A 72,089-nucleotide genomic window follows, 5' to 3' on the forward strand; every position below is an offset into this window, starting at 1 on the left:
AGACCGAGGTCACAGCAGCACTTGCAGTGTAGGTCCTCTCCTGTGGAAGATCAGGTATCGAGTGATTAAGTAGATAGAAAATGGCGGTCACGCCCGCGGCGGTGTGTACCGCGACCGCCGGCGCACATCGTCATTGGCTCGTGTAACCCATAGGATTCTATGTTAACCAATGCGGCTTTGCGCCGCGGTCTTCGACCGCCTACCGCCACACTGTGCCACGACAGCGCATTGACCTCACATCCCATTGTCACACTTCACAGGTCAGGCAGCCGCCATTTCAAGGGCCCACATGGCTTAATTTCTACTGCGTCACACATACCTAGGCCTTTCCTCAACACTCATACAAACCATTCAATGCATAGTGAATCGTGTTGTGTGCAGGCTGTGGGAACGTACCTGTGGGTTGATTGACTCTGTGCTCGCTGTTGTCCTTCCTAGGCACAGTCCGCTGGGCAATGCGAGGAGATGGAGGAATCTTCCCGTGTACAGACCGCTGGTGGACCTGTCGACAGTGGAGGAAAGACATGTCATACTGACATACAGGCTTGACCGAGCCACTATACAGGAACTGTGTGCCCAGCTGGAGGCAGACCTGATGTCACCCATCCGCCAACCCACAGGGATCCCCCCTCTAGTGCAGGTGCTGTCAGTACTCCATTTCTTAGCAAGTGGGTCATTTTAAACAACAGTGGCCATATCATCAGGGATGTCTCAACCTATGTTTTCCAAGGTGTTGTCCAGAGTGTTGTCTGCCCTGCTGAAACACATGAGGAGCTACATCATTTTCCCTGAGGTGGGGGATTTGCCTACAGTGAAGGGTGATTTCTATGCCCTTGGACATATCCCCAACATCATAGGTGCCATTGATGGGACACATGTGGCTTTGGTACCCCCCAGCAGGAGTGAACAGGTGTACAGGAACTGGAAAAGTTATCATTCGATGAATGTACAGATGGTGTGTTTGGCTGACCAGTACATCTCCCATGTTAATGCCAAGTTCCCTGGGTCAGTGCATGACGCCTACATCCTGCGGAATAGCAGCATCCCGTTTGTGATGGGTCAACTCCAGAGGCACCGGGTGTGGCTATTAGGGGACTCTGGTTATCCCAACCTGTCCTGGCTACTGACCCCAGTGAGGAATCCCAGGACCAGGGCAGAGGAACGCTACAATGAGACCCATGGGTGGACTAGGAGGGTGATCGAGCGAACCTTTGGCCTCCTGAAGGCCAGGTTCAGGTGCCTCCATATGACAGGTGGATCCCTAATGTACTCACCAAAGAAGGTGTGCCAGATCATCGTGGCCTGCTGTATGCTTCACAACCTGGCTTTGCGCCGCCAGGTGCCTTTTCTGCAGGAGGATGGTCCAGATGGTGGTGTTGTAGCAGCTGTGGAGCCTGTGGAGAGTGAAGAGGAGGAAGCCGGAGAGGACGACATAGACAACAGGAACACAGTAATAGAGCAATATTTTCAGTGACACACAGGTAAGAGTACACACCGGCATATTACATTTACTTAAAAACTCCTACCTCTCTACTGTCTGACTTTTTCCCCCAGTGTATGGTAACTGTGTTGTGACTTTCCCTTCCGTTTTCAGAGCTGTGGGCCCCACTGCGTGACATCTGCTTTGTTACCCCATGGACTACAGCTGTGTGACAGCGGTTTGTTGGCATCACAATGTGAATAACAATTTTGGCACTGTCATGTCTAATACATTTGTTCAAATCACAGACAGACTCCAGATTGTTTATGTGCAATAAGTGTGTTTATTCAAGTGCTCTAATTTGGATGGGTGGTTGCAAATCGGTGAGGGGTGATGGTGGAGGATTGTCCATGGCAGAGTCCAGACTATCAGTTTCACAGGTGCATTGTCCAAATGCCTGTGGGAAGTGGAGCAGGGGCAGTTTAAGGTTGGACAGGGTGACAATGTGGGACAGTGGGATGACAATCAGGGCGGTATCCTTTGCTGGCGGGGGTCTTGACATGTTACTCTGTCTTCTTCCTGGATCTCAGGGCCCGCTTGCGGGGTGGTTCTCCTTCTGCAGGGGGTGGGGTTCTGGTGTCCTGTTGGTCTTCTGTCGGGGCCTCCTGTCCACTAGCGCTGGCAGAGGTGGTAGCCTGTTCTTGGTCCATGCTAGTGTCAGGGGCCCTTTGAGGTGCCACAGTGGTCCGCAATGTGGAGATTAACTCATTCAGGGCCACTACAATGGTACCCATGGCGGTACTGATGTTTCTCAGTTCCTCCCTGAACCCCATATACTGTTGTTCCTGCAGAAGCTGGATTTCCTGAAACCTGGCCAGGACCGTCGCCATCGTCTCCCAGGAGCGGTGGTATGCTCCCATGATGGAGGAGAGGGCCTCGTGGAGAGTGGGTTCCCTTGGCCTGTCCCCCCCTGTCGCACAGCTGCCCTCCCAGTTCCCCTGTTTCCTTGGGCCTCCGTCCCCTGGACCGTGTGCCCACTACCACTGCCCCCAGGTCCCTGTTGTTGTTGGGGTGGTGGGTTAGCCTGGGTTCCCTGTAGTGGTGGACACACCGCTGATTGACGTGTCCTGGGGACAGAGGTATGGGTCCGCTGGGTGGGTGCTGTGCTGGTGTTCCCAGAGGGGGGAAGGTCTGCTGTGGCCTGTGCCTGTCTGAGGGGAAGCGATTGTCCCGAGGTCCCCGATGGACCGGGCTGGTCATCTAGATCCAGGGAGACAGAGCTGCTGTCATCACTGTGGGCCTCTTCTGGGGGTGGAGGGGACATTTGTGGACCCTCCTGCGCGGTGACCTGGCGTTCGGGTGAGGGTGGGGGTATGAGTTGGCATGCAGGTGGGGTGGGGGAGATGAAGTAGTGAAGATGAGACTTACCAGAGTCCATTCCTCCACCGACTCCTGCGAGGCCCTCAGGATGCAGGATGTTCAAGACTTGCTCCTCCCATGTTGTAAAATCTGGGGGAGGAGGTGGGGGTCCGCCGCCAGTCCGCTGCACCGCGATGTTGTGCCTTGATACCATGGAACGCACCTTCCCCCGAAGGTCATTCCACCGCTTCCTGATGTCGTCCCTATTTCTCGGGTGCTGTCCCACAGCGTTGACCCTGTCCACTATTCTGCTCTATAGCTCCATCTTCCTGGCAATGGTGGTGTGCTGCACCTGTGTCCCGAACAGCTGGGGCTCTACTCGTACGATTTCCTCCACCATGACCCTGAGTTCAGCATCTGAGAACCTGGGGTGTCTTTGAGGTGCCATGGGGTGGTGTGGATTATGTGTGGGGTGGAGTGTGTAGTGATAGGTGGGGTGCTATGTAGTGGTGTGTTGTGTGAGGTGCGTGGAAGTTCTGTGGGTATTGGTATTGTGTGCCTGTGGATGCTTGGTAGTTGACTGTGGTGTCTCTCTCTCGCCTTCTCTCTGAATTTCTGGTCATAGGGATTTGTGGGTGATGTGTGTTTTATATTGTATTGGGTTTGTGGGAGTGGTGTGTGTATGTGTATCAGGTGTGTGTATTTCGAATAGTCCAATGTGGTTGTGTTTTGTACGAGTATGTGTATTTCGACCGCGGCGGTGTGTACCGCCAATAGAATACCGCGGTTGAAAGACCGCCACGTGGATTCGTGGGTCGTAACGGCATGGGCGTATTTCTGTTGGCGTGACGGTGGAGGTTTGGTCATCGCCAGTTTATCGCTGACCTTTGGTGTGGCGGACTTTTGTGGATGTCGGAATTTTGGCGGTTTGCCTGTTGTGGGTCAGAATGACCGTGGTGGTTTACCGCGGCGGTGTTATGGCGGTCTTCTGACTGGCGGTAAGCGGCTTTTACCGCCGAGGTTGGAATGACCGCCTATGTTAGGTCTTGAAGTTTGTTTTGTTTATTGTTATAGTTTTTTCTGTTCTTATTTTTCTCTTGTAGAGCTTTTCAATGTAGTTTTGTTCTTTTGTTTTTTTATGAGGTTTTGAGTATTAAATATGTGACCATTGTTTCTCTTTTTTGTTGTAAACTGTTGTGGAAAACATCTGTGTTTATTTTACATGATGAAGGGGAAAAGATGTGTTGTTTTAATTAAAAGAAAAGAATGGAATGTTAAGTGTAAGTTCTGTTGAGAATGTGAGCAGAGAGAAATTCCAGGGAGAGACAGTTGCTGTTCTCTCCTTGGAGTGGATCGACGCCATGTCGTGTTCGTGAAATAAGCTTAGTGTGATTTACACTACGACGGATTTGCGTCCTACTTACTACAATTTCCAGTTCACCCATGTACCCAAGTGTTCATAGATGTATAAATCTGTATAAACCCACCTCTATCCTGACTTAACTTGTGCACTAAAAATACACAGCACTTCAACAATGCATCTTGCAGTATGAAACAGTATCTCAGTAACAACATGAGCTCTGGCAAAGCACCTGTGTTCTGACTTATAGTACACACTGTTATCTCAAGTACTCACACCATGTTGAAACAGCGATCTAACCTTAACCATGCAGAGATCTGTACAACCTACAGATATAAATCTGAGCTGAATACTAGATGCATGCCAAATGATCTGGTTCAGGCCGGAAAATCCAGATTTTTTAAAGCCAAAAAATTGCTTCATTTTGGCTGGCTGTGGCCTGGAATTGCCCCAGCTTCAATATAAGTTAATGAGGACATTACATTCTCCTGATTATTATTTTTTTTTTAAATCTTCCACTTTCAGGGATGGCTGCTGGCAGGAAGGGCTGGGGGGCAGTGCGGGGGGGTGGGAAGGGGAGGAGAGAGGGGCAAATAATAATTCAATAAAAATAACACACCATGAAGGAAGCACCGGGATTGGCCTGAGCGGGTTGAAATGCCCGTCAGGGAGGGAGTGGGAGCCTGCACTTAGTCTTCACCTGGCTGTGAAACACAGCCGGGTGGAGAGCTCTAGGTGCACATGTCAGTTTGGCCTGCCTCGGACGGACAGCCAAACCAACATACACTCTTGGAGTGCACATAACACTTCTTCACCCGCAGCTCCCCGTGACACAGAGAATGCTGGCCCCACTCCACCCTACCTAAGTGAAAAAATAAAATGATAATAATTTTTTTTTTCTTATCATGTTATTTTTCTGCTTCCCCGCTTCCTCCTTTCAGCACGGGGCAACGCTCCTCCGCCATAGTGGAAGAGCCATCCCTGTCCACTTTCTTCTTTTAAAATGTTGACATGTATGATATTATTGAATACGTTAATATAGATTTTTCAGCCAGGTCCCAGAGACTTCATTAGTTGTTAAAAGGCCTTTTCCAAAGCTATCTACCTGATAGGTAAGGACCTACAACTATGGGAAGTGCTAATAACAATTGGGAGTGCCTGAGCAACAGCGCTCTTAGAACATTTAAGTCAGTCTGGATCAAATTTTCTAATTTAACAGTGAGCAATACAAAGACAGCATTGTTTTCAACGGAGCATTCGGGTACTCGCAAACATTTCCTCAGGGGCCAAATAGTTTGGTTTGCGGTGTGACCAAGAGTGGCATTGATAACGCACAGTGGTGTTAGGGCGCTTGGAGGGGTGGTGGGTTTGGAGGTAAGATGGATGTAGGAGAAGTGAAAAATATACATCTAGTGGCTGAATTGCACAATGAGAAACAAGAAAGCCTGGGATTAGTTCTACTCCCCCCTTAATCAAAATGTGGTTTCCTATGCAATTATTTTATTTCACTTTCCCTTCTTTTTCTTTATTATCAATTATTAGAAGACCTTGATATACACAACTTCGAGATGTGTCCTGTAAAAAACTTCTCCTTTGTTTGCCTTAATAAACTATAAAGTTTTTAATGCATAATAGGAATCCAGGCCACCCAAAGAGTGCACATAACAACTGACATGCCTCTCAGTGCACTATTAGCATTGTTGTCTAGGTGGGGGGGGGGGAATGAATATTTCTAAATTCACCTTTGAAAACTATCAGTTTAAAAAAAATATTTCTCAGCACACTTATAATCTGATGTGTTCAGGTGAAACGGTTCTGCACAGTAATGAAATACACTGTTTGAATCCTGAAGAGACTTTGGGGGTCATTCTGACCCTGGCGGTAAAATCCGCCAGGGCCAACGACCGCGGGAGCACCGCCAACAGGCTGGCGGTGCTCCCATGGGCATTCTGACCGCGGCGGTACAGCCGCGGTCAGAAACGGAAAACCGGCGGTGTACCGCCGGTTTCCCGCTGCCCTGGGGAATCCTCCATGGCGGCGCAGCTTGCTGCGCCGCCATGGGGATTCCGACCCCCATACTGCCATCCTGTTCCTGGCGGTTTTGGCCGCCAGGAACAGAATGGCGGTATGGGGTGTCGTGGGGCCACTGGGGGCCCCTGCAGTGCCCATGCCATTGCCATGGGCAATCTGCCATGCAGATACTGAAAATCGCGACAGGTGCAACTGCACCCGTCGCACCCCTACCACTCCGCCGGCTCCATTCGGAGCCGGCATCCTCATGGAAGGGTGTTTCCAGCTGGGCTGGCGGGCGGCCTTCTGGCGGTCGCCCGCCAGCCCAGCGGGAGACCCAGAATACCCGCGGCGGTCTTTTGACCGCGCAGCGGTATTCTGGCGGTTCCAGCCAGGCCGGCGGCTTCCGCCGCCGGCCGGGGTCAGAATGACCCCCTTTATCCTAATTTAGACCTTTGCTGCAAGTTGTCTTTAAAAATTAAGGTGTTCCTAAAGGTAAGAGGTACAGGAAACCTTAGTTACTTTCTTTCTTTCATTTCTATTAACCTCGAAACAAATGCTTGCTTGTTTTTTATCATCTATTTGATGCTAGTGCTGCCTTGAGGAGAAGGCTGCATGTAAAGGTCAGGAGGGCCGCATGTGGCTCCCGGGCCATACTTTGATTATCACTGATCTAATGGTATGATACCTTTTAATACTCGCCTCAGTGTAATTTAGTTTAAATATTGTCAGCAAGTGTTTTTTTTTCTCTATGTTCAAGAGCAGCACTATTAAATCATTGTAGAAGATAGGACTAAAATAGTTTGTTCATTTGTTATATTGCATGGAGGTTTATGCATGCTGAATGGAAAGAGCTTAAGATAAGCTGTGGTAACGGACTTAAGCCCCTTAAAAAAAAGCAAAGGGGCTAATTGCATGTTATAGAGATTTCTCTGTAAAGTGCAGTTCAGAATTCCAAATCCCAGTAGGGCACCAGCAGAGACCTGGGGAATCCTGTAGGTCATGACTCCCAGTGACAACATTATAGCTCAGGGGGTTAGTGTGTCGGTTGCATAGATCTGTATGTAAGTTACTATTTACAGAGTTTGGAAAACTGAATAACTCTTCACTAGATATTAGAAACAGCTGATACTGTAATGCTTGGAAACCCAAGGTGATCAATGTTTTAAATCAAAATAAAGTATTATTGCTCTTGCCACCAAGTGCCCTCCTTTGCAGCTGTGTGAAATAGACATGTAAAAGCCAGTAGGTATTTACAGTGCTTTCCATCTGTTTCTCCTCGTCACATACTCACCAACGACAGAGAAGCCTCTTCTTTTAACATGAATAGAGTTAAAGACAGGAACATATATCTTAGTAAAGGAAAACAGCCTTTGAGTTCGTAGTTATGAGGACTCTGTGCAAACTTTGCTATACATTAAGGAATCTGTGTCACGGTTTCGGGCGGGTCTGATCAGGACTTTGGTTGGGACACCCCTTGAGGTCACTGAATATCCTAAAGAGGTAGTACACTGGGGCAGAGGAGCAGCTAAAGGCATACACGGAAAGGACCGCTATGGATAGGCACAGGAAACAGGAAAGTAAAAGCAGAGCAACCCTTGTGTGAACAAACAGGAAACGGATTACCAGTGGACAAACACGCTGGGGTTGTACACAGAGTAAGGCGCAGAACCTCCCACAGTGACAGGGAATCTCAATGCCTCTGTGCAGTTTGCTCTTACAGATAGTCACCCTGCCAGCCCCATAGAAAGGAGGCAGCAGAAGTGATTCTGTCTCTGGACCCTAGAGCACAAACAAGGATAGTAATTACATACACAGGACACGCTCTTGTGGGTCCAGCTGGAAACACAGTGGCGATTCCTGAGAAAATAGCAATAGCACACTGTCAATGTTAGGCACGAAATACAACGTATAACACTGGACAAGAATGGGGGCTGGAATTGCCTCCTGGAAACCAGGAGCCAACCCCAGTACACAGGAGGACACGTATACACTGGTGAAGACTGATAGAACACTTACCAGACACAAAGAACCAAGAAGAAACAGAAAGGAACAAACAAAGAGGCAGAGGCAAGAACTAGGAACAGGCTCAGGCTGAAGCAAAGGCGGGTCTAGGACTTGAAAACAGGGCGCAAACTTCTGGCTGGGACAGACAGAGACAGGACTGGGAAACTGAGAACAGGCTCTGGCTGGAACAGGCAAGGACAGGACTGGAATACAGGGAGTAGGAAATGAGCAGTAAACAGGACTGGGAAACAGAGAGAAGGTTCAGGCTGAAACAAGGCAGGAGCAGGGCAGAGAAACAGGGAGCAGGCTTTGGAAGAAACAAACAGGTACAAGGCTAAGAAGTAGGGATCAGACTCTGGCTGGAACAATCAGGAGCAGGGCAGAGAAACAGGAAACAGGATCAGGCTGGAACAGAACAGGAACAAAACTGGAACACCATCCGACAAGGGGTCTGTAACACAAAGGAATTGAAGTCCGATGCACGACGGGGAGCTTGAGGAAATGGCTGCTTATAAGCAGTTCCAAGCTGTGCTGCACAGGAGAGGTTTCAGGTGTGTGTGGTTTCGGACACTTGCAAGTCCTGGAGGAGAGGATCCAGTGAAAAGGAGCAACTGGACTTCTCCCATTGAAAACAATGGGAAACAGAATCCGGGTTTTCCTGACTACCAAGCTGTGCATTATGGGATTTGCAGTCCCAAGAAGCAAATGTAGTCCTACACAAGTGTACCATGGAGAAAAGAGAAACAAACAGGAGTCAGCAAGGGACTCTAGATAGGTGTTCAAGGTGATTCCCAGGCTTCTGACAGTCCCCTTACAGCGCCCCCTGGAAATGGGACGACCGAGTCGTAACAGTATACCCCCTCCCACCAGTCTGCTCAAGAAGAGGTGGTGATCCTTTGGCTGAAAAAAGTTGAAGAGGAAAAGCCACAGCAAGAAAATCCAACACCAACCTTGGTGGATAAGTTTACAGTCCTGCCATAGGTGAACATTCCAATGAGCAAAGCATGTATTAATACCCATATGGGCTCCAATGTCTTTCCTCTCTATTGTTCGATTGATATGGGAGGAGTGCATGGAGTTGGTTTCTGGTGAAGTAGATTCAGGAGCAAGGAGATCTGGAATGGCATTACGGGCGGTATTCTTTATGACATTGGTTTCCTGTTCAATACTTTCCTCTTTGGAGGAGCTGATTGGTGTATTAGTAACTGTAAGGTCTATAACACCTTCTGACAAGCAGGATTTGTCTGTTTCTGCAGCAGTATTTACATTGATTGTGGTCTGAGGCTTGCAAAGCATAGAGACTTGGGAAACATGGGTAACTGGTGTTCTCAAAGTGAACATGAAAAAGTCAGAATTTTCTTTCGTCTTGGATGACTTCGGAGTATCAAATTCAGGAGCAACAAGAGTTTTCAAGTCTTTAGAAACTGGTTTAACATCTGAAAATGTAGAAGTTCCACAAGCTAATTCTTTAGGGTGATCTTCAGACGAGACTGGGATTTCTTCATTGCAAGTGCTCTGTGGTGTGTTTGTGGTATCAGAAATGGTTTCTTTGCAAGGCGTTTCTGCTACAGATAGTTGATCTTCAACTCTGTTTACACTGAAAGGTTGTTCTTTGGAAAGAAGTAGAACTGGAGTCTCTTCAGAAATCACCTTTACACTGTTACCTACATTTTCAGCTTTAGCCTTTGAATTGATGATGGTTTCTTGCAATAAAACACTAAGAACAGTACTTATCATCAGATCTTCGAATACAAGATACAAATTCAAGTCTTTAGTTTTAGTGGGAAATATGACATCTTTCAGCACTTGAGCTTCGGTTTCAGATTGCTGGTTTTCAGGAGTCTTTAGTTTCAGGGACACAGCAGGTGAAGTTGGTGTGGCTGATTTTACATCAAGATCAGATACCGGTAGCTCAGAGATCTGTTCTTCACTAATTGTGGAGCTGGAAACAGGATACACATTGGCAGGGATCAGCAGGTCAGGATCAGTGGTTGAGGCTGCAACTGTGTCCAGTTCTAGGAGAAGGCTCTCATTTCTTATGACAGGCTGTTTAGTTTCAGATTGCTGGCTTTCTTCCTTTTCTGAAATCTCCACGGTTTGCTTTGACACAGAAGAGATTTTTAAACTTTCTGAGAAGTCCATTACATTCTTAGTAATTGTGGGTATTTCTTCACGGTCAGAAACATCCATTAGTTCACTTGAAACAGGAACTGTCTCTTCATTATCTGAAAATTCTATGATATTGTTTGAAAGGGCAGGAGTATCCCCACAATCTGAAAATTCTGGTGTGTGCGCCATTTGAACAGCACTATCTGCAGGTTTGTTCGCTGCAAGGCAGGAACCACTGTCATCACTAGATTCATATTCCTCAACACTGTTGCACAACTTGCCATTAATCTCCAGTAAGGTCATATCTTGGTTTCTTAAGGTGCAGCTATTGGAGTCTGCATCAGAACTCTCTTCTTCCTTTGGCTTTATTTGTTCTGATAGAGGGGCGGAGACACTTCCTTCTGAAGACTCTGATCCATCCTTTGAATCAAGAGGTGTCAAATCTCTCAGAGATGTCAGAGATTCAGTCAACTGTACAGGGATATTCTCTGGAAAACTACAAGCTGAGAGAGAGTCTGAAGAAGAGGCTGATATATTTATAACTGGAGCAGTCTTTTGACATTCATTCATAGCAGGGAAAATCTGCTTTATAGCAGTCTTTGGAGAGGCACATGAGGTAGCATACTGTTCTTTAAGCCAAAGCTGGTGATCATTTTCTTTTTTCAGGTTTTCAAATTGCCTTGCAGTAGTTTCCATCAGCTGCTCTGTTACTTCTTCTACCTTACAGATAAACAGAATGTCTGGTTCTGCCAACAGTGAAATATGCATTGATGAAAAGAGCCCACGGGCAAGATTTCTAGTGTATGTTATAACATATTCATCATAGAAGTCCAATATCTGCCTTTTAATCTGCCAAAACTGCTCTTTTAGTGTGTGTATGTCCATATTGTTTTCAAACCCACTGAGAATAGAAAAGGGTTTAGCAGAGTTTTTAGGGATTGAGACTGGTGTATTATCATCTAGTTTGGGAAGAGCACAAGCCTTATGAGTGGAACTAAGGAATCCCACAGTCTTTACTGATCCATTTGATACAGGTTCTATCCTGCTGACTTGAAAGCACTGAGGGACTGGTAGATCTTTACACGAGTCAGCAGAACACTTAGGAATAGAGACTGATGTACTGTCATCCAATTTGGGAGGAGCACAAGCCATTTGAGTTGAACTAAGGAATCCCACAGTCTTTACTGATCCCTTAGATACAGGGTCTAGCCTGCTGACTTGAAAGCTCTGAGGGACTGATACGTCTTTATAAGAGTCAGCACTGCACTTTGAATTCTGAGAAACTGGCCTAGATGGGCTGAAGCACTCAACAGAAAACAAGGGAATCCCTAGTGTGGCTTCTTGAACAGTGTCAGGGTTCTTTGTTCTGACGGAGTCCTGGAAGTGAATTTGGGATGCACTAGCATGAGGCGAGGAATTAACCATCTTTTCTTGAGAGTAAATGTCTTGTGCAGAGGTAGCAAAAGCACTTCCACGGTTATGAACATTCTTACTGGCTTCAGCTAATAGATACTGCAAAAACTCATTACGTCCTTGTAATTCTTCTACAGACAGGGACTGGGGGTCATAACCACAAATAACATAATAGTCTATCATTGAAAGATTAGCAAGCCACTCAGTATAGTACTGAACTTGCAAGTTATGGTTTTCTTTAACAAGTCTATCCTTTAAACTAAGGTCTTTTTTAGAGGATTTCAGAGAATGTATAGGTTTAGAAAGGGGTGTTTTAACATGATAGGAAAGCCCTTTAGGTTTGTGTGTGCCTTTACTGCCAGGGGAGCTTGAAATGTTTGGTTCGTGCATTCTGTCACGGTTTCGGGCGGGTCTGATCAGGACTTTGGTTGGGACACCCCTTGAGGTCACTGAATATCCTAAAGAGGTAGTACACTGGGGCAGAGGAGCAGCTAAAGGCATACACGGAAAGGACCGCTATGGATAGGCACAGGAAACAGGAAAGTAAAAGCAGAGCAACCCTTGTGTGAACAAACAGGAAACGGATTACCAGTGGACAAACACGCTGGGGTTGTACACAGAGTAAGGCGCAGAACCTCCCACAGTGACAGGGAATCTCAATGCCTCTGTGCAGTTTGCTCTTACAGATAGTCACCCTGCCAGCCCCATAAAAAGGAGGCAGCAGAAGTGATTCTGTCTCTGGACCCTAGAGCACAAACAAGGATAGTCCTTACATACACAGGACACGCTCTTGTGGGTCCAGCTGGAAACACAGTGGCGATTCCTGAGAAAATAGCAATAGCACACTGTCACTGTTAGGCACGAAATACAACGTATAACACTGGACAAGGATGGGGGCTGGAATTGCCTCCTGGAAACCAGGAGCCAACCCCAGTACACAGGAGGACACGTATACACTGGTGAAGACTGATAGAACACTTACCAGACACAAAGAACCAAGAAGAAACAGAAAGGAACAAACAAAGAGGCAGAGGCAAGAACTAGGAACAGGCTCAGGCTGAAGCAAAGGCGGGTCTAGGACTTGAAAACAGGGCGCAAACTTCTGGCTGGGACAGACAGAGACAGGACTGGGAAACTGAGAACAGGCTCTGGCTGGAACAGGCAAGGACAGGACTGGAATACAGGGAGTAGGAAATGAGCAGTAAACAGGACTGGGAAACAGAGAGAAGGTTCAGGCTGAAACAAGGCAGGAGCAGGGCAGAGAAACAGGGAGCAGGCTTTGGAAGAAACAAACAGGTACAAGGCTAAGAAGTAAGGATCAGACTCTGGCTGGAACAATCAGGAGCAGGGCAGAGAAACAGGAAACAGGATCAGGCTGGAACAGAACAGGAACAAAACTGGAACACCATCCGACAAGGTGTCTGTAACACAAAGGAATTGAAGTCCGATGCACGACGGGGAGCTTGAGGAAATGGCTGCTTATAAGCAGTTCCAAGCTGTGCTGCACAGGAGAGGTTTCAGGTGTGTGTGGTTTTGGACACTTGCAAGTCCTGGAGGAGAGGATCCAGTGAAAAGGAGCAACTGGACTTCTCCCATTGAAAACAATGGGAAACAGAATCCGGGTTTTCCTGACTACCAAGCTGTGCATTATGGGATTTGCAGTCCCAAGAAGCAAATGTAGTCCTACACAAGTGTACCATGGAGAAAAGAGAAACAAACAGGAGTCAGCAAGGGACTCTAGATAGGTGTTCAAGGTGATTCCCAGGCTTCTGACAGTCCCCTTACAGCGCCCCCTGGAAATGGGACGACCGAGTCGTAACAATCTGAGGCATTTAATAACCAGCAGTGTCTTGTTTTCCATTCTCATCTACCAACAATTTTATTGAGCTTTATCAAAACAATGGGCAAAAAAATAAATATCCCTAAAGATGTTGCAACTGGTAAATTGAATATATGTTTGCTCCCCACACATAAAGAAAATATCTTTAATATTTTACAGGTGAAAACCTGAGATTTTGTTTCCTGAAACATGTTGTTAACACCTAAATCCTGTAAGTATCACACTCATATACTCTGATGCATTACTGTGTTAATGTTTATGCACATCATCTAGAACACACCAATGTTTGGTAATCAAATTTGGATGCTGTTTCACAGTGGTTTGGAGCTTCCAGTAGCTTTGAATATGATTGCAAATTTTCATGGTTCATGTAGGTCTGGAAGCCATGGTATTCAGGTTGTACAGTTGCACATATCCTAGAAGAACAACTTTGCTTTCGACCCTGGCAAGTGGCTAGCATTTTATTTATGAATGCTATCTTCCCCTCAAAGACTCTGCTCTTCCTCGGGGGTAAGATCCTGCCACCTGCTCATTAGATATTTTTTTGCTGAAAGTAACACGTTTCTGTCAGATGATCTAGCTCCTTTTGACTTGTATTGCTAAAAAGTATCTAGACACTGGTCTAAATTTCTATGTGTTTTATTTTTATGCACCAACGTTTCTAGCAATAATGCCAATTCTGTTTGATTCTTTTGCTGTGCTGCTTGCTCTTTTGCATTAAACCCTAATTGGACTTTCGGCTTCCTGATGTATTGTGCAGTATTTTGAACAGTGGTTCAACAACTACAACTACTAAGCCTGGGATTTAGCTGTAATTATTTCCAAAGGAACAAAAGTATTATATAAGGATAAAACTTCCTGGAGAGTTTTTGATTGCAGCTGGTAAGGTCCAGAACTAATGAAAACATGGAAGCTTTTTAATGTTAATGTTTCTTTTCCGGTGATCTCTTTTTTCCTCGTGATTAACCATACCTCTAAACCAGAGATTGGCTACTTGAACACACTTTTATGACTGAATTGGCCTTCTCACATTAGCCTACCAGAATCTAATTGTGTGTGGCGATCTTAATCCTCATGTAGATAAGAAACTGTTGTGTAGCCATTTTAGTTATAGCTCCATGCATGTTATTTGAACAGACTAGGCCGCTGTGTACTTTAACCTAGATATTTTTTTTTCAGCTTCGCATTATTATTAATACAATAACCATTTTTACGGTCTTGTTTTATTTTTCATCTATCTAACTGTTTTTGCCTAGGCCAGCACTCTGTTCTCAAACAAGACATTCTTGATCACTCTGTGCTTTATTCAAGGCTACAGTTACAGTTCGGTACATTGCCGGTGAACGTGGTAGAAGTTTAGTCTCCAACATTCGTAGAAAATACACATTCTTTCTTAGAACATCAGCTGTTTTATTATATAAACACTTCCTTGTCCCTTACACGTTAAAGGGAGATTCCAGCCAGGGAACCACGACTGTATGCTGATTGCTTCGCTACAGATGCTAACACAGACCACAGGCCTTTGCTCAGGTATGGGGGTTGATGTCTTCCCAGGGGAACCTGAAAGGCAGAACTAGAGCTTAACATGCTGTGCTCACATTATAACTTAGATAGGAAATGGGCCATCAATCATAGTGACAATATGATAGCGTTGTTGTTATGCTTCACTCTTCTTGTCACAATTTTAATACTGTCATGTTGTGTCGTCCTGGTTATTGCAGCTTACGCTTTGCTAGCTAAGATGCAGTTGTTTTATTAAACTCGTTATTGAAACATATACTGCCTCAGTTTGTTGTTTATAAATGAGACTGAATTGTAAATAAGAGAACCGGATGTGACCTGAGTGACCACGGCTTCCCTGAGAAGCCTAGTATGTCATGCGCTCGGCTGCCCAATCATCACTATCCTTTGGTAGAGATGAGGCACTGCTAGTTAGCCGGAGCAAAACACGGATTGGAGCGACAGGTGTCACCCGCAGTGGGTTAGACTCAGTCTCCCACACTGCGGACGATTCAGCTGCTCAAAATCCAGTAGTCTCATTAGAATAATGAGAGCCTACGCAACAAAACATGATAGTGGAGTTCAACAATTTAGGGAAGTAAGGGGCTATTAGGGGTTAATGCAAATGATTCCTTCTTCCACTACATAAAAGAACATGTCCTGACCAGATCTGAGCACCTGCAGGACTTCTCGGAATGGGGAATATCACATCCCTGTAAAGACTGATCATTACAAGATCTAATTTTATAGACCATCAGAGGGGTAGCACTGGTGAGAAAACCCTGCATAATCCCCAATACGAGTAACCCATGTTTATCAAAGACCAAATTTGAATTAAAAATGGTGCTACAACAGACTACACCCCTGCTGCCACAAGGTGTAACTACGATGATCACCAAAGGTAATCCTAACAATTTAGATCCAAATTGTTTGGAGCACACAACAACCTAAGGTCAAGAATAAAGTTAATGTAGTTCAAAAGATATACAATATTTTAATTTGGATACAGATTGACACTAATAATGCTACATCATAAATAAATAGATAACATCACATATAACATACATGGAGTGAACCTAGATAAAAAAGTACAACGACTGCAAAAAATGTTATACACAGAGAACAAAAGACAGAATTAACGTTGTGTATAGAGAACTTTCTAAAATACAAGGTGCTCTGTCCCCAAACCAAAGTGTTAGGTTCCACAAGCATATTAAGGCAAAAAGTGCTATAATCAAGAGCAAGATATATTCATCATGGGACAGAATCCTGTGCCACCAGATCGAGTATAATGTTCCCAACTGTAGTAACTATCTATGTCAGATCTTAGAGTCATTGCACCTTTTATATGGATTCACTACATGTATGTCTAATGTGATGTTATATATACTTGATGTGTCAATCTGTATCCAAATTAAAATCTTGTTTATCTTTTGAACTTCATGTACATTATACTTGACCCTAGGTCGATGTGTGTTTCAGACAATTTGTTATCATGGTCCAATTTTGTTTGAAAAGCTAGAAAGACGTATCATTTAAACTTACATAATTTTCTATACATTTATGTGCCTGGAGCAAGCTCAACATTTCCTTAATTGTGGACGATTTTAGATCTCCCTTTAAACTGTGTCTCCCATTTTAATCAAGGAGGCATGGGCTTACTTTAATCAGGAGACTGGGGGTACCTTAAACAAGGAGATTCCAATAACAAAATAAAAGAAGCTCTCTGCAAAGTATCGCAAATATATGGTATAGTAATCCTTTAAAGCAGCATCTCATATTGTTGAGACAGACAGAAAGAAAATGGAAGGCTACTGACAACACATCAGCAACTCATTGACCACGAGACAGTCTCGACGGATCTCCAATAGCCTGGCTAAACATTTTTCATTCCAAATTATCACAATCCACGATGGAATTAAATTTCTGGAGCAGGTTTAGATATCACTCCTTGTTCCGTTGTTGTATCCATTCTGTCATTTAATTGATCTTCCTTAAGCTCAGTGGAGGAAGAAGAAATAAGAACCATACTTACGAAGATCAAGTCCGGTTCTGAGGATGACTTGTGTCCAGTATCTCTTTTGCAAAACTGTGCTTCTGTCATGCCCCCTGCCTTAACGAAATTGACTGATGTACCTTTGTTGAATGAGACACTACCAAAGGACTGGAAGAGAGGTTCTGTAAAAAACCCTGCTGAAAAATGTAACATTGACAGGCCTAGCATGAAGAACTATAGGCCTGTTACCCTTTTTCATATCATGACGAAAATTAATGAAAGAGTGGTAGCCAAACAGCATGTTGAAAAAATCTGATTGGCCAAAAGAAGCATTATACTGCTAACAGGGCTTTGTTTTAAGCTAAAAAAAACGCACTTTAATGGGCCATTAATAACATCTTTTGTCATTTGTATCCAAACTGGGAGTATCTAAAGGGCCTCCAAATACTCTTCAAAACCCCCACCCCCACTTCTAATGTTCACACTATGGATACTTTTATACGTTAGTGAGGCCTACCTGACCAGAATAGTATGTTTGTCATCATGTATTTAATAGCATTTTTAAAATAGTGTCAGAACTTAACTGTAATGTTTAAATAAGTCTATACATATTTAAACATTGCCACTTTAACAGAATAATTATTTAAAAAATGGAGGGGAGGCAAATGCTATTTTTTTCCACTTAGGGGGGTGCAGCATTAAAAAGTTTGAAGACCACTGTTTTAGATCCATCCAATACATTTCGCACTGTGGATCACGACATCCTTTGTGAGTATCTAACCAATCGTGTATTGATAAGGCACGGTCTTTGAGTGGTTTGTGTTCTTTTTAAAAGGCTTTTCACATGCTGTAGCACTTCCTCGTTTTCGTTTGGCACATCGAGTGGCGAGCTGTTACATGACATAGGGCTCCTACCAGTGGCGTAGCGTGGGTTGTCAGCACCCGGGGCAAGGCAAGTAATTTGCGCCCCCTAACCCGGGGCAAGGCAAGTAATTTGCGCCCCCTAACCCGTGGATTTAGTCTCTTCCAAGATGTTGGGCCCGGTGCGGCCGGCCCCCCCTGCACACCCCACGCTACGCCACTGTCTCCTACCTCTTGCCTTCTTTAATTTATACGTTCGACCGCTTATTTCACTTATTAAAACTTTAAGCTGCACTGCTATGTCCTATGTAGATCAACAGGCTCCGGGGTCAACTGAAAGGCTAACTTCCGGTTTAAATGAAGTCCAGTCTTGGATAGCTAACTTTCTTCAACTAAATCCTAATAACATTGAGATTCTGGTCGTAGAAAACCTACTTCACAGATGACATAACTCTATCTGGCTTATACGTTAAATCCTCCTCTTATACCTACTTCAAGAGTTAAATCCCTTGGTGTGTACCTGGGTGCTCGCATCTCTTTGGAATTCCAGAAACAAATGGTCTCTTCCTTCTTCTTTTTTCAGCTTCGGGTGTTTATAAAGACGTTGCTTTGCTTGCCCAAATATTTTGAAGCTCGGGAGGAATTAGTCTGATCCCTTCTGCAACTGACTACTGTAATTCACTGTACTTAGAGTTCCTGAGAGGTCACTGAAATGCTTTCAAAGAATTCAAAAACTTTCGGTCAGAATGGTTAGGGATTTAAAATAATGTGATCGTGTCTTTCAAGCCAGAAATAATTTAGACTAGCTTCCTTCCAGAAAGCAAACAGTGGCTTCTAAAACCTCATGCCTGATGTATAGACATTGTTGTCACCTGGAAAAAATCTCATATTGCCTTTTGATTTCAGCATTATTATCCAGTACCTTTGTTCCAATTCACAGCTCTTGTTTGTTGTCCCTTCCATATAGAAGTCCATGACTGGAGGCCAGGCACTGGCTTTCCTAGGACCGCAGCTTTGGAATGAGCTTCCCTTAGAGATCAGAGCAATACTTGGATCTCATATGTGTTTTAGGAAAACTTTAGAGAATTTTCATGTAATAAACGACCGTAGTCTTTTATTGTTTCTTTTCCTGGGAGCAGGAAAAACGTGACACACAACCACAAAAAGATGGTCGATTCTTCGCTTATTTGTGTTGAGATCTCTCATACCCTTTAGCTCTACCCATGGAATGCCGAACTGTTCTCACCATGGTACACAGAAAATCTCCTTCCTGAGCCACCAAATCGCCCAGGGTTTTAACTGTGCCGTAGACTGGTGATGCTGTGAGGGCCCCATACATGGACAGAAAAAGTGCCAAAGGGTTCAGTTTACAAATAACTGTTCGACTTAGCAGTTCTCTTCATTGTACCCAGTCATTGTGAGGCCAGTATTCAAAGTAGCAGATAACAGGCCCAGGTTCCCAAACTTGTGAAAGAGGTTTAATTACAGACAGAGATGTAATTAGCTGAGTTAAAATATAACATACAGTTGATATTCCCAAACTAGTAAAAGCAATATAGGTGATGAGAATTTAACTTTGGTACTGCTCTTTTTAGCATGCATTAATTAAATGTTTTACATTTCGTTTTAATAATACTTTCCTATTGGTTACTAATTGAAGGTTTAAGGTCCAGGCAGCAGGAAAACATTCTAAAATCATATCCTGTGTTTTAGACATTGGTGGTCATTATGACATTGGTGGTCTATTCCGAAGACCGCCGTGGTGATGGCCACCAATAGACCGCCGCGGAGGCAGTAATCCGCCCGCCAGATTATGACACTTAAACACAAAACCAACAGAAATCATCCACAACCACAAGTCCGCCAGACCCAACGAAGGCGAAAAACTGTCGGACCCACCACCCTCACCACTAAGCCAGCAATACACCACCCTCCAAATAATGATCCACAAATCACCACAGTGGACATTCAACGGCGGTCAGCCACTGGCGGTGCACACTGCCGTCACAGAATTGGGCACCCAACACCACTTCAAGCCATGATTGGCCAGAACAAAAAATCCACACCTGACACAAATACACACACCCTACACACCCACCAACAGCACTATAAAACACCCCCCCCCACATAACCCACAACCTTTTACAAACATGAAAAGACTGCCACACCTTGCCAGGCCAATGGTGTAGTATTTTATGTGCTCCTTGGTTATATTTTATTGTATCCCTATTTTGTTGTAATTCTCATTTTATTCTCAGGACATTTGTTCTGTCACTTTTGATGTAATGGTTGGTATGTTCTGGCTGCTCCTGCTCCAGCTTTTGGACGGTCCGGAATTCTGTGTGGTGATTCTGACAGTTGGAGCTGGAGGAGCTGGGTGCAGGTGTGGCTGGAGTTTCTGTTACTTTGATCTCATCATAATAAACAAGACTCTTCTACAACATCACAGACTTCTTCATCTTTTATCCCTTAAAAAAGGATACTACATTTTTGGCGACGAGGATGGGATACAATATGGAACAGAAGGAAACTTCAACTCACTCTGGGGTCTTGTCACACCAAGGTACTATGATCTTCCTTTTGAACTAAGTGACCCCTTTTTAGTTTTTCTTTCTTTTTTACCAAAAGAAAGTACTTTGTATCTCTGTATCTCTGTGGCATTGTGGCACTATAGTACTTGTTATTTTTTAATTACTGGCTTCCCTGCCTTTGCCGGAACAACGTCTTTGTGGTCACGTGGAATAAAAGCATCTGGTTTCCATGCTAATGTTTTTTTCTCTCTCGCTGTTGCCACGCTCATTTGGAGACAGCTGCTTAGCAACACCAAGCGTCTCCCTTGCTGTTTCTGCGTTCGCCGCTGTTATGGTTTAATAGCGGCTTTGACATGTTTACGAGTGCTTAATTTATTGCTCTGCACGCGGCATTGTTTTCTTTCGGCGCGCGCCGCTAGTGATACTTTAATGAAGCTTCACTTCCCGAGTGTGTAAAGCATTCTTTTTACTTTTGCATTACTTGAATTACTTCACGCGGCATTATTCTTTCATCGCGCGCTGCTTAAGATTTTACTTTGATGCTCTTAACTGGCCTTGTCAAGTTTACGAGCGCTTGAATTTTTACTTTCACACGGCTTTGTTTCTCCCAGCGTGTGCCGCTTGACACTAAATTATGGAACATTCTACGAAACTTGAAGTCTAATTTAATGAGGATTTTCTGCTTCCAGTGCCATTGATAGAGTGATAATGTTTTTTTTTCTCTTTTGCACACAGTCTCGTTTTCAGCTCTGCCTAGGCTCTTCGTTAAGCATTTTCTTTTTGCGTGCTTTCTTTATAACTACCTTCTGGATTAAGATATTGTTGGATAAATTCCTTCCCTGGAATTTTTGATCCATATTACGAGACTTCAGTTCATTTACAGTTATTTTTGTTAACGCCATCGAAGGTCTGAACAAAATTATTAGAAATGTTTTTTCTTCTCTTTTTCATGGCTCTTCATGCACTTCTGTTTTGGTATTATGCAGAATATTTCTCAGCCCCCTTTCTTTTTGTCACTACCAGGAGAGCCACCTATTCCGTGGAACAAATGGAAAAAAGTATTTCTTACTTACATTTGTGTTTGTGGCAGCAATTTATCGGCGGACAAGTAGACTTCTGTTCTACAACACTGTCTTGGAGCAGAAGGTCAGGAAATTTTGGAGAATTTACCTTCGATCAATACTTCGGATGGTGCAGATGGAGACACCATTTTAAATGAATTTGAGTTAACATTGCTTAAATTGGACAGACATTACTTACCCAAAGTTTCTATTATTCTTCAAAGATATTACTTAGGAAAATGTAAACAGAATGATACTGAAACTGTAGAGGACTTTGTAACAAATTTATGTAAATTAGCAGCTCAATGCAAGTTTGGAGATACCATAGATAAACGCATCAGAGATCAATTCATGTTAGAGTGCAGAAGTGATAAAGTAAGAGAAGTCTTGTGGTCAAAAGGAGATCCTACCCTGGAGGAGCTGTTGACTGTGGCCAAACAGATAGAGCATTCTGAATCGTGTATTGAAGATCTGAGAAAATCTAAAGGTGTATCTAATGCTATTCAATCTGTGGATGCGAAGTCTAAACCTAGGAGGAATTCCAGTGCAAAAACAAAATTATTGTGTTTCAGATGCAATTTTCCATCACATTTAGCCAATAGCAGGGATTGCCCTGCTTTTAATATGGTATGCAAGAAGTGTGGCAAGAATGGTCACTTTGCCAGATGTTGCAAGTCTTTAGAAAAGAAAATTGTGAAAGTGAATGAAGTTGAGTGTGACAAAGAGGATGATGATGGGAAAAGTTTTATTTTAGAAATAGTTAATGATGTGAATTGTATCACTAATGTTTGATGTGAATATCCTACAGATATGGTGGAGGTTGATGGTGTTAAAATACCAATGATGATGGACTCAGGGGCAAAGTTGACTTTAGTTTCGGACACTGATTATACTACATTTTTCCTGAACAAATTGACTCTTCATGCACCTGATGTTACACCTTATAGTTACTGTGGAAAACCTATAGAGTTAAAGGGCTAATTCGATGCTAGAATTGTATTAAAAGGGAACAAGATTGAAGGGAAGGTGTATGTTCCTGTTGTAGGCGATACCATATTGAGTTGGCCGCATCAAAAATTGTTGAGAATTATATTAAACCCCAACTCTGTGCCCCAAGTACAAGTACAAAAGGTTGGTAGTTGGGGTGAAGGATTGATGAAGGAATTTCCTGACGTTTTCGATAGTAAGGTGGGCTGTGTCAAAGGGTATAAGCATCGTATTGTACTAAAAAAAAATGCTTCTCCCGTTGTGTGCAAGGTCAGAAACATTCCCTTCAGTATGCGAGACAAAGTGAAGGTGGAGCTTCAGAGGCTGATGTCTGAAGGCATAATTGAGAAAGTAGAGGTGGCTGAATGGATCGCTCCGATTGTGGTTGCAACTAAAAGTAATGGAGACATTAGACTGTGCGTTGACTTACGCAATTTAAACAAGGTAGTCATTGAGGATAGGTTTCCACCACCTAATATAACCAAGATGGTTAGTTCTCTGGAGGATGCCAAGTTTTTCACCACCTTGGATTTGAGTTCAGCATACCATCAAGTGCAATTGTGCGAAGAGTCCAAGTTGCTCACTTCTTTTATTACACCTTTTGGGGTGTTCAAGTTCAATAGAATGCCTTTTGGACTCTGTTCAGCAGCATCGTTTTTTCAAAGACTAATGAATGAAATACTGGGGGATATAGCTGGTATAAAATATTTCCAAGATGATGTTCTTATTTTCACTAATACTATAGAACGACATAAGGAATTGGCCAGGAAATTGCTTGATACATTTCGTTTGAAAGGAATTACATTGAAAGGTGACAAATGCAAGTTCTTCAAATCGGAAATTTCGTATTTAGGCCACATAATAACAGGTGAAGGAGTCAGACCTAAGGAGGAGCTTGTGAGGTCTATTCTTGATTTGTCTGTCCAGAAAATAAGAGTGAGGTTCAAGTTTTCTTTGGGATGGCAGAATTTTACGCTAGATTTATTCCTGATTTGGCGAAGAGGAGTTGTTCTATTAGAAATCTGCTCAAGAAAGGTACAGATTTTATTTGGGATTCAGAATGTCAAAAAGAATTTGATGACTTAAAGTTTGGTTTGTCTTCAGCACAATTGCTTAGCAGTTTCCAACCTGGTCTTCCCTGCTCAATTACTACAGATGCCTCAGAGAAAGGTTTAGGTTGTGTCTTAAAACAATTCAATGATGGCAAGGTGAATGTTATAGCATTTGCTTCACGAGGTTTACGTGGAGCGGAATGTAAGAACTCCATGATTGAAAAGGAAGCCTTAGCCATATTCTGGGCTGTCAGAAAATTTAAGCAGTTCCTTTGGGGTACTAGCTTTGAGGTACGAACAGATCATAAACCTCTTCGTGAAATATTTGAGAAGAAAGGCTTGGACAATGTATCAGGTCGCATATGTAAATGGATTGTTGGCCTTCAGGATTATCATTTTAATGTGAAGTATATTCCTGGATGTGAGAACAGAACTGCGGATTGTTTGTCCAGGTTGAAGAAGAAAGAATTGGATGAGTGTGAAAATGATAAGTTGTGGTGGGTAGACGAGGAAGTTAAGGTTTGTAGTGTCACAGTTGGATGTATTTCTGAGGAAGAGTGGAAACAAGAGTTGAATGATGATGAAGAATTGTTAAAGATCAAGGACTTGCTGTCTGCAGGTTTACCCCCTTGTCATGCTGAGGGGGTTAGTGAGCAATATAGTAAAATTTGGCATGAACTTTCTATACAAAATGGAGTGGTTATAAAGGGGAGCAGGTTGATTCCTCTGGGTAAATTACGTGAGCGTATAATAGATCTGGCACATAGTGGCCATCATGGCATATGTAAAACTAAAGAAAGAATGAGGGGTGTGTATTGGTGGCCGGGTATGGAACTCGCGGTTGAAAGAAAAGTTTGTGATTGTGTAGAATGCAAAATGGTGGATAAATCATTAAAGCTTAGGACACAACCCATGGTGTTGAAGGAAGTCCCCAAGGAGGTGTGGGAAGAAGTATCGATTTACATTTTGGGTCCTGTAAACCTGGGAACATTCTCCAAATATGTAGTAGTCCTCATGAATGAATTGTCACGTTGGCCTGAAATAATAATTACTTCTGAAGTCACTTCCTTGAAGGTTGTAAGATTTTTGGCGGAAGTGTTCGGAAGGGAGGGCAATCCAAGATACATTTTGTCAGATAATGGTGTACAATTCACATCTAAATTAATGAGTGAGTTTTTGAAGGAAAGGGGCATCATTCACAAAAGATGTGCTTTATACCATCCAGAAACCAATGGGACGGTGGAACGTTTTAACAGGACGTTGAAAGAAACCATGCAGCTGACAAATCAGTTAGGGGGTGATTGGAAGAGCATGGTTAAATGTAAGGTTGAGGACTACAGGTTTACACCTCACTCTAGCACTAGTCAGTCGCCTTTTGTAATCTTCAGAAAACGCATTCCTCACACAAAGATAGATCCCCCATGGATTAAAAATTACACCAAGGAACAATTTGACTATGAGAAGCAAAAAAATATTGCTGTGAGCAGACATTTGAATTGTCAAAATGAAAGAAAACTTGTGTATGATATAAGCAGGTCTGTGAAAGAAATGCATGTTAATGTAGGTGATTCTGTCAAAGTCAAGTTGCCAGGTAAAACAAGCAGTGGACAGTCTCACTACAGTAGAGTTTTTAAAGTTATCAAGTTGTTTAAAGGGGCTGTTAAGGTGGATGATGGACGTATTTGGAATCTTAATAGAGTTGTTAAGCTAAATTAGTATGTTTTCTTGTTCTTTCTCCTTTATATTGTTTATTATTTCTTCTTTTTTTTGTTGTTTTTTTTATGTTCTAAAGGGGGGAAGGTGGTGAATTATTTTATGTGCTCCTTGGTTATATTTTATTGTATCCCTATTTTGTTGTAATTTTCATTTTATTTTCAGGACATTTGTTCTGTCACTTTTGATGTAATAGTTGGTATGTTCTGGCTGCTCCTGCTCCAGCTTTTGGACTGACAGTTGGAGCTGGGTGCAGGTGTGGCTGGAGTTTCTGTTACTTTGATCTCATCATAATAAAGAAGACTCTTTTACAACATCACAGACTTCTTCTTCTTTTATCCCTTAAGAAAGGATACTACAAATCCCTTATAGAACTGCTCACACACACCACATCTACCTATACATCTGTCATGCATCACAAGGCATACAGCCTACCACAACACTGAACTCTCTGTGCACAGCACACAAGAGACACAATAGGCATGTCCCCACAAAAGCATTGTGTTTCACTGATGAGGAGTTGCAGGTGATGGTGGAGGAAATCGTCAGGGTAGAGCTATAGCTGTTTGGTGCACAGGTTGAGCAGATATCAATTGCCAGGAAGATAGAGCTATGGCGGAGGATCGTGCGCAGGGTGAACTCGATGGGACAATATCCACGCACAAGCAATGACTTCCGAAAGAGGTGGAATGACCTACGGGGGAAGGTGCATTCCATTGCACCAAAGCACCAGGTCACCATCATGAAGACTGGCGGCGGACCCCCACCTCCTCCCCCACAGTTGACAGCATGGGAGGAACAAGTCTTGGCAATTCCGGATCCTGAGGGCCTCACTGGATTCACTGGAGGGCTGGACACTGGTAGGCCACCATTACTAACCCACCGCCACCAATACCTGCATGGCATGACAACCCCTCACCCAGACTCCTTACACCCCACTCCATCCCACACAGTGCACCACCCCAATGACCGCACTTAAATGTATAACCCTGCATGCCTTACCCACTCAAGCATATCCCTCTCAGGTCCGAATGCACACCCACCAGCAATGCATGGTCAGCATGTAGAACTACCAATCCCACAATCCATCACCATACACTACCAAAGGTGAGAGGATAACACCAAACCCATAGGGAAAGGTATAAATGCAAAATACCTGACAGACAATGACCCTAACAAATCACTTACATCTCCACAGGTGCCCCAATGTCAGCGGCGAGGAGGTGCCATGGCAACCAGTCCTCCACCAGAGGATGCCCTCAGTGGGATGACAGCAACTCTGGATGTCCTGAGCTGGATGAACTCCCTGGTCCATCTGGGACCACTAGTCAGTTGGCTTCCACATCCCACAGTCAGTCCACAACAGGCCCCCCCTGAGTCCAACACCACAGCAGCCAGTCAACGTCCCCAGACACCTGTCCCCAAGACACGTTGATCAATAGTGTGCCCACCTGTACAGGGACATAAGTCGACACCACACAGGCAAGACGGTGAAGGTCCTATTGTAAGTGGGAGTGGGCACCGATCAGGGGACACAGGCACAGGGGGCCAGAGACAGTGGGAGGTCAGCTGTGCACCAGGGGGAAGCCAGTTCCAGGGAACCAACTGCCCAGGAGGAACTCACAAATGTCCTGGGGGCATACCAAAAATCACAGGACAGGTTGGGCCAGGTGATCAGCATCATGCAGGAGAACCAGTGGCTGCAGGGGGTACACCACCATGAGGTCATCCAGCAGTTGCAGGGCCTAAATGCGAACATGGCCTCCATTGTAGGGGTTCTGGGTGACATGGCCAACACCATGCGGGAGAACAGAGCACACCAGCGTCCCACTTCCACTAGCCAGTCCACTCACCAGCCATCAACATCTGCTGCAGTTAGTGGACAAGAGGACCTGCCACAAGACCAACAGGCCACCAGCACCTCTTCCTCTGCAGCTGAAGAAACACCCTGCAAATGATCCCTGCGACCCAGACAGACTGTTGCCAAGACCAAGACCACCACCAGGAATTCAGCTTCTTCAGAATGTCCCCCGTGTCTGCCACTGAGTCACCTTGTGCACGTTGGACTGCCAATTCTCCTCTTCCTATGGCCCCATGGACACTGGACCTGTGCTACAAACCAACTGGGTCACTACACAACTTTTCCTCAACCATCACCCCACTCTATTGCACTATCCCATCATCATTATCACTTCAATAACACCCTTGAACACAACTGGAATATTAGTCCATTATCATACAGAAATGTGCAATGTATTGAACTTTATTATCCTGTGGAAATGTCCTGCAATGTGTGAATCCATCCAACAAAGGAGTCTGTAGTCATCACATCAGTACACAGTTGTGGCCACACCAACATCTGCAAAAAGGGAAGGCATAGGTGACAGTAAATTGAAATGTAAAGGCACTTATTGGCACAACACAGTTGGCACACAGCACTTAACTAAAATAGAGATATAAACAGATCAACAGTCTTACCTGAGTGTCATTGGAAGTACTGCTGTATGATATGTGTCCTGTTGTCCACATCTTCCTCCTCCTTACTGTCTTTAGTGTCTACTGCTGCCACAGGTGCATTGTCTCCTCCCTCCTCGTGCAGGTAGGGCACATGGCGTCTGAGGGTCAAATTTTGCAGCATGCATCTGACCACCACAATCTGGCAGCCCTTCTTAGGGGCGTAGAATACGGACCCACCTATTACATGGAGGCGCCTGGACCTGGCTTTCAGTAGACCAACTGTGCATTCTACAACCCTCCTGGTACGGCCATATCCCTCAATGTACCGATTCTCAGCCTCAGTTCTCGGATTTCTAATGGGGGTCAACAGCCAGGACAGGTTTGGGTAGCTGGAGCCACCTGGAAGAAGTGAGGGACACACATTACCCATATACAATGGCATAGAATACAACTACGGTTGGCATACACTGACATACATTGTGTGAAAACTCAAGCTCACCTATGAGCCACACTCTGTGCCTCTGTAGTCATGCCGTCACCTGTGGGACGCTGCTACTCCTCAATACATAAGCATCATGCACAGATCCAGGAAACTTGCCAGTGACGTGGGCGATATATTGATCAGCAAGGCATACCATCTGGACATTTTGAGAGTGGTGACTGTTCCTCTTCCTGGAGACCTGCTCATTTGCCCTGGGAGGGACCAAGGCAACATGGGTCCTGTCAATGGCCCAATCACATGTGGTAAGTATCCCATGGCATAGAAGACAGCCTTCACAGTGGGCAAATCTTCAAACTAGGGGAATGAGATGTAGCTGCTCATGTGTTTTAGCAAGGCAGCCAAAACCCTTCTAAGCACAATCAAAAACATTGGCTGTGACATTCCTGCAGCCAAGCCCACTGTCACCTGGAATGAACCACTTGCCATGAAGTGGAGCACTGAGAGTACCTGTACTACAGGGGGAATTGCTGTAGTGCCTCGAATAGCAGGAATTAGATCAGGCTCCAATTATGCACACAGCTCAGTGATTGTGGCCTTGTCCAGGCGATAGGTGAGTACGATGTGCCAGTCCTCCAGTGTAGCCAAGTCCACAAGGGGTCTGTACAGAGGTGCTTGCTTGCTTCCTCCTCCTCCTCCTCCTCCTCCTCCTCCACAGTAGTTGGTATCTAAGTAAGCTAAAATTAAAATGCGTATGACTACAGGAAGTATGAACACACAATATCACAGTACACAGAGCATGTATGTATGTAGAAGACTTGAATTGTATAGGTGTGTACTATTGATAACAATGACACACATAAATTTGTCCAACATAAATACTAGCATTAGGAAATGGCAACCGCCTGTCCTGTATGCAGGGACAGGTGGAAGTGACCTCACTCTGCCGGCGTTTGGCGTCATGGCAGAAGGCAGTCTGCACCGCCGTGCAACTCCTCATTGGCTAACATGGAGCTCTATGGAGTACAGGAACCAATGATTATCAGTGCCGGCAGTGACAGTGTGCACCGCCACGGACCTGACTACCATTTCCTCTGGGTCACTTCACTTGATTCCTGACTCTCTACAGTTGAACATCTCCACTGCATGCACTGCTGTGACCCGTGTCTGGAACTTGCAATGGCCCGTGCTACAAGGGAAAGAGCGCCAGACTTAACATTGGAGGAGCTGGAGAAGCTTGTGGATGGGGTTCTACGCCCTGTATGGGCAGTTGTATGGGCCTACAGACCAACAGGTGAGTACATCATGGGCACGTTGGATGTGGCATGCCTGCATGAACATGTATGTGTGTGCTGGCAGTGTGTCATTTGGGGGGGTTAGTTGCATTCAATGTGCATGCAGAGGTAGGGGCCATGTGTCTGCTTAATGTGGGTCATATGCAGAATGTAAGCCATATGTGTAACAGAATGGATTGTTGAGTTCATGGTGTCCTTTTGTCTGTGTCTCCTCGGAAGGCCAGTGCCAATCAAAGGAAAGGATTGTGGTGTGCCATCGCCAGGGACGTGTGGACCCTGGGGGTCCATAGCCAGCGAGCACCCACTGCAGGAAACAGTGGGAGGACTCGAGACGCTGGGCCCGGAAGACCGCGGAGGCTCAGCTGGGATCGCCCCCCCCCAACGAGGGAGGGGTACCCATTGGAGCCTGATGCCCCCTAATGGCTCGCATACTGACAGTGGCCAATCCTAAATTGGATGGGCGCTTGAGGGCAGAACAGCAGCCACCAGGGGGAGAGTACAGAGTGTGTGGTGTTCATTTTTTGTTGCCTGGCATGGGGTTTGGCTGCAAGGTCCTAGTCGGGGGTGCCCCAATATGCCGCTTTAGCTTTTCCAGTCTGGTCCTGCTTAGCTATGTAGGGTAGTATGTATATTTGATATTGGTAAGTAGCTAGCATACCATGGCAACAGGGCTTAGTGAGTCCTAGTAGGTGTGCAGATCGTAGAGTTTGGGTTTTTTACTGCTGTTGTACCCAGGTATTGGTATGTCATTCTGGTCCATACTGCACTGTGTCAGTTCCAGTGAGTGATTGTGATGTGTATGCCATATGTGCTGTTATTGTTTTGATTGACCCTGTACTCCCTTTCTCTCTTCCCCACCCTCTCTCCTTTTCTCATTCTGTCCTTGTGTGCATTAGCATCATCTGGCAAAGGAGCAGGGGCACTAGCGAGTGGGGGAGCTGCAGCCCACGGGACCCAGGAGGTGGACAGCACAGACGCCGAGGGGACCAGTGGGTTGGAGGGCTAGGGGAGCACCATGGGGGAGACAGGTGCGACGGCAACAGACTCCGATTCCTCCTTCGATTGAAGCTCCCTGGTGGTGGTGGACCCCTCTGGGACCACCCCAGCTACTAGATCTTCCGCCACCCACTGTCCCAGCACTGCCCTCCCAGTAGCCCCCCACCCAGTTGCCCATTCCCGTTTACCCGGGAGGGTGGACATCTCCTTCACACCAGGCACCTCAGGCCCTGCCCCATCAGCCCTGCTGCCCTCAGTGAGGAGGCTATTGACCTCTTGAGATCCATCTCTGTAGGGCAGTCAACCATAGTGAATGCCATCCAGGGGCTGGCATCCCAGTTGCAGCAATGCAATGCCTCCTGGAGGGCATGTCCAGTGGCTTAGCTGCCCTACAGAAATCGTTCCAGGCTCTGGCCTCCTCTCTGATGGCAGCCAGTGTCCCTGGTTCTACCGTCCTCCCTCCAACTACCTGTTTCCAGTCCCAAAGCCCTCTCTCCCAACCAATCCCACAAACACAATCTGATAAGCATGCACCCAAAACAACAGACAGGACTCACTCAGACAAACACAGTCACCACACTTCACTCCACAAGCTTATACACAGCCAACACACAGATGCACATACTACAACAGCCACTGCCTCCACTGTCTCCCCTCCTCCTCCTCCCCCACAGTCACATCAACACTCACTCCTGCATGCACTGCATCATCAGTCCCAGATCCTGCTACCTGTACAGCCTTGCCCACAGTCACCACAACAGCAGACACGCAGACATGCACCCCACACACCACATGCGCAGTCACCACCACCACCATCACCATCACAACTTCATGCAGCACACCCACCTCGCTTGCAGACACCACCACAGCATACATACACACGTCCTGTTTGTCCTCTCCTACCCTGTCTGCCCCCCTCCAATTACACATAAACACTCCCACTCAGACACCCAACAGCCATCTACCTCACACGCACACTGTCCATGCACCTACTCCCAAGTCCAGCACACCTACTCCTCCTACAAATATTCCCTCTACCTCCACTCCTAATCCTCCTCCCACAACCCACCCCCTTGGTCCTAGGAAGCTTTTCCTTCCCCCCCATCCTGCCCATAAGAGAAAGACCCCTCCCCCCCCAGCCCAGTACCTCCACCTCCCATTCGACTCCTGTTCCTCCCGCTTAAACTACACCTGCCACTAAGGGGCACAAGAGTAGCACTCCGCCCCCCCCCCACCCCAAGCCCAATTCTCCGTACCCTAAACAGAAGGGTAAAGACCCGCCCCCTCCCAAACCCAAGCCCAAGGACCCCCCCCAAGGAGAACCTCCCCCACCAACCACTGCCCCCTGAGGTGCCTGCCTATTAACATCATGATGCCCCTGCCCAGTGGAGTGACTGGGCTGACAGGAATCAAGTTGGGTCCTGGACATTGGCCTGTGGCCATTTGTTGACTTTGGACTGGCCAATGGCCCTTGCTGTACATATGTACATATGTATATATTTATTTATTTTAAATTGTGCTAGTTTTCCAACATTATTACAGTGGTTGGACTAGAGGTATGTGTCCTAGCTTCCTTTGATCCCGGGTTATGTTGCTGTTGATTTACTCTGCAGATTGTTCTGGGTGTGTGGTATGTGTGTTTGGTGTGTGTTGTGCGTGTGGGTGTGTCACTCTCCCCTCTCTCCCTTATATGCTAGGGAACTGTACTCACCGTTGTTGTCTTCGTTAGCATTGCTGCTCCTGGACTGCCATCGCGTGGTACAGCATCGGCAGGACTTCCAGTACAGGTTACATGGTAGCCGCAGACTGCTCTGTGTCCCTGGACGTGTCCACCAGGCTTTTGGTGGCAGTGGTCCCACCCGGGAAATTCTGGTGGTTTGCTATGTCATAATATGATGGGAGGGTTGTTTTCTTCCACCTGCCTGGAGATGGCGACTGCTGTACTCAGTGAACAGACCTCACTGGCGGTTTGGGTGGTATATTGTCTGTCTATGGGAGGGATCATCGCCATGGTCATAATTTGGTGATCTTCATCCCCAGCCTGGTGACAGTACTAACGCCATCGCCGGCGTGGCAGTCAGCTGACCGCCAATGTCATAATGAGGGCCATAGATCATAAAGAAATGCATTTTCTCCAACATCCTATACCCTCACTTTGTCCAATCGTTCAGGGGCCCAATCCACAAACAGTTGATATTTCCAAGTGACAGTTTTGGAACTTTGCAAACAAAAACGATGGACGTTTAAACAGAGCACGTTGCTGAGGCATATTTAGCAGTTTAGTCAGAGAGGAGGGAAAACCACCACATGTTCATAAATACAAAATGGAAGATACACATCAAAAAAGTTTAATGTCCTTAAAATTAGTATCCAGAAGTCAGGGATATGGTATTGTCAACCCACATCGCCTGTAGGTACAATGCTACCGTGGGACGCTGGTCACACAATAGAATTATTAGGCTGTGTATCTTGCAGCCTGCAGCTCTCCTACTGAGCAACAAATGCAGCAGTTCCCACAGTACCACAACTGAGCTTCATGATTTTCACTATAGAAAACAACATGACCTGAAACCGAGTGTCAGCAAGTCTCAGCACCACTATTATGTCTTGTGATCAGCAACCGAGAGTGAAACTTTGAGGTACAGGGCCAGGAATACCAAGAATTACCAGTGCTTAGTTCAAGAACGAGTTTTCATGCGGGGCCAACCGGCACTCATGTTTGGAGACCAGAACTTATTTTTCCTCAAAAAACTTTTATCTATTGCAAGAGAGACACAAACACAAAATGGAAAAGGAAGAAAAGAAAGAAAGAAAAACTGGCAAAAAGAGAAAGTAGGAAGGGTGTATCTGGTGATGGATTAAAGAGGCGTGACATTCAATCAAGACTATGCAGCCTTGATGATCGGCATCCTGATCTTCAAGAGCGCTAGCTCTGGGCTTATGAACAAAACTGTGGACCCTACAGTTATTCTTTTACCAATTAAGCACTGGGAATTACTATAAGGCAGGGTGCTGTCAGTGTAATGAATCAATGACAAGGGATGCATGGGGCTTGAAGTACATACAATTACCATTAATCTGCTTGCTGCCAAATACTGTGCTGGCATTAAGGTCACCAGAAGGCACTCAAAATGAGTGTACAACCTTTAGTCATGGTACCACCGAATGTTCCACATTAAGGGCCAGATTTAGAAAAGTGTCATGCAGCACAGCAGCTTAAAATGCTGCAGTGCATTCCATGACTGAGAGAGAGCAAGAAAATGCCATATCTACAGAGCAGCACACATGCATAGTTGGAAAAGAAATGAGAAATTAAAACAGTTCTTTTAATGCCTGCTTTCAAGTGATGTTAGCTTTGGGCCAAAACCCTTTCTTTTTGTTAGTAGAAAGGAGTTTGCATCAAAAACAATGGGTGATTGCAAGGGAATGCTCATGTACCATCCATGGAACGCCCCCTTGATGCAGGGTAATTCCAAAGCAGCAATTATCGCTGGCTTGCATTACTTTCAGACTACTTTAAAGTGCAAAACAAATTTGTGTGCTAGAAAGTATGAAGATGACATCTGAAATCATAGAATCTACATGTTTTCAAGTTGTTGTGACCATTTTGTGACATGACATCATCAAACCACAGGCCCAGAGCCTACTGTGCTACCATCAACACACACCTGGCTTCCAAAACCACCACAATCAAGTGACAGGCACTATCAGTGGAGCAAGTAATGCACTATCCACAGCACCACTGAAGTGCCATGCCAACAGAACACATCACCACGTCACAGTCCTGGTAGTGTGGGCCTACTATTTAGTGAAGGGACTGAACTATATACAATTCTGGGAAGTGATAAATTGCACCAAGGTTGTATCACACAAAATGCAATACATAGCTGTAGGAAAGTACCATCTTGCCTGGCATGTTACCGCCATATTTCACTATATATATGTTGTTTTAGTCTATGTGTCACTGGGACCCTGCCAGGCAGGGCCCTAGTGCTCATAAGTATGTGCCCTATATGTGTTCCCTGTGTGTTGCCTAACTGTCTCACTGAGGCTCTGCTAACCAGAACGTCAGTGGTTATGCTCTCTCTGCTTTCCAAATTTGTCACTAACAGGCTAGTGACCAATTTCACCAATTCACATTGGCATACTGGTACACCCATATAATTCCCTAGTATATGGTACTGAGGTACCCTATGGGCTGCAGCATTTCTTTTGCCACCCATAGGGAGCTCTGACAATTCTTACACAGGCCTGCCAGTGCAGCCTGAGTGAAATAACGCCCACGTTATTTCACAGCCATTTACCACTGCACTTAAGTAACTTATAAGTCACCTATATGTCTAACCTTCACCTGGTGAAGGTTGGGTGCAAAGTTACTTAGTGTGTGGGCACCCTGCCACTAGCCAAGGTGCCCCCACATCGTTCAGGGCAAATTCCCCGGACTTTGTGAGTGCAGGGACACCATTACACGCGTGCACTGTACATAGGTCACTACCTATGTACAGCGTCACAATGGTATCTCCGAACATGGCCATGTAACATGTCTAAGATCATGGAATTGTACCCCCAATGCCATTCTGGCATTGGGGGGACAATTCCATGATCCCCCGGGTCTCTAGCACAGAACCCGGGTACTGCCAAACTACCTTTCCGGGGTCTCCACTGCAGCTGCTGCTGCTGCCAACCCCTCAGACAGGTTTCTGCCCTCCTGGGGTCCAGGCAGCCCTGGCCCAGGAAGGCAGAACAAAGGACTTCCTCTGAGAGAGGGTGTAACACCCTCTCCCTTTGGAAATAGGTGTGAAGGCTGGGTAGGAGTAGCCTCCCCCAGCCTCTGGAAATGCTTTGATGGGCACAGATGGTGCCCATCTCTGCATAAGCCAGTCTACACCGGTTCAGGGATCCCCCAGCCCTGTTCTGGCGCGAAACTGGACAAAGGAAAGGGGAGTGACCACTCCCCTGACCTGCACCTCCCAGGGGAGGTGCCCAGAGCTCCTCCAGTGGGTCCCAGACCTCTGCCATCTTGGAAACAGAGGTGTTTGTGGCACACTGGACTGCTCTGAGTGGTCAGTGCCAGCAGGTGACGTCAGAGGCTCCTTCTGATAGGCTCTTACCTCTCTTGGTAGCCAATCCTCCTTCCTAGGTAGCCAAACCTCCTTTTCTGGCTATTTAGGGTATCTGCTTAGGGGATCTCACCAGATAACGAATGTAAGAGCTCATCAGAGTTCCTCTGCATCTCCCTCTTCACCTTCTGCCAAAGGATCGACTGCTGACTGCTCAGGACCCCTGCAAAACCGCAACAAAGTAGCACGATGACTACTAGCAACATTGTATTGCTTCATCCTGCCGGCTTTCTCGACTGTTTCCAGGTGGTGCATGCTCTTGGGGTAGCCTGCCTCCTTTCTGCACCAGGAGCTCTGAAGAAATCTCCAGTGGGTTGACGGAATCTTCCCCCTGCAACCGCAGGCAACAAAAGACTGCATCACCGGTCCTCTGGGTCCCCTCTCAGCATGACGAGCGTGGTCCCTGGAACTCAGCAACTCTGTCCCAGTGACTCCCACAGTCCAGTGACTCTTCAGTCCAAGTTTGGTGGAGGTAAGTCCTTGCCTCCCACTCTAGACTGCATTGCTGGGTACAGCGTGATTTGCAGCTGCTCTGGCTCCTGTGCACTCTTCCAGGATTTCCTTCGTGCACAGCCAAGCCTGGGTCCCCGACACTCCAACCTGCAGTTCACAACCTTCTGAGTTGTCCTCCGGCGTCGTTGGACTCCCTTTTGTGACTTCGGGTGGACTCCAGTTCACTTTTCTTCTAAGTGCCTGTTCAGGTACTTCTGTGGGTGCTGCCTCCTTCTGTGAGGGCTACCTGACTTGCTGGGCACCCCCTCTGTCTCCTCATCCAAGTGGCAACATCCTGGTCCCTCCTGGGCCACAGCAGCATCCAAAAACCCTAACTGCGACCCTTTCAGCTAGCAAGGCTTGTTTACAGTCTTTCTGCGTGGGAACTCCTCTGCAAGCTTCTTCACGACGTGGGACATCCATCCTCCAAAGGGGAAGTTCCTAGTCCTCTTCGTTCTTGCAGAACACCAAGCTTCTTCCAACTGGTGGCAGCTTCCTTGCACCCTCAGCTGGCATTTCCTGGGCTCATGCCCACTCTCGACACTGTCGCGACTCTTGGACTTGGTCCCCTTCTCTTACAGGTACTCAGGTCCGGAAATCCACTGTTGTTGCATTGCTGGTGTTTGTTCTCCTTGCAGAATCCCCCTATCACGACTTCTGTGCTCTCTGTGGGTAGAAGGTGCACTTTACACCTACCTTTCGTGGTCTTGGGGTGGGCTATTTTTCTAACCCTCACTGTTTTCTTACAGTCCCAGCGACCCTCTACAAGCTCACATAGGTTTGGGGTCCATTTGTGGTTCGAATTCCACTTTTGGAGTATATGGTTTGTGTTGCCCCATACCTATGTGCTCCTATTGCAATCTACTGTAACTTTACATTGTTTGCATTACTTCCTTTTGCTATTATCTGCATAATTTTGGTTTGTGTACATATAACTTGTGTATATATCTTATCCTCATACTGAGGGTATTCACTGAGATACTTTTGGCATATTGTCATAAAAATAAAGTACCTTTATTTTTAGTACTTCTGTGTATTGTGTTTTCTTATGATATTGTGCATATGACACCAGTGGTATAGTAGAAGCTTTGCATGTCTCCTAGTTCAGTCTAAGCTGCTTTGCCATAGCTACCTTCTATCAGCCTAAGCTGCTAAAAACACCTCTTCTACACTAATAAGGGATAACTGGACCTGGCACACCTCTGGTACCCACTATAAGCCAGGCCAGCCTCCTACAATAGCAAAGGACCACTCTTCATTAGGAAGAAATTCAACAAATACATACAACAAAGGAACCTATGCTCAAGAACGACTCCCCACCTCATAATTTCTACATACAAAAGAAAAGATTGGTGTAATACCTTTCCATGTTAAAGCAGCCAAACTATGGGATTCCCTACGTGCATACATAAGATCCACAGACAGTCATCTCCACCTCAGAAGTTTAGCCAAAAGCTGACTCTTCCCTCCATGACGAGTATAGTCACAACTCAAGAATGTAGCACAACTGTATATTCAGACATGACAAACTATACCTTCTCAAGGTATGGAAAAGAGCTGTTGTTATACAAGTACACATCATTGTACTTTGAACTATGCTTCTTGTTATAAGCAAATACATTTATATTGGGAGAAAATTATATATTACACCACAAAGTATATCTATATATAAGACCATGTCAAAATAGGTGCTTCTATGTGCATATAGGTGCATATATAGAGGCTTATGCCTGCTACTAATAACTACAATAACTATAACATGTATATTTGTCCATATATAAGTTGCCTAGTTATTCAAAACCATAATAAGTGTACCTAATGATAAATGTGGACAGCAGACCACGTAAATATTGCATGTATATATGAGTATTTACATAGAAGAGTTTAGTCAAGCAAACAAAATTTTACCAAACATCGTGTAATATATATTTATATTACCTACTGGCAATCACTAGACCAGTAGGTAGTTATAGTTAGGACTAAGGCCCATATTTATACTTTTACACACAAAACTGCGTTTATGGAATATCGCTAGCCGGCGCTTATGCCCTGTTAGCGTACTTGTAAATGACGCTAACCGGGTGGGGGAGGCATAGGGGAAAGCAGAGCTTGTGCGCTGAATAATGGCGCTACACTGTTTAGAGGCAAACAAGTGCCTCTAAGCAGTGTAACGCCATTTCCAGGCGCACAACCCGCATTGACATAGCTCCTGTATTAGTAAAGACAAGAGCCATGCCCACCACCCCAATGGCCATGCCCAGGGGACTAGCACTATGCACCCGAAAGGGTGGAAAAAAATTATACTTACCGGGACTTACCTGGGATGGGTCCCCCATTCTGTGGTGTCCCTTTGGTGCGGGTCTGGGTGTCCCTGGGGCCATAGAAGGGCACCTGTGGGCTATTTTAATAGTCTCTGACCATGGAAAAAGTCCCACAGGTCCCCTAACGCCTGCCTTGACCCAGGCGTTAAAAAGCTTAGCGACATTATTTAAGATCCCCATCCCACCGTGCAAGATATCCAGAAAATGATGTAAACTCTATAACTTTGGCCCTAGACATGTCTAGCGCCAAAGTATAAATATAGAGTTAGGTTTGCACTGAATTAGTGTGAAAAAAATATATGCTAATTTGGCGCAAACCGAGTATCTATATGGGCCTTAGTTTCCATAGGAAGAGCTTTTTTGACTTACCTATATCTTTGGCACCGTTTGACGAATCTTCATAAACTTTTCCCCAAAAAAGTGTCAAGTTAGGTCTTGTTGTGCATGGAAAATTTTGGGATGATTCGTCAAGCAAGGGCTGAGAAAAATGGGGGGTCAAAAAAGTGTGTTTCCCATGTTAATTAATTCTCATAGACTCTTTAGACGTGCCTGCAGCCCAAACCACTGGACAGAATTACACCAAATTTGGCAAAAAGGCAGCTTTTGGACTGCAGATCACCCTTTTATTATTTAGTGTGAATCTGTATAGTAGTTTTTAGATATTAAAAGGAAAGAAAATTTGTATATTTAGGGCCTCAGAGCCAGAATGATCTCCTGCTCAGATACGATTGGCTGCCAACATTTCAAACAAGAAGTGTTGGCAGCCATTTTAAAATAAGCATAAAAAAAGAAAAGGGTGCAGGGTATATATAAATTACCCCCCTATCCTTGTTCCAGGGGTCCACCTGGGTCTCCCCAAAGCTTAAAAGCTTTTTTTTAAATCATGGCAAAAATCTGCAGATCTGGGGAGATTTTGTTTAAAAAAGCAGTCTCCTGCATTGCTCTGTTATTTTTCCCTTGGGTAGGCCAGGTCTCTGAGGCATTATAGGTAAAAATAGGAGAGGGGTGCATGGGGCCTCCGCCCTAGGGCTTTCTGAAGCCCTGGGGACCACCACCTCCCCAGGGCTATGTTTATTAAGTATGCGGAGCTAGATGTATACTAATGTAATGATGGGGGGCCCTGAATTGAATTGAATTGAATTTATTATTTATAAAGTGCGAACCGTCGCTCCCTAAGGAATATCCTGGAGCTGTTACGGAACAAAGATTGAAGAGGCTGCGTAAGGGGCACATCTGTAGCTTCATCTAAAAAGTGATAGAGACATCTTACAGAATATTAAAATAGCAGAGGGAGTCCTGTGTACCCCTCGGCCCCAGGGACCGCCACCTAACAGGGGCTACAAAATAATTTTAAGAGGGTACCTCCTGGGGGCAATTAGAATTGAAGGAGGGAGGGGCCACGTGTCTCCCCTCCTTGCAGCAATACATGGCCCTGGGGCTTGCCACCGCCCCAAGGCTGGCTCCTGTTACCCTTGGGAGATAGCTGTTTGCTTTTGCTTGGCGGGACCTGACAGCTCCCACCAAGCAAAAGCAAACACTCCATTTTCAGCATGCAAGAGCTTTAAAAATGCTTCGACTTGGTGAAAACTGACTTTTCATCTCTTGCCCTGCCCACTAACATGAGGCTAGGGAAAGAGATGAAAAATGTGCTCCTGCATGCAGGGAGCTGCTATTTACAGCAGCACCCTGCATGCAGGAGCAATGCCGGCTCCTGCAGGACATGTGAGGCGGTGGGCCTGGGGGGGATATTGAGGCTTCCCCCGTGATCCCCATAAATCTATACTGGGTTCCCTGGGCACCCAGGTACATGTGGCCGGGCCCGTGCGAATGGCGTCCCCAGGGCCGAATAGAGTCAAGGGGGGGTCCATGTGCCCCCTCCCTTTTTTTAATAAAAAAATAGCATTTGGCCCCTGGTGGTGGTGGCCCACAGGACCTGGAGGGACCTAGTGGCCCCTCACATAAATTATTTAAAACTAGCCCTGAGGAGGTGGTGGTTCTCGATGCCTGGGTGGTCCATGTAACATATAGGTGGTCATTACAACCCTGGCGGTCGGTGTTAGCGGTAAAACCGCCAACAGGCCGGCGGTAAAAAAAATGGAATTACGACTGTGTTGGAAACCACCAACATAGACAGCCACTTTGAACACTCCGACCCCCAAGGCGGTACAAACACACACCGCGGCGGTAACCTCCAACAGACAGGCGGAGGACAATGTACTGCCCACAGAATTACAACAGTCCAATCCGCCACCTTTTTTGGGGCGGATTCACAGTGAAAAAACACACGGCGGAAACAGGACTTGGAAGGGAAACGCTCACCTCTACACATCCCACGATTAACCAGGACGCCATGGAACCGGAACTTCAGATTCTTCAAGCCTTTATCTTCCTGCTCCTCTACCAGGAGCACGAACGCTGGCGGCGAAGACCACGGTGAGTACTGCACCTACGACACAGGGGAGGGGGGAGGGAAAAAACAGTGACACACACACGCAACACTCCCACCTCCACCCTCACCCACTACAACACACACACTAATACATCATGATACGTTACAGTTACACCCCCCAACCCCCCCTGGAAGAATGCAAGGGCAAAAGGAAATGAGTCGAACGATTGGAATATATTCAATTACATAAATCAAAAATATTTACATATATATATACATTTCCACTATAAACAATTATATACACCAAGAACACAAGTCCAAGGGATTCCACCATCATAGTCTGTGGACCACTGGGCCCAAAAGGCATGGGCGAGGCCCACACTCAATACCCGAACAAGATGGAGAGAACACTGCTGGGGCATCAGATAGAAATAAAACAGGCACCTCAGGGGGAAGGGAAGAGGGGGCACCTCAGCTGGATGAGTGCCCAACGCCAGATCCACGAGGGGGCTCCATGCCCACTGTTCAATCCTGGGGAGTGCAAAGCCACAGTCTCTCAAGTCTCTACAGTGGGTGGGGGTTGCCCACTGTTCAATCCTGGGGAGTGCAAAGCCACAGTCTCTCAAGTCTCTACAGTGGGTGGGTTGCCCACTGTGCAATGCTGGGGAGTGCAAAGCCACAGTCTCTCAAGTGGATAACAGTCTCCACTGGTTCTGGAGGGGGCTTGATGCCCAGAGTGCTTCATCCTGTCAAGGACAGAGGTAGTGGATGCCTTTCTCCACTGGTTCTAGAGGGGGCTTGGTGCCCAGAGTGCTTCATCCTGCCAAGGACTGAGGTAGTGGATGCCGTTCTCCACTGGTTCTGGAGGGTGCTTGGTGCCCAGAGTGCTTCATCCTGCCAAGGACAGAGGTAGTGGATGTAACTCTCCACTGGTTCTGGAGGGGGCTTTGTGCCCAGAGTGCTTCATCCTGCCCGTGGCGGCCTCAGTAGCGTTGTAATCATTGGCGCTCACTATCCTGCAGTGTTGCTGGCGGTCTTGTCCTGGGCAGCGGGGCTGCTGGCGGTGGGGTCCTGGGCAGCGGGGATGCTGGCGGTCTTGTCCTGGGCAGCGGGGCTGGTGGCAGTCTTGTCCTGGGCAGCGGTGCTGCTGGCGGCGGGGTCCTGGGCAGCGGTGCTGGTGGCGATCTTGTCCTGGGCAGCGGGGCTGGTGGCGGCGGGGTCCTGGGCAGCGGTGCTGCTGGCGACGGGGTCCTGGGCAGCGGTGCTGCTGGCTGTCTTGTCCGCTGTGCTGATCTTCCCAGACTTGCCGGTTTTACTGTGCCCCTTCCCCACCTTGGATGGTGTCGCAGCTGTCTTCACACTCCCAACTGTACCCCTGGGAGCGGCTTTGGTGGCTGATTTCTTTCCCCTCTCCCGCCGAGCACTGGCCAACTTTTTATGCTTTACAGGTGGGGGACTGTCCGTGCTCTGGCTCCTTGCCACACTGGCTGCCCTGCTGCCTGGTGCACTCCAGAATCCGGTGACTACTGGCACCACTGGTCCCGCCAATGTTGTGGCTGAGGGGCTAGGTTGGGACCTGGAGAGTTGGGCCCTAGGAGACTGAAGGGGTGGGGGAAGTGAGGGAAAGAGGTCAAGGGTGGACAGGAAAAGTTTCTTAGGAACACTGGGACGGGTAGCTGGATGGGGGTTTGGGAGTGGAGGAAGAGGTAGTGGTTGTAGGAGGTGTACGTTTGGTGACTTTGGGTGAGGGTGCATGGGCTGGAGGCTGTTGTGAGGTGGATGGCTGTTGGGTGGGTGTGTGGCTGCGTTTGTGTACCTTGGGAGGTGGCCTCACAGACACACTGGGAGAGGACACAGGGGACGTGTGAATGGTAGTGGTGGTGGTGACTGCACGTGAGTGGGGTGTGGTGGTGATGGAAGTAGTGGCTGAGGATGTAGTGCATGCAGGTGTGAGTGGAGACGAGACAGGGAGGGAGGAGGGAGACGAGGAGGAGGGGGACACAGTGGAGGCAGTGGATGTTGGAAGTAGTGGCTGAGGATGTAGTGCATGCAGATGTGAGTGGAGACGAGATAGGGAGGGAGAAGGGAGACGAGGAGGAGGAGGGGGACACAGTGGATGTTGGTGTGTCTGCATGTGTCTGATGCTTGTGTGAGTGCCTGTGGGATGTGTGGTGCTTATGTTTACCAGAGAGGGGGGAGGCTAGAGACAGGGACAATGGCTGCCATCAGTGCTGAGGCCAGAGTCTGAAAAGTTCACTGAAGGGCTGCCTGACCAGAGTGAATGCCCTCCAGGTATCCATTGGTTTGTTGCAACTGCCTCTCTACACCCTGGATGGCATTCAAAATGGTAGACTGCCCAACAGTGAGGGACCTGAGGAGGTCAATGGCCTCCTCACTGAGGGCAGCAGGGGTGACTGGGGCATGGGCTGAGGTGCCTGGGGCGAAGGTGATGCCCATCCTCCTGGGTGAGCGGGCACGGGGCAAACGCTGAGGGGCTGCTGGGAGGGTGGTGCTGGTAGGGGGGTGGTGGCTGTACCTGTAGATGCGGGGGGCACAGATGGGCCCGCCACCGCAAGGGAGCTCCCATCAGAGGAGGAGTCCGTATCGCTGGTGTCAGCTCCTGTCACTGCCGTGGAGCTCCCCTCACCCTCCGTCCCACTGGTGGGTTCAGACTCTGTAGTCTCGCCCTCCAGGGCCATGTGGGATGCAGCTCCCTCCTGCTCCGGTGCCACTGCTCCTCCGCCTGATGATGGTAATGCACACAAGAACAGGGAGACCACAAAAAGGGGGGGAGACAGAAGAAAGACATGTTGAGTGCATGCAATACCGCTACCGCTGGCGGACACTACAGACACAGAAGTCCCCTGCACTACACCTCGCACTTGGAGTCCACTATTGAATCCCAGGGACATGGGTTACAAGGCTATGCCCGATTTATGCACACATGGATGTCACAGGAGCCTGACTAGGTGTAGTTGGCACTGTACACAGTTGGGGTGGGGTGCCACAGGGCCTGCCTTAAGAAGGGTCCTTGCCTACTAAACTAGCCCTGGCCTAGGAAAACCCACAGCCCACCTCCCCCACCCAGACACCTACAATGCGCGCTTAATCAGCAGAATGAGAGTGTACTCACCCCCTTGTGGCTGCTGTGATGCCCTCAAGCGCCCATCCAACTCCGGGTACGCCACCGCCAGGATTCTGAACATCTGGGGGGATCATGGTGCGATGGGCATCCCTCCCACGTTGGGAGGCCATCCCCAGCTGGGCCTCCGCCGTCTTCTTGCTCCAGCGGCGAATGTCCTCCCATCTTTCCGGTAGTGGGTGCTCCGTCTCTGGTAGAACCCCAGGGTCCGGACTTCCTTGGCGATGGCATGCCAAATGTCCTTCTTCTGGTGGGCGCTGACCCACAGGAATCGTACAGGGGAAAAAGAGAAGTAATTACCATCTGCACCGTCACAGTCATTGGCCCGCATCCCTACCCTTGCCATGACGCACATGCACTCACCGTCGTTTCATGCACACCTCATTCTCACCCCCCCTATCTTTCTTCCACCCCACTCAACACAGGCATTGCCCATACAGCATGCTCACAGTGTACTTACCTGTTTGTCTGAAGGACCGTAGAGTAGCGTGTACTGGGGAAGGACCCCATCCATGAGTTTCTCCAACTCCTCCGTGCTGAAGGCAGGGGCCCTTTCCCCAGGAACACGAGCCATTGTCTCTTCCAGACTGAGGTCACAGCAGCACTTGCAGTGTAGGTCCTCTCCTGTCGAAGATCAGGTATCAAGTGATTGCACAGAGAGAAAATGGTGGTCACGTCCACGGCGGTGCGTACCGTCACCGCCGGCGTACATCGTCATTGGCTCCTGGGACCCATAGGGTCCAATGTTAACCAATGCAGGATTGCGCTGCGTACTTCGACCGCCTACAGCAACGGTGTACAACGCCAGCGCAGTTACCTCATATCCTCCTGTCCCACCTTACAGGTCAGGCAGACGCCATTTAATGGGCCCACATGGCATTATTTTGGACTGCGTCACACATATCTAGGCCTTGCCTAAACACTCATACAGGCAAATTTTGATTTGCTAATATTTTCAGAGTAAGCTGTGTTTACGTACCTCAGAGTTGGTTGACTCTCTGCTCACTGTTCTCCTCCATAGTCACCGTCCTCTGGGGCACGTGAGGAGATGGAGGCATCCTCCGGTGTACAGACCACTGGTGGACCTGTCGACAATGGAGGAGCGACATGTGATCATCACCTACAGGCTTGATCGTGCCACAATCCAGGAACTGTGTGCCCAGTTGGAACCAGACCTGATGTCAGCTATCCACCATCCCACAGGAATACCCCCTCAAGTGCAGGTGCTGTCAGTACTCCATTTCCTAGCAAGTGGGTCTTTTCAAACAACAGTGGCCATTGCATCAGGGATGTCCCAGCCTTTGTTTTCCAAAGTGTTGTCCAGAGTGTTGTCTGCCCTGCTGAAACACATGAGGAGCTACATCGTTTTTCCTCAGGTGAAGGACTTGCCTACAGTGAAAGGTGACTTCTATGCCCTGGGACATATCCCCAACATCATAGGTGCCGTTGATGGGACACATGTGGCCTTGCCCCCCCCCCCGCAGGAGTGAACTGGTGTACATAAACCGGAAGAGTTACCATTCCATGAATGTGCAGATGGTGTGTTTGGCAGAACAGTACATCTCCCATGTTAATGCAAAATTCCCTGGCTCAGTGCATGACGCTTACATCCTGTGGAATAGCAGCATCCCTTATGTGATGGGGCAACTCCAGAGGCACCGGGTGTGGCTATTAGGTGAGGACATGGACCCAATACAGTGGGAATAGTTGTCTGGGTCTGTAGATGTCCCTATGAGTTAGTGTGTGTCTAACAGTTGGCCCTCGCCATTTGCAGGTGACTCTGGTTACCCCAACCAGTCATGGCTACTGACCCCAGTGAGGAATCCCAGGACAAGGGCAAAGGAACGCTACAATGAGGCACATGGGTGAACTAGCAGGATTATAGAGCGGACCTTCGGCCTCCTCAAGGCCAGGTTCCGGTGCCTCCATATGACAGGTGGTTCACTATTCTACTCACCAAAGAAGGTATGCCAGATTATCGTGGCCTGCTGTATGCTTCACAATTTGGCTTTGCGACGACAGGTGCCTTTTATGCAAGAGGATGGTCCAGATGGAGGTCTTGTGGCAGCTGTGGACACTGTGGACAGTGAAGACGAGGAAGCAGAAGAAGAGGACATCGACAACAGGAACACGGTGATCCTGCAATACTTCCAGTGAGACACAGGTAAGAATGCAACACTGCCTGCAACATCTGATTTAAATCTACTACCTCTCTACTATCTGTCATTTTCACCCAGTTTATGGTCACTGAGTTGTCACTTTCCCTTACGATTTCACAGATGTGGGTCCCACTGTGTGGCATCTGCTTTGTTTCTTCATGGACTACAGCTGTGTGACATAGGTATGTTGACATTACATTTGAAAGAGCATTTTGCCACTGTAATTGCTAATACACTATTTCGAAATCACAGACACACTCCTGATTGTTTTGTGCTTTAAGGGTATTTATTTAAGTGCTCAATATTGGAGGGTGTTGTAAAATGGTGAGGGGTGATGGTGGAGGAATGTCCATGGCAGAGTACAGTCTATTAGTCTCACAGGTGCATTGTCCAAAGGGGCATAGGAAGTGGAGCTGGGGCAGTTTAAGGATGGACAGGGTGACAAGGTGGGACAAAAGGATGACAATCAGGGTGGTCTAATTTCTTGGCGGCGGTCTTGGCATTGTTCTCTGTCTTTGTCCTGGATCTCAGGGACCGTTTGCGGGGTGGTTCTCCCTCTGCAGGGGGTGGGGTGCTGGTGTGGTGGTCCTGTGGCGGTGCCTCCTGTCCACTAGGGCCGGCGGAGGTGGTGGGCAGTTCATCGTCCAGGCTAGTGTCATGGGCCGCTTGTTGTGCCACAGTGTCCCTCCTGGTGTTGACGAGTTCCTTCAGCACCCCTACAATGGTGCCCAGGGTGGAATTGATGGATTTGAGTTCCTCCCTGAAGGCCAAATACTGTTCCTCCTGCAGCCACTGGGTCTCCTGAAACTTGGCCAGTACCGTTGCCATAGTCTCCTGGGAATGGTGGTAGACTCCCATGATGTTGGAGAGGGCTTAGTGGAGAGTGGGTTCCCTGGGCCTGTCCTCCCCCTGTCGCACAGCAGCCCTCCCAGTTCCCCTGTGTTCCTGGGCCTCTGTCCCCTGAACCGTGTGCCCACTGCCACTGCCCCCAGGTCCCTGTTGTTGTTGGGGTGGTGGGTTAGCCTGGGTTCCCTGTAGTGGTGGACACACTGCTGCTTGACGTGTCCTGGGAACAGAGGTATGGGCCCGCTGGGTGGGTGCTGTGCTGGTGTTTCCAGAAGGGGGAGGCTCTTTGGTGGCCAGTGTGAGGGGAACCGACTGTCCCGAGGTCCCAGATGGGCCAGGCTGGTCATCTAGATCCAGTTGGACGGAGCTGCTGTCATCACTGTAGGCCTCTTCTGTGGGTGGACATGTCTGGACCCTCCTGTCCCGTGACGTTGGGTAGGGGTCCTGCATGGGTTTAAAGGCATGATTATTGCATCTGTGTGTGCCATGGTGTGCAATGGGTGGGTGACCCTGTACCCTAGTGCTTGCATTCCTGTGTACGGCCTTGTGTGATAATGGTTTAGGGGGTGTATGGGTATGTGCAGTGGCCATGCTTTGGTGATGGGTGTCCATGCTTTGGTGTTACATGCAGAGCTTGGGTTTGGGATGTGTGGTTTGCGATATTGGGACATACGTGAGGAGTTGGAGTGATGGGGGGTGAGGGCGAGGGTGGGGGTATGTGATAGCATGCAGGTGGGTGGGGGATGAAGTAGTTAAAGATTTGACTTACCAGAGTCCATTCCTCCAGCTACTCCTGCGAGGCCCTCAGGATGCAGTATAGCCAAGACCTGCTCCTCCCATGTTGTTAGTTGTGGGGGAGGAGGTGGGGGTCCACCGCCAGTCCTCTGTACCGCGATGTGGTGTCTTGAGACCACAGAAGGCACCTTCCCCCGTAGGTCGTTCCACCTCTTCCTGATGTCATCCCGTGTTCTTGGGTGCTGTCCCACTGCGTTGACCCTGTCCACGATTCTTCACCATAGCTCCATCTTCCTAGCTATGGTGGTGCGCTGCACCTGTTATCCGAATAGCTGTGGCTCTACCCGGATGAATTCCTCCACCATGACCCTGAGCTCCTCCTCAGAGAACCTGGGGTGTCTTTGCGGTGCCATGGGGTGGTGTGGGTGATGTGTGGGGTGGTGTGTGTTGTGATGTGTGGGGTGATATTTAGAGGTGTGTTGTGTGAGGTGCGTGGATGTTATGTGAGTGATGGTGTTGAGTACCTGTGGATGCTAGTTTGTAGATGGTGGTGTCTCTCTCTGGCCTTCAGTCGCAATTGTGGTCGTAGGGGTTTGTGGGTGATGTGGGTGTGTGTTTTATATTGTATTGGATGTGTGGGAGTGGTGTGTGTATGTGTATCAGGTGTGTGTATTTCGATTTGTCCAATGTGAATGTGTTTTGTAAAAGTGTGTGTATTTTGAGCGAGGCGGTGTGTACCGCCAATGGAATACCGCGGTTGAAAGACCGCCGCGTGGATTTGTGGGTCGTGATAGTGTGGGCGTATTCCTATTGGCGTGATGGTGGAGGTTTTGTTATTGCCAGTCTATCACTGACCTTTGGTGTGGCGGACTTGTGTTGGTGTCTAGATTTTGGCGAATTCCGGGCTTTGGGTCATAATGACCGTGGCGGAATTCCGCGGCGGTGTGTTGGCGGTCTTCTGCACGGCGGTAAGCGGCTTTTACCACCAATGTTGTAATGACCCCCATAGTTTTAAAATGTAGCCCTGGGAAAGTGGTGGACCCCGGGTCCCGTGAGTGTCCTTGTAGTCCCACGAAGTTTTTATATTACATAGCCCTGGGGAGGTTGTGGTCAATGAGCCCCCCCCATATATTTTTTTTTAATGTTGTTTCTGGGAGGTGGTGGTCCCATGGATCCGGGGAGGGTCTGTGTGGCCCCCTCTATGTTTTTTTTATTATGTAGGCTTGTGGAGGTGGTGCTCCCCAGGGCCGGCCCAGGGGGTCCGTGCAGCCCCCCATATTGTTTTAAAATGCAGCTCCATGGAGGTAGTGGTCCCTAGGGCCTGGGGGAGGGGGAAGCAGCCCCCCCATATACTTTTTTAATGTTGTCCTTAGGAGGCGGCGGTCCCTGGGACCCAAGAGGGGTCTGCACAGCCCCCCTAAGTTTTTTTTATTATGTACCCTATTGAGATTATGGTCCCCGGGCCCTGCGTTGTTCATGTGCCCCCATATGTTTATTTAATGTTATATTAGGAAGGTGGTGGTCCCTGGGGCCCAAGGGGGGTTTGCATGGCCCCCACAAACATTTTTATTAGGTAGCCCCAGGGAGTGGTGGTCCCTGGGCCAGTGAGGGCCCGTGCTCCCCCCTAAATATATGTATATTTAATGTTGCCAACTTAAAGCTCCACACCCCTTTGGAAATGCGTGACACGGGGTTTGGAGCTAAAGGGGGTTCACCGCTGCAAACTCCTGCTGCACACAGCTGAAGGTCATGTGCAGCGCTGGGTTGGGTGGTTATAGGAGGTTGGCCCCAGGACAGGGCCTAAGGCCATAGGTTGTGCACAGCAGAGGTTGGATTAACGTATAGTAATTAAAATTACTTTGTGGTAAAAACAACATAGAGATTCACTGAAAAAAACTAAGGATACATAGAAATTCACTTTACACACCAAAGGTTACAGCAACGTTATAGTTAGGTTCACATGTTAAAAGTAAGAAACCATAGAAATTCAGCTGTTATAGTTTATTTCAAGTAACTATAACTTGTGCACTAAGGTAACTATGACTTGGGCCCTCACCATGCACTGCTATTTTCCCCAGATATTAGAGCACTCATGACATGTTTTAAAACACCGTTGATAATATCACTGTAACATTTGCAGTAAAATTATTGATATGATAACTGTGCATGGCGGAGGGGTGAGTTATAGTTACCTTAATGCACGAGTTATAGTTAATTGAAATAACTCTAACTATAACAGCTGAATTTCTATGGTTTTGTACGTTTAAAATGAGAGCCTAACTATAACGTCCTTGTAATCTTTGTTTTTTTAAGTGTATATATATATGTATATATATATATATATATATATATATATATATATATATATATATAAAATGTAATGTGTATAAATTACTTATATTTTGTTATTATAAACAAAAAACCCTTCCATCTTTCCCATCCCTTCTTCCAAGACTCATCCCAACTTTTCTGACTACTATGAGCTCCCAAATGTCCTTCTCTATATTTCAACCCTTTGATTTAGGGTCGACCGCAAAGCGCTCGGTCCCTGGTGTAATCTCTCTGTGGGCTTTTAACCACGCCATGTCAAACCCATCACTTTGGTTGGTTTGTGGGCTTGCCTTTTTAAATTAGCTTGATTTAATTAGTGAAAGGCATGCATACATCATGCCTTTTCCGGTGTTTAGCGCGCCTCAAGGGCACTCGCCAACTACTGAAAACATACGAGGCTCTATGTTTTCTGTATGGTTTCTGCACTATTTTTTCTCTTTATTTCGTAGGCAGCACGATCTCACTGGGAAGTAGTAGAGTGCTTTGCATGACACTGACCATGTTGCATGGATTTTTGCACTTTTGCCAGTTACATAGGTATTTGCACTTTTGCCGGTTACATGGATAAATTGCACTTTTGCCGATACATTTCACTGCGAACGAACTTCTGTTTCCTTTTGTGTGTTGGCTTTGCGCTCATGGTGGCCGTCGGCTCACTTATGTGAAACTGTTTTACTTTTCAGTTTATGTGGCAAGAAAAGTCTTGTGCGGAGTTTACAACGCTAATAGCTTTAACTTAGCACAAGTAATGCACAAGTAAAAACACAAAAAAATACTAACCTACTAACAACTAACCTCGGGTCTCTGAGTATCGTGCTACTCGCCGAAAAAGTGTTTCAATGCTTTGTCACGAGATGTATATAAATACCTTGTATTTATGATTAATTGTATATAAATACAATGTATTTAGTACCACATTACATATTTTAAAGTTGTGCTACTTCTCTTCATGTTTTTTTCTGTAGCAGTGTCGCTCTCAAGCAGGGACAACAATTTTCCTTTTCTGTTTTCATACCCTATAAGGTGAGCATTATGTTTGCTACTGCAAAACAGTGGTGAGTGCTGCTTAAAGAAATTGAGCTAATTACCACGCCTAGAAAAATACCTAACGTAAAGGTGGCAGCTATTGGCACCTCACTGCGAGGCAGAGGCAGCAGGGCACGGCACTTGAATCGAGCTACACGGCCTCCTCAGCAGCACATTAATTGAATTTGTCACAATATTTCCATTAGATGTTGCATCATATAAGAGTAATTAGCTACTTCGCACATCTTTACTGATTACAAGATACAAGCATCCAGCTCATCTGCTGCGGCCCCCACAAACCACCCACCTCCTCTGCCACAGATCTAGTTAAATTACATCAGAAATAAAAACTCACTGCTCTAACCACAGACTGACTCATGCACAAGAACAGCACAGAAAGGCTACACACAGGAGGTCATAGGGGATAATGGGCGACAAAGGGATATTATTAGCCCTGATGGCAAAAGCTGCACAGTCTGACTACGCACCATGGGTTCTGACGTCATTGGACAAATTGAGGTCCGGAAGCTGGGAAAAACATGTTGTGTCACTCACTGAATAATTAATTTAATTATAACAACATGTAATATGGAGTTACGCCCGAATCTTAAACTTGGTTAGTTGGTTAACACAAAAAAAATTCAAGCTGGAGTTGAAAATTCAATCCGATTAAGTGTGGATTTGCAAATTTAAATGTTAATTTGCAAACATTTCCCTCAAGGCCCTACAAAAAGCACAGTCGATGTAGCTGCGAGAACAGGATGTTTGGGCTAAGCACTGATGCATTTTTCTTACCTGCAAGTTCAAGGTTGTCTATGCAAATTTGAAGGAAGCAAATGCAACATTATTTGTAAACATTGTGGATTTCATAAGAAACAAACGATCACCTTTCAGTTCAGAAAACGTAGGCACTCATTAGGAGTGGCCCAGTTAACACCTCTTTGCAGACAGATCAGAATTACATGTTTTACAGAAATAACCACTCTCTACTTTTTTCGCTAGGTACATTTCAACAGGTAAAATGTGTCTACCAGTTAAAGAATTCCCATTAAATTCTGCGACTTAAGAAACTTAGTGCTAAAAGCAAAAAATCTACATGACATTCCACATTTTCAGAGGGGAGAAACTCAGAATTAGGGGCAATTACCACACCCAGTAAATTGCAAATCCTGAGGTTTCAGATTTTACCTGGTGTGATAATTGGTACAACCTCATCTGGAGCACTTGTATTTAGTGCCTAAATTGATAAATTACTTCATTGCCTGATGACGACTCGGTCCACCAAATTTAATGATGGTTACCGGCCCATCTGACATCTTTTACATTGGCACGAATCGCCATAACAGTGGTTCCTATCAATGCATCAGAATTTTGACAGGCGGCTGTCAACATCCAAAAAAGGCAAGCTTTCAATTGTTTTTATTTTCAAAAACAAAAAACCCAAATTGTGATTTCGTTTTTGAAAATAAAAAAAAGCAATAACCCCCTTGCATGAGAGTTCTCTCCCAATGTGTGGGGAGTCATTTTGCTGTTTTCACTGCCCCTTACTGGAGGCAGTGAAAGTTTGCTATTTGTTTGCCCATTCTAAATAGGGCGAGCAGACAACTGGTGAGACCTCTAATGGCCCTTATTTGGGCACAGTCTCCACTGTCAAGATACTGAAAGTGCACTCGACTCTAAGGGCCATATGTACAAACACATTTTCCCATAGACACAAAATGGGTAAAACCCTTTGCTACATCTGGCCCTAAATGTGGTGGGTGGAACTTCAGTTTAGTGGAGAGAGAGTATTCCATTGACTGCAACAGAGTACAGTCACCATCAAACTCTTTATCAGGCACCTTATCTGTTAGGTGTGCTGGTGATGTTCAGCTAAACTGAAGACATCGATAAAGTGATGCCTGCCACAGCAGCATTTCTGAAATTTGCAAGGCAAAATGGCTATCAAATCCCTTGTAGTCACTGGACGGACACTATTTTTCAGTGAAAAATGGAGCAGAATTCTGGGGCCTAGTGACATCAGTTAGTCACATGGCGGTGTTTGAAAGGGAATTTCAGAAGCAGTGGCGGCTCCTCCGTTTGGGCGCCCCCGCACCAACAGCTGCAGCTGCAAAACATTTACCAGAAAACCATCATAAACTTTGTTTATGATCTTTTTCTAGTAAAGGGGGCAGGGCCACCGGGGTGACGTGCACTGAGGGGGAGTGCATGTGTGTTTGGCCGGCAGTCTCAGGCCGGCCAAACACACATGCGCACAGGGCTCTCTCCAGCCCAGCAACACGGTTGCTGGGTTGGAGATAGCCTCACAGGCTCCCAGTCTGCCTAGGAACGTCCACCCTGGGCGTTCCCAGCCAATCCTGATGCTTCTCTGAGCAGTGTCAGGATTGGCACAGGGCAGGCTGGGAGCCTGTGCCTGCAGAGCCAGCGAGGAAGCAGCGGAGCGCGGCGTCGGAGAAGGTGTTTTTTAAAATTTTATATTTATTTCCTCCCGATCCCCTGTTCCCCGCTCTCCCTCCCCGAGCGCCACCCAGCCCCTTACGAGCCCGCAAGCCACTACTGTTCGGAAGACTCTGTTGCTGCTTCCAAATGCTTTTCCCACCGTTGCTCTCTGATGCGACACAAGATATGAGTTTGTGTCTCACAAGCCGATATGTGCCACTTCTTGGTGAAGAGGAAGGTGTCATCAACCACACTTCTCATGGACAAAGCCTGGGAGAAACAGATGCAAATTATCTGGAAAATGAATTGTTGCATACTTGAGATGTTTGGAATCTTTTGTCTTGGTTCTGCACAAGAATTCCATTCGTTTAATTGCCCCACAAATTGTTTCTGATGAAAGTGTGGTGAAGGGAAAAAAGAAATGGACATACGGATTTAGGCCCTGATTTATACTTTTTTTGTGCCGTATTACAGTCGTTTATTATTTATTAACTTTGCTCCACTTTTGCGCCAAAAAATGATGGTAATGCGGTGCAAAAAAGTATAAATCAGGGCCTTAGTGCTTTGAAACATGGTTTACAATCTGTGGAGAGGTGGCTTACAGTGCGTTGAAGCAGTGCTCTAAATTAAAAGATACTGTTCATGCACTTTTTAAATTTAATTTAAAGATAGAGTACCATTACCTCTCAACTGGTATGCAATACATTTAACAAGTTAGTACTGATACTTCTCAGTAGCATGTACTCTGAGATAGTATTTGCACTTTTATATTTTCATTTCAAGCACTGTTTTAAAGGGTGTGTACAACGAATTGTGTGAATGAAAATTAGCTCCTTGGTGTGTGAAAAGCCTTAATTAAGTGCAAGAATAATTCAAAATTAAACTGAATGAGACATACAAAAACAAGCGTTATTGGTGTTCACCTTAAAATTATTGGAATCACACCCAGTAGATTTACTTAACTCCTAACACAAATGTGACCTTTTCATAGAAAAGAGGGACTGGGAAATGAGCTCAGCTTCTCTCTGGCAAGCTGTCTTCTGTTAGACAATCAGTGTTTTAGGAGTTTTACAAACCAGGGGCATAAGCAGGCCCCTGCTGTGCACGGGGACCCCAAACCATTCAGGTGCCCCCTTTCTGCCCAAGGCCAATGAAAATCTGTGAGATATGGGAGACTTTGGGACCCACTTCACATTTAGCTGGGGGGAGGACATCATTTTGTGTTACACCACTGAAACAAAGCTGTCAGAGATTCTTTCATCTGCAGGTGATAAGGTGGAGCCCAACCTTTGTACTCCCAAATCAATAAGCACATTCAACCAATGGTAGTTTACAACAATATAATTATTTATGATGCAATATCTGTCTACAAATCATGTGTATCAAAATAATCATGATTATTATATACAACCTAGAAAATAACATGCAAATCAGGGTGAATTTTAAGTAAACCCAATCATATTTCATCACACACATCTATCCTGTAAGGCTATTCCCTACCTAATTTGTCCAAATATTATGAGATATCAAGCATGTATGCCTGTATTACAGTGTCTTGATTATGCAAAGCCAAGTATAGCTTCTCGCATCTCTTATGTATTTATCAGGTTAGCAGTCTGAATTCAGTCCTTCAGCATCTTCCCCTAGCATTTATCCATGTCTCTATCTATGTTCTATGAATGGAGTGAGAGTCACCCATACTTTATGCCTCCTTTGCTACAAAATGTGCAAAGTGCCAATTTGCTGAAGCTTACAAGAGCTACAGAAGTTAATGGACTCTTACCTTCTTCCTTCCACGATGGGTCTCTGCAACATCACCTTCCAGAGCAGCTGTGGTTAAAATGTGTGCATCAGAGAAGTGGAAAGCATCCTCTTGTCTGTCTTGCAAGACTGAATGGTGCCAGAAAAAACATGTAGTTTCTAAACGGAAAGCATCTCAATTATATACACTTTTGTTAGTGTTAACATTTAAAGAGTTCGCTTTTCTAGACCCCATTCCAATTATATAAATTATTTCATAATAGTTGTAGCCATCTTTTGATGCACTAAAGCTTGTCTCCTGTGTATGATGCATTATCATCACATTAAATGCCTGCCACACTCAACTGTCTTTTCATTGGAAACAGTCTATAATTTGTAGGCTGGATGTTGAAGACAAAACTTGTCCCCGTTGGTAATGTTAAAGCAGAAATCTCTGCTATATTTTAGTCCCAACAGACTAGATAGCAGATTTCATACTATAGGTCGATGAACCAAACAGAATCCGCTTTAAAGAAAACATCATATAGAAAACGTCATAGACATCAAATTAAATAATACAAAACAATACAGTATGCATCATCATAAACACACCAGGATCAATGCGACCATCAATAACCACACTAGTTTACTCAGAAGTTAAAATGTTTATTTCCCTATTTTAACAATGCTAAAGTCACGAATATTATTCTCAAACCCAATTGATACATATAAAGAACAAAAAAGACTGATTTAGTCGGCGAATGAATCTAAGCTTCTTCAATGCGACAAGTATTATAAGTTCAATGGAGAACACACAGAACCATAATATTGGAATCTGAGCAAGAGAAATTGAATACATTGAGTCAATAAACGAAGAGAGTCAATGACGATTCATAGGTATGAGAGTAACACCTCACTAACCACTAAATAGCATTAACATGATGGCCTTAATGTATAAAATTAAGTAATGCAAAATTTAGAAAACATCTAGCTATGGCACTATCAAAAATAAGCAGCAGTATGATGTTATTATCAGCTGGTACCTGGAAAACAAAAGACAAATAATAATACACAGCTCATACATTTACCCAATCTCTAAGGTAATCAGCAACAACGTCTACTTCATCAGGAGGACAACAGCGTCAGCATCAGGAACAGGAATAAGGATAGGGGAATGGTTTAGAGTTTGGACTATAAGATTACTAAACCATTAAAGCATTAGTTCAGTATTGAACAGACATAATAAACTCAGAAAATAATAAAACACCAGAATGTCAGTAGACTAACTGGTAAAGCATTAAGTAAAGTCTCTGTAACCCTGGAAAGTAAAGATGACAGACAAAAAGACCCCAGACTAATGGTGACTGAACATTAAATTAAACTTGCTAAACTCTTGTGAGTGGCTTAAACATAAGGTGAGAAAAATATGTCCAATGAGAAAGTTAACAGATATCAGAATTATATAAAATGTTAGCTTTAAGAATAATTACTGGTTGTTACTCCATTGACGAAACTCAAACAAATACAAAATGTATCTTGAATGCTTCCTTCTCCAGTTGCATCTGTAGGCCCTTATGTTCGGCACCTTCGGAATACGCTGTTGCAAGACAGTGATTACAAAATATGGAAACATTTCTCATTGCACCATTCCCTCGAGGGGAAAACACATGGGTTAGAAACATAACTACAGACAAATATGCGAATACAATGAACGAAGTCTGTTAGGCAACAGAGATGAAGTCATAAGAACAGAGTACACTAGAAACATTTAATACAGATAGCATTGCACAGTGGCCTTGGTTCTGCTTCAGACCCAGCAGAGACCACAACATACTCATCTTATTTCAGCATTTATTTTAGCAGAGAACACGCTGTTAAGGAGACAGAATATATTTCATCCCAGTGTTAATGCAACGTTATAAAACATATGCAGGCCTTTTCACTTTTATGGGGGCGACTAAGTAGATCACAATTTTCGTAAACATAAATTTATAGATTAATTATTTCATACATTAGTTTATAAGTATGATTGCATGAAGACAAAAATTATTTACGACAAAATCTCAGCTCTCACAATCCCTCCTCTGATGACTATATATGTGTCACAGTGTCCTTTCCTCGGGATCTGCACATTGCTGAACAAAAGGCCCACCTCCCGGCGTCACCAACTCAGAAAGCTATTATAGCACACAGTTATGATGAAGCCAGTCGGGGGAAGGGAATTAGGGTAGGGAACAGCAGGGAGAGAGATCTGAAAAGAAAAGGTTAGAACAAAAATGCACTTACTCATTCATAGCAGTATAACTCATCAATAGACTCTTGACTAAATGCGTCTCCGTGATATCAGATGGAGACCACTTTTGAAGTGAGGGCAAAGCCTCTTCTTTGAATCATGGAACAATAACAAACTACAACCTCAGAACCAAGAGATAGCAAGAGCTTTGGACTATGATCATACTCTGAATATCAATACTGTAACATCTATGCATTCATAACATAAACCTTTGATCATGACCTAGAAAATCTCAAAGAATTAAATATGCTTTTCACATACTATGCTTTCCACAAAACATTGAAATCTATAATTTGCTTATCTCCAAAAATATATTTACATTCACAACTATATAGCCCGGAAATTTTTTACTCATTGAACGTGAAGCGCTTTGTTCCTTTTGCCAGATAGCGCTTTCATTTGTTTCATCTGAAGCGCTACGCTCGTTATGCTAAGGGGTGCCTTACTCATGTGGCCTGGATCACTTTGATTGTTGTGCCAAGGGCTTTATTTTATGCATGGAGATTGAAGCGATTTGATTGCCGTGCCAAGGGCGCTTTCCTCATGTGGACTGAAGCGCTTTGATTGCCGCGCCAAGAGCGCTTTTCTCATGTGGACTGGAGTGCTTTGATTGCTATGCCAAGAGTGCTTTACTCATGTGAACTGAAGCACTTTCATTGTTGTGCCAAGGGCGCTTTACTTATGTGGACTGAAGCGCTTTGATTGTTGTGCCAAGGGCGCTTTACTCATGTGGACTGAAGTGCTTTGATTGTTGTGCCAAGGGCGCTTTACTCATGTGGACTGAATCGCTTTAATTACCGTGCCAAGGGCGCTTTACTCATGTGGACTGAAGCGCTTTAATTACCGTGCCAAGGCCGCTTTCCTCATGTGGACTGAAGCGCTTTAATTACCGTGCCAAGGCCGCTTTCCTCATGTGGACTGAAGCGCTTTAATTACCATGCCAAGGACGCTTTACTCATGTGGACTGAAGCGCTGTAATTACCGTGCCAAGGATGCTTTCCTCATGTGGACTGAAGCGCTTTAATTACCATGCCAAGGCCGCTTTCCTCATGTGGACTGAAGCGCTTTGCTCGTTGTACTAAGGGGCGCTTTACTTCTGTGCTCTGAAGCGCTTTAATCGTCGCACCAAGGCTGCTTTACTCTGAAAACTGAAAACGCTTTGCTGGTTGTGCTAAGGGGCGCTTTACCTTTTGGAAATTCAACTCCCTTCAAGATTTGGCTCATCTAGACCTTACCGCTACGAGTACGACCTACTCATATCTGAATTTACCATGGAAACAAAGGTACTCCGATTTGCTGTCCATCTGCTATGCAGGAAATCTGCTCTTCTTCAGTTGAAACCTCACGAGGTCTGACTGCATCGAAGTCTTCAAAATAGTGAGCAACGTGCTTGGGTGTGGCTGGGCTTTATAGGCCTGCCACACCCCAAGATGGCTGCTGCTTCTAAAAACATGGGAATTGTAGTCCCTTCATGGAATAGCACTGATAAGTGCATCTTGTCCACCAGTGCCCTGAACCTGGAGCTCTATGAGCTTTGCCACAGGGCAGACAACGCTGATGGCTACCTTTGGAACAAGAGGGGATGACAAGTGGTGCGCATAAAGCACCGCAGAGCCGCGCAGCGGAGTTTCGGGCGGGACCTGGAATGCGCATGGCCTTATTCCTGACAATATGTCATCGCACAAAACCCCAAATAAATGTATTTCATTTCATCATTCAGAATTTAGTCTCATCCACATTTTTATACATTTTCTTTCTCCTTCAATTACTCCCATCTACCCTCCTCTGATTCTTTTAAAATCTTCTTCTTTTGAATATTTGAAATAATTTGTACATTCCCCAAATTCCAATTAGACAAATCACAATAATTGAGATCCATTTTACTAATTTTAACACAGAACTTTCTCCTAGGTTGCAAGCCAATTTCCACTGAAGCAATTCCCTTGCCAGCCTTTTCCCAAATAGTAGTTTCAGTTCATTTTTTTAGTTCTGTTTTATCTTGTGTTATATTGTTAATCAAACCTCTAACTATTTTACTATTGTCCGGTATGTCTGAGCAACAGTGATGCGGACCAAGCAATTAACAAACTCCGCCCTCTTTTGCTAAGAGAATGTCTAACGCAAAACGGTTCTGAAGAGTCATAGCTCTTGTTGCAGCCATTTCAGTATCTAAGAGGAGAATAGCTCATGTATAATCCGTTAACATGTTATCCACAACCGTGGACAACTTTTGCATTTTCATTGAATTCAGAACAACTTCCACTGAAGGAATTATTGCTCCAAATATGTCACCCATAATGCTAGAAACTGATTCTTACTTGTGTCTCGGTTGTATTTCAGTAAATTTAGGAAATTTACTCAAGTCATCAAGTTGATACATTTTCAGGAAAACTATTCCTAAATAACATGAACATACCATCCTCTAGGAAGACGGTAATAGGCATTTGTCCCACAGATGTAATAGACTCCAGGCACTGGAGGCTCTTGACCATTCAGCATAAATGCCCCTTTACTCTGAAACAAAAACTTATGCCTACATTCACTCGTTCCCACATATATTCTATCTATACTAGACTATGAGCTGTATAAACAAAGCTTCCCTACATGTAGTGCATCTAAAGTTAGTTTTCCCTGTTAAGTAACGTCAGTGTATGCATGATCTGTTCCAGGACTTCATAAAACTAATCCCTTATCTATCTTAGCTTTAATCACTCTTCTCCTATCCTCTGTGTTATCTAAAAAACTATTTTCTACAGGTGAAAGTAAACAGGGAAGGTTATTCTGATGGGCAAAAGCAGTCCCAATGGTTAATGTAGATTCAAAGAAACCCTTTACTATCTCTATATTATAATCCCTAGCTATCTAATTGAGATCCTTAATGATAGGCACAAAAGAAAACACAATGTCTGCGTTTGAGTAGAAATATTGAATATGCTCTTGGTTACAAAATCGTGTTAGTAAAAGACCACAACTTATGCCATTAGTTAGAGGCAAACTATGACAGGAAATTCCCTCCTCAACAGAGGCTGGACTCTTCGTACAGATATAACAATCTTTTGCATCCATTTATCAGCATACTCACACAATAAGCGATAGAAGACATTAGAAGAACGTTCTTTCTCTTCATGTAAGTATCTAATCTATTTTAAACCTATCTATTGCTGAAAGAGTAGGAATTAATTTTAAGGGAGTAATAGTTGTATGTACAGCTATGGTATGGTTGACTCCATTCGAATCAAAGACAATCACACTCACAATCAATAACAAACACACTATTACTCAAACAATTGCCATACAAATATCTATAAATTTACAATGACTATTCTTAGTGTGTTGATTCTAAAGTTTCCCAATGTCTGTAAAGAATTAAAAGTAAAAGCAAAAACAAAAATATGGCTATGCAGCAAAAAGCAAAAAAGACAAAACATTTCAAATCTTCAACTTTCAATCTTCTATCTTCAATCCCTCCTAATTTTTTTTTATTTTCTTTTTCAAAATTTAATTCACACTATCAAGACCCTTTGTCTATGTTCGGTAAAAGTTGTCAAAATCAGCTTAGCAGCTTGTCACATTATGTTATCAAAGTCTTTCAGATACAATTCAACAAAGTCTTATAATTTAGTTATCAAACTCTAAATTTTTCTTCCAACAAATCTTTATCAGCCTTCTTCACATGCCAAAATATAAACCTGGAATGTCTCTGTCAAAACAAAAATTCAAAAATTCTTCTTGCCATTCATTAGTAGTTGCATATGCCCATTCAGGACCAGAGTATCTTTTACTGGCAACTCTTTTCCTTTTCAATCTTCGACCACTACTTGCTTCTCCTTCACTGAGATCTTTTTCTCTGTTTAACTCCTTTTCTTCCTGAATTGGTGGCACTACGTTGATCTTTCCTGCTTCTGAGCATTTCTCTGACCAGTTGTCACCTTTCAGAGGTCTTCTCATTAATGCTCCTTTCAGAATTGAACTCAAATTCTTCTCCTTTGACCTTCCCACAACTGGTTCAGGAGGAGTCAAACCCTCTTGGCTTTGATCGGTCTCAACTCCTTTTCCATTGGGGTCAGTCAATTGTTCAGTCTTGTTGGTCAGACCATCTGCTTCTGAGGACACCCTCCTCTGAGCAGGTCTTCTCTGGACCGGTTCTCTTTCTTGTTCTCTTTGGACCGATTCTTTTACTGTTTCATTTGAGGATGATTCACCCTCATCTTCCAGGATACCCTCCATTTCATCTGGCACAGGAGTGGGTAAATCGACTGGAGTGTTTCCAGGTGTAGCCTCCAGCTGTTCTATCTCTCTGTCCTGACCTGGAATACGCTTAGGTGGAAGTAATCTCAACAGCTCTTCCTCTTGCTCTGTTGGATTATTTACTTTCCGAGTGTGACTTGCCTGGATCCAGTTTGGATGTCCTGCACACTTCACAGCTGTAGTCGTTATTATTATCACCTGGTAGGGTCCCTTCCACCGTGGCTCCAAACACGATTTTCTCACATGCTTATAGATCACAACCCATTCACCAGCCTTCAGATTGTGTCCTTGGCCTTGAGACGGTTAAAGTGTGGCAGATTACACCTGATGAGAGAAAGATCCCACCACATCAGCTAGACCCTGGCAGTAGTCTAACACCATATCACCTGTAATGTTCACAAGAGCATTTGCAAGTACATCTGGCAATCTCATAGCTCTTCCTATGAGGATTTAATGGGGGGGACAGTCCTTTTTTCTTATCAGGAGTGCTTCTCATTGACATTAGAACCAATGACAAAGCATCTGGTCATTTCAAATTCATGGATGCACATATTGTTGCCAATCTTGATTTCAGAGTGCCATTCATTTGCTCTATGAGTCCTGAAGCTTCTGGGCGGTGACTACAATGGAGTTTCTGCTCAATGGTTAAGGCTGAACATAGCATCTTAATCACTTCATTGCGGAAGTGGCTTACTCTATATGAGACTAGAAAACTGAAACGTGGAATTACCTCTTTAAGTGGTATATGTTCTACTGTAAGACTGTCATTTCTCCTTGTAGGGTAAGCCTCAATCCAATGACTAAAACTGCACACAATCACCAACACGTAAATCAAACCAGCACACGCAGGCATCTCAATGAAATCCATTTGCATTCTACTAAATGGTCCTCCGCCATGCCAATATGTACCATATTGACCACTGTCCCATTGCCAACATTCATCTGTTGACAAACAATGCACCTATGGCAAATTGCTTCAGCAACATGTCTAAACTTTGGATTGAACCAATGCTGTTTGAAACTGCAGACCATAGCATCTCTCTCTATGTGAGCTTGTCCATGATAGTATCTAGCCATTTGATTTAGTAGTCTATTTGGCAGAACTACTTTCCTTCTCCTATTATCCAGACATCATCATCCCTTTGCACACATTGAGCATTTTCCAGTTTCTACGTTCCTCTTTAGGAACATTATCTTGCAGAGCCTTTAACTCTTCCAAAATGTCAATAATGTGCATGGTAAAAATTCACATAAACCTCATCATTTTTAGGTAACAATTCCCAGTTTCCTTTGAAGGATATGCCGTTCAAGGCGCAAAACTTTGTGACTTGATCTGCATATGCATTTCACAATGACACGTAATCTTGTGATCTCTGATGACCACTGCATTTCATCACAGCAATCTTTTCGGGCTTTTGAATGGCTTGTAACAACTCATGAATTCTTTAACCATTTCTTATTGGTGAACCAGAAGAAGTTAGGAAACCTGTCTGTGACCAGATTTGGGCAAATTCATGCACAATGCCAAATCCATATTGACTGTCTGTGTAAATTGTCACTTTCATTTGATTTGAAATGTGGGAAGCTCTAGTAAGAGCTACTAATTACGCCACTTGTGCAGAAAACACTCCTCAAAGCCATGAAGCTTTCAGTATGCCAGTAATAGTACATACTGCATATCCTGCTCTTAATGTGCCCACATTATATCTCAGGCAAGAACCATTAATAAAGATAATTTGGTCATTTTCTTCCAGACAGGTATCGCTAATATCTGCTCTGGGTTTTGTGTATAACTCTGTTATTTCCAGACAATCATGTTTTGTATCAGCCAATTTGTCAGAACAAGTATTCTCAATCATGAGTAAAGTTGCTGGGTTAAGCACTGTACATCTCCTAATCGTAACATTTGGAGACCCCAAGATTGCGGTCTCATACCTGGTCAGTCTAGAACTGGTCAGATACTGTGTCTTGGACCGGGTAAGCAAAATCTCAGTAGAATGTACTATAATAGTAAGGGGATAACCCATGACTATGCTCTCGCTCTGAGCGAGGCTCTGCTCAACTGCTGTAGTGGACCGCAAACATCCTGGTAAGGCTGCTGCAACCAGATCCAAAGTAGCTGAAAAATATGCTTCTAGGCGATTTACACCACCATGAGTCTGGGTCAAAGCAGACAAAGAACATGCATCACGTTCATGAGAAAACAACAGGAAAGATTTAGTGTAGTCATACCTAAAGCTGGAGCATGACACAAACTTTCTTTCAGATCAGTAAATGCTTTCATACAAGCTGCATCCAGTACTATAGGATCAGAAACATCTTTATGAGTCAATTTTTGTAAAGGCTTTAAAAGAACTGAAAAATTTGGAATCCACTGGTGACAGTAACCCATCATTCCTATAAACATCCTCACATCTTTCTGTGTACTTGGTACTTTCATCTGCAAAATAGCTGCAACTCTCTCTCTGGAATTTTTTATAGTTCCTTTCTCAATCAGATGACCCAAATATTTCACCTCCTTCTCACTGTACTGCAATTTAGCAGGGAACACCTTATGTCCATTGTCTCCTAGGAAATTCAACAATGCAATTGTATCATACTTATACCCTTCTTTTGTCTTGGATGCAATCAACAAATCATCAATGTATTGCACCAATGTCGATTGGTATGGCATCACCAGCGACTCCAAATTATTTTTCAAGATCTGGTTGAAAATGGATGGTGACTCTGAAAACCCTTGTGGAATTCTGCATCAACAGTAGACCTTGTTCAGAAATCTAAAACAAAAGAGATATCTGCTGTCCTCATGAACAGGCACCAAAAAGAATGTTTGACATAGATCTAACACAGTAAACCATTCAGCAACGCATGGGATCTGAAACATAATCACAGCTGGATTTGGCACAATTGGGCAACACTTAATCACTATGGGGGTCCTTCTGACCCCCGCCGGCCTGGCGGGAACTGCCAGAAGACCGTACCGCGGTCAAAAGACCGCAGCGGTCATTCTGACTTTCCCGCTGGGCTGGCGGGCGCACCCGCCAAAAGGCCGCCCGCCCGCCCAGCGGGAAAGCACCAGCAACGAGGATGCCGGCTCCGAATGGAGCGGGCGGAGTTGCTGGTGTGCGACGGGTGCAGTTGCACCCGTCGCGATTTTCAGTGTCTGCCAAGCAGACACTGAAAATCTCAATGGGGCCCTGTTAGGGGGCCCCTGCAGTGCCCATGCCATTGGCATGGGCACTGCAGGGGCCCCCAGTGGCCCCACAACACCCGTTCCCGCCATCCTGTTTCTGGCAGTGAAAACCGCCAGAAACAGGATGGCGGGAAGGGGGTCGGAATCCCCATGGCGGTGCTGCTTGCAGCGCTGCCGTGGAGGATTCCCTGGGGCAGCGGGAAGCCGGCGGGAAACCGCCGGCTTCCCTTTTCTGACCGCGGCTTTACTGCCGCGGTCAGAATGCCCCCGGAAGCACCGCCAGCCTGTTGCCGGTGCTTCCGCGGTCGTTGGCCCTGGCGGTGCAAGACCGCCAGGGTCAGAATGACCCCCTATGTCATTTATTTTTGTCAGATCCTGCACAAGACAAATGTTCCGACATAGTTTTCATAACCCATTATTGGTGAATTACATGGGCTACTCAAAACGTCTTTAAAAATGTCTTTCACCACAAACTGCTCTATTAAGGGGTTCACCGCCCCGATTGCTTTAATTGTCATTGGATATTGTGGAGTCTGAGGAAAAACTACATTAGGCTTCACTGGTTCCACTCCTTCAATCAACCCAATGTCCTTTCCGGAAAAATCCCAAACTCTAGACTTAACTGTCTTTTGCAATTCAACATAAAGATATTTCACTTCTAAAACTGGAAAGAAACTAATCAAAGAAGCTTCCTCATTCACTGGCTCATCAAAGCTAATCAAAGGAAATTCTTCGGACTGTGACTCATTGCTGACAATAAGTGTTGAGTCTTCTTCATCATCACTCTTTGTTTGAATTTCAATTCCTGCATCAGAACAGGTAATTGAGCATCTTGTTTTGCACAGTAAATCTCTTCCCAGTAAGGACACAGGACTTGAATCACAAACCACAAACTTGTGCAAACCTTTAAAATTGCCAATTTTAACCAAAACTGGTTCTGAAATGGGATTTGTCAAATATTGATTTGCAACTCCCACAAACTGAACTGTTTTCCCTGAAAAGGGCAGATCTGGAACCTCTGCAGATCTCACTGTTGAGCATCTAGCTCCAGTATCAACCAGAAAAGAGACTTTGTGACCATGCACTTTTACCTTAACATAAGGGCCTTTCTGATCCACTTCTAGAGAAGTAACCATCATACATTCTTCCTCGTCTGAACTATCCGGCAGCCATAAATCGTTTATTCCATTCTCACTGTGTAAAGGAAATTGGTGTATTGCATTATCACTCTGATTTACTCTCTGACTCGTGACCACCTGAGAAAGCATCACCTGTTGCTGACCCATAGGAGATTGTAGTACTTTCAATTGTCTAGGCATTTTAGTTTGTTGTGCAGGCACCATCTGCATTTGTAGTTGCATCTGTTACAACTGGGGTAATGGAACTTGTGGTACCTGCGGTTGCACATCAGATTTATATTATTCTGGAAATTTGGAATTTGACTTCTCATTCTTGGTCCTCTCATATGCTGAAAAGCATTGACACCATTCACCTGTTGAACAATACGTCCCTCGTTTAACATTGTACACTGCTGTTTCCAATGTCTGACACCTCCACAAATGTGACAAGGAAACATTCTCTTTCCCTGTGGCTCTCCTTGCATCATTGCTGTATTCGAATCAGGACCACGATTAACACTTCCCATTCCACCATGACTTCTACCTCTGCCTTGATTCTGAAATGTGCCATTTCCCTGCTGCTGCTGAGGCTGAAAACCTCACAGAATTCCTGTCTGTGCAGCCTTGATCTGCATCACCATCGCCTTCTCCTTCAACTTTTTCTGTTTCACTTCAATGTCATCACTACAGTATTTCGCATACTGCAACACCTCATCAATTGGCTTTGCTTGCCAGCAAATCAAGTGACTCTTAATCATCTGACTAATTTCTGGTCTCAATCCTTCTACAAATCTGAGCACAAAATGAATTATGTCTTTCAGCTCAATTGTTTCTATACCACTGTTATGTTTAAATGCTTTTAACAACCTCTCATAGTATGCATGAATTGATTTCTTCACTTCCTGAGCTGACCTATTTATGCGCTGCCAATCAATGTTTTTCTGTGAAATTCTCGTTTTCAGGAACTCATTGACCTTATAGTAATACTTCATTACTTCAGGAGATGGTGCACCTGTTGGGTTTCTTGGTGGGTCACTTGTTGGCCAATCTACACTCCTCTTGTACTCGATCCACAAGTCTGCTGGAACAACTATTTCCAATAGAGTGTTCAAATCCTCCCTCAAGCATTTCACAAGTTTCACAAACCTGTCTGCTGGTACCATTCTACTGGTTTCTCCCTCACCCTGGGGTAATCATTTGTAAATGACAAAATATCACTTCTGCTCCAAGGGAAATGTACAAAATTCCCTCCTGGAATTTCTCTAATTGGTAAAACTTTTACTGGCTATCTAATTTGTGTTACATCTAGAGGACGAGTATCTGAACCTTTTCTTAGCCCTTCTCTTTTCTTGACCCATCTGTCTTCCCATTTTTCCAATGCTCTCCTGATTTGTACTTTCTCAAGTAACTCCTTAAGATGTGTTTTCATCCCTGCAGACCTCATGTGTTCAAAATCTTCAGCTTCAAAATGTAATCTATAACTCCTCTTCAGACTTTTTTGTTTTCTTAAGATCTATTTCATATTTATCTGCTAATTCTTGTAATTGCTGATGCACTTCAGCTGCGTCCTCTGTAATTAACAAACACAAATATCTCAACTCAGCTTCAGAATAAGACGCAAGTCGCTCACCTGCTCCCATCTACAACCTCGTCTTGTTCATAAATTCCCTTTCATTGAACTGGCTCTCTGGAACACTTTTGAACGGACTTTCTGGAGCATTTGAAACACTTAATTCTTCCAACCATCTTGTTAATTGCTATGCAGTCAAACCCTGTAATGAAATATTACAAGGCTGTACATTCGGTAACTGTTGCTGCGTTGGGCTCACATGTTGTGGTGTCAATATTTTTAACTCTGGACCACTACAGGAACCAGCCATTTCTGAATTTCTAATAGGAGTTAAACCTAATAACAACCTTGTTCCATTTAGAGTCTGTTTTATAAGCAACATTAACCTAGTGTTTTCATTCTGGTATCTGCACTCTTTTTGTCTTTAGCATATAAAGGCACAATTGGACCAAATGTAATAGGCACCAATACTGCATCTAGACTTAATCTGATCTTTACATTCTGGGATTGCACTACTCCTGCATTCTGCATTTGCAACAATAGACATTTGTCGGAACCAATATCGGCTCCTGTAAAGTGTGTCCTGAGGATACTACTAGGTTAGTAGTTGTATTCACAATCTGTACATTTGGGTAAATCCTAGGAACATTAGGTTGTGGCAGCTATCTATTGTCAGTTGGCAGATTGAAGCTACTCTTCATCGGTATTTGCACAGAAGGACTAGTCTGAGCTGAGCTCTGGTTCATGTTAGGATTAACCTGTACAGAACTCATAGTCATGTTATGGTTACCCTGTACTGGGCTCTGTGTCACTGCAGTTGGTATTGGTGCAATAGTGTTTGTACAAGTAGTACTTGAACCTTCTTGTGCCACATATGCAGGTGGCAGATGATTTCTCAAAATCTGTGCAATAAGCTCATCATCATCCGATTCCTCATCATTAATCAAAGACCTTACAGGTTTTTTTGATGTCTGCTGTTCAACTGCTGAAGAAGAACTCTTTTTAGATTTCTTTGAAGCTTTCGTTTATCCTTCTCGCTGTCTTTAGACATTGCAGAAAACAACCTAACACCTTGTAAGGTATTGCGTTGCCACTGTTTCTTCTCACTGTCCCACCTAGCTTCTGCTAGTGACTTCTCTGCTCTTTTCATGTTTCTGTCAAATTTCAATGCTTGTTGTCTATCTACTAGCGCCCAGATCACTAATGCCTCGAACTGAGCTGGTCTTGGTTGAGGTCTTAGACCATATATCACCTGTCTCAAATTCTCTAAAATTCTCAAATTAAATGTACCAATTTAAAGGAAACGCTAAACACCCTTCCTTCTCTGTGATTTTAATCCATTGTTTTAACCAAAGACATGCTCTGGTGCCTTTTTCTTCAATTACAATAAATGCTGGAGTACCTTCTGGTGGACAAATTTCTCTTCACCTAGCCAGAATATACTGATCTTCTCTACGAGCACTTTTTAAAGCTTTGAAAAACTTCATTTTCCCAAGTTTATTTCAAAAATCAATAATTAGGAAGTGACTGTAAACCCACAATCCTCTTTGTCTCCCTTCGCAACCAATTGTGCTTCACGGTTGTCCACCAATCTGTGCACAACCCTTCTCACTAACCAATCTATCCCAGCACGGCACAAAAATGACGTCACACTTACACACAGCGGCTGAAAAAGTCTTGGGGCTTGTCCTCCTAAACTCAAAAACATTCAAAACTAATGCAATATTAATTGTGAGTACTTCTTCAAATTTCAATAATAAAATAAATCTGTCTGTTTATTACAGGCAGGGGAAATACAATCGCTTCAGGAACCTTATGGATTTTCATTGACAGCTTTTGCACTTGCAGCTATTCTTCTTTCTCAGTTCCCCAGATTTGCAAGCAAAATTCGACCCGCAAATTTTACCTTCAACTGATCATTGGATACTGTCCTTGTGCACATAGGACTCGCAAAATCTCAGTTGAAAAGAACCTTACACTCAATTTAACTCTCAAACTCGACTTACCAACCATGCCCGATTGGCCTACTAAACAGACAAATTGCAGCAAAAATCTGAGTGTCTCATTACACTCTTCAATATACTCCGGAGTCTAAGACCTACCCTTTGAGGTCCGAATATCAACAACCACGTGGACAGTTTTCCTCTGAGCACCAAGCGTTACATACATGTGAAGTTCACCAACTTCCCTACTCTCATACTTCAGAGTACGCCGACTCTTTCTTTAATCACATTTGAAGTACGCCAACTCCCCTAAAATCTCACAAACAACTCAATCAACTGCAAATTAGCTAAAGCTGTGCAATTGCATAATCCACTTCAGTCAACCTAACAACATAACTCTGAGAACATTCCCTATCAACATAGGCAGACTCCAAGGACCAAAGAAAGTCACTTTAGGCGTTTAAGGATTCATCTTCTCCATGTTATACAACAATGTAGAAAAACAATAATCAAAACAATTAAATCAATTTACGCAACTTATGACATAACCTATGATATCATTTAAAGAGATACTACCATCCTCTGCTACCAAAACTGTTATAGCAGAAATCTCGGCTGTATTTTAGTCGCAACAGACTAGATAACAGATTTCATACTATAGGTCGATGAACGAACCGAATCCGCTTTAAAGAAAACGTCATAGAGAAAACATCATAGACATCAAATTAAATAATACCAAGCAATAAACTATGCATCATCATAAACACACCGTGATCAAAGCGACCATCAATAACCACACCAGTTTATTAAGAAGTTAAAAGGTTTAGTTCCCTATATTAACAATGCTCAAGTCACGAATATTAACCTCAAACTCAATTGATACATATAAAGAAACAATAAAGGCAGATTTAGTCAGCGATTGATTCTAAGCTTCATCAATGTAACAAGTATTATTAGTTCAATGGAGAACACACAGAACCATAATAATAGAATCTGAGCATGAGAAGTTGAATACAATGAGTCAATAAACAAAGAGAGTCAATGACCATTCATGGGAATGAGAGTAACACCTCACTAACCACTAATTAGCATTAACATGTTATACTTCATGTAAAAGATTTAGTAATATGAAATTTAGAAAACATCTACCTATGGCACTATCAAAAATAAGCAGCAGTATTACGTCATTAGTAGCTGGTACCTGGAAAACAAAAGACAAATAACAATACACAGCTCATACATTTACCCAATCTCTAAGGTAATCAACAACAACTTCTACTTCATTGGGAGGACGACAGCGGCAGCATCAGGAACAGGAATAAGGGTAGGGGCTTATAAGATTACTAAACCATTTTAGACTATAAGATTACTAAACCATTAACGCATTAGTTCAGTATTGAACAGACATAATAAACTCAGAAAATAATAAAACACCAGAATGTCAGTAGACTAACTGGTAAAGCATGAAGTAAAGTCTCTGTAACCCAGGAAAGTAAAGATCACAGACAAAAAGACCCCGAACCAGTGGTGACTGAACATTAAATTAAACTCTCTAAACTCTTGTGATTGGCTTAAACATAAGGTGAGAAAAATATGTCCAATAAGAAAGTTAACATATATCAAAATTATATAAAATGTTAGCTCTAAGAGTAATTATTGGTTGTTGCTCCATTGAAGAAACTCAAACAAATACAAAATATATCTTGAACACTTCCTTCTCCGGTTGCATCTCTAGGCCTTTTTGTTCGGCACCTTCGGAATACGCTGTTGCAGGACAGTGATTACGAAATATGGAAACATTTCTCATTGCACCATTTCCTCGAGGGAAAACCCATGGATTAGAAACATAACTACAAACAAATATGCGAATACAATGAACGAAGTCTGTTAGGCAACGGAGATGAAGTCATAAGAACAGAGTACACTAGAAACATTTAATACAGATAGCATTGCACAGTGGCCTTGCTTCTGCTTCAGACCCAGCAGAGACCATAAAATACTCATCTTATTTCAGCAGTTATTTTAGCAGAGAACACGCTCTTAAAGAGACAGAATATATTTCATCCCAGTGTTAATGCAACATTAGAAAACATATGCAGGCTTTTTCACTTCCTGGCGGCCACTAAGTAGATCACAATTTTCGTAAACATAAATTTATAGATGAATTATTTCATACATTAGTTTATAAGTATAATTGCGTAAAGGCAAACATTATTTACGACAAAATCTCAGCTCTCACAGTTTCAGAGGCAGAGTACGTTTCTAGGATACATTATTGATCAGATGCAGAAAACTAGAAATGTAAGGAGCAAAATTCTTCCTAGTCATCACTATGCAGAAGATTATACACTACCACGGACCAATTCTTGGGCAAGTTATATACTGCACCAAAAGATGGTACTTAGTAAGAGAGACATACAACACACAACTTTATATGGAGCTGCCCTTAAATTATGAAACCCATGCCAGCTCATTTGCTGTACCTCTTCAAAAAAGAACTCAACACCTATCTAGAAGGATAAGCTTTGCTAACTTACCAGTATGAAGCAACATAAAATAGCATTTTTGGCTAACCTGG

This window comes from Pleurodeles waltl, chromosome 7, assembly GCF_031143425.1.
Source record: "Pleurodeles waltl isolate 20211129_DDA chromosome 7, aPleWal1.hap1.20221129, whole genome shotgun sequence".
Lineage (NCBI taxonomy): Eukaryota > Metazoa > Chordata > Amphibia > Caudata > Salamandridae > Pleurodeles > Pleurodeles waltl.